Source organism: Gymnogyps californianus, chromosome 7, assembly GCF_018139145.2.
Source record: "Gymnogyps californianus isolate 813 chromosome 7, ASM1813914v2, whole genome shotgun sequence".
Classification (NCBI taxonomy): Eukaryota; Metazoa; Chordata; class Aves; order Accipitriformes; family Cathartidae; genus Gymnogyps; species Gymnogyps californianus.
In genome coordinates, this window is record NC_059477.1 from 6,667,992 (window position 1) to 6,739,626 (window position 71,635).

The window sequence follows — 71,635 nt, forward strand, 5'->3', positions numbered from 1 at the left end:
AGTAGTAAATTAATTACATCAAATGTATTCATATTGACATCCAAATTCATAATTTTCTACCATTAGTCTAAGTCTAAATGAATTACATGTTTTTTCTAAAGTCAGTCAGAAAACATAGCTACATCATCTTGAACTTCATTTAGGGTCTACATGTAAAAATGAATTCCATATAAAAATAATCAAATAATTAATCAATTATTTTAATAAGCAAACAGAATGGAAGTTTTTGGCTACTTTAAAAGTAATGATTAAATAAGATAAAGTTAGGAGTAACTTTTGAGTTGAAGCAAAATGATTCTGTACTTTCTCTTTACTGAAATACTTCAAAGAGAAGACATAGTTAAAAAACCCTGACCTTTCATTCTGTCTGCTTATTGAAGAATAAAAGAAAAATATTAAACACTAAGAGACAGTTTAGGTCAATCTGGGTCATTCTTTGACTCTGCAGTATACAAAAAATGATTAGTTTTTTTGAGTGTGTGTGTGTGCACATATGTGTATATTCCAAAATGTCACCTCTTTTTCTAGAAATGTCTTTCCTTTAAGTTATCAGTTTTCTTCTTGTTTTTGAAGCCCGGGTTTTCAAATACTTCCAGCTATCCCCCAAATATTGATAGATGCATCTATCTCAGTCCCCACAGCAAAAATAAATCCCAGCAGTATTGCTTTCTTTGCTGACACAGGCAATATCACATTACAAGCTCAGTTATGATGGTAGTTTTTATCCCATCAACACTATTGGCTAGTAAGGCTTTACTCTGTCACCTGCAATTTGTTTTCTCTTACAGTTCACAGGTATAGCCTCTGGGGTCAGGGATTTTATGTAGTTAAAACATAAAGTGATTTTATGGAATTTTTACGCTTTATAATGCTAAGCTTACTAATTTTTATTATTCACTTGACCAGAAAGAAAATAAAAACATAAGAACTTGGTCAGACCAAAAGCCCATCCAGCTCAGTATCCTGCCTCTATCCCATGGCCAAAGAATGGAGCCCTAAGGAAGAGTGTGAGAACAGACAAGCACATACCACTGCTTCTGCAGAACATACTCCCAGACTCCAAGAGTTTGTGGCTCAGGGACTTTGTGTGCCAGAGACACTGTCTTGCATCTAATACCTGTTGATCTACTTCTCTTCTATGAATGTGTCCATTGCCTTCTGAACCCATGCAAACTTTTAGGATTCTGTAGCAAAGGCTCACTTAGCTTCGCTGTGTCTTGAATATAGGAATTTGAAGAAATAACATAGGCCAGCCTCTGCCTCAATATATTTGTATTTTGAGAGGGAAAGGAAAATTAGATCCCTCCTTGTTAGTGGGACGGAAGTTATTAGGAAGCTCTGGGCTGGCTGGATCAAGCTACAGACGTAGAATGAAATAGGGCACAGATAGCATCATTTTCCTTCCCTGCCTGCAGGGAACTTCTTCCCACACACAAGCATGCAAGCGCAATGCAATATTAGCAATATGCTAAGGCAAGAAAAGGGCATGCAGAGGAATCGTATTCTCCAATTTTTTTTTGCAGGAAGTGAGATGCTATGCTTATGCATGTTCCACTTCACCTTAACCCCTACTTATAGAAGGCATCTCTTCATGGTAAATGGTAAGAATAGGTCCTACTTCCATGTCTGACTACGCTAATTACAAAATAATTCTCCTACTGTATTCAGTTTATGATCCTGACTAGAAGCTACAATGGTTTCCTTCTTGAACTCTGTGAAGCTAGAAAAACTTGCTATGTATCCTGGTAGAAATTGTAACATGAATATTTTATTATGCCTGTGGAAGCTACACATAAGCGAAAACTACACATAAGATGCTACAAGAACTCTGAAATAAACATTGATTTTACCTTCTTTAATTTTAACTTTCCAGGCTGTAGGCTTGGTCTTTGCTGCAAGGGAAACTTCTGGAGACTTTTGTTCTAAAGTAGCTCTCATGTCTTTGAATGACCACTGAAATAAACCTGTGGAGAAACAGGAAGGTTGGGAGGCAGATTAATTGCATTTATGCAGAAGTAGGCTGCTAGAAGCTGAAGTGCAGAATGGAAATTGCTCTTTTGAGTGTTCTGATAAAAAACAAATCGTGAGTAGTCATAAGGGTCAGCCATTGAAAAATCATAATTTTACCTTTTACTTCACCCCTGCCCCCTAAAATGGAGAAAGAAAACCATGCTTTGGGTTTCAAAGGACTTGAAAACATTACAGAAGCTCACCTACATTAACATCATTTCTCTTGAAAAGCTCAGATTTTCGCTTCTCTTTTTGAAGGTCCTGACCCTTACAGGTTCTTTTCAGGCCTTCCTGCAAAGTAAACTGCTCTTAAGTCTGTTTTTCTGAAGGGAAGGTATTCTTAAAATGAAATAACACACAAATGATGGAGAACAACTGCCTTGGTGACTGATGGTCTGAGGTAACTGTATAGTTAACCATCACTCTTTTGCAGAGCAGCCAGCCTTAACAGAAGGTGTTTTGTATGCATACATTTTTGTAGTCTCTTAATAGACCGTCCCTTTCCCTGATCACTTTGCCTGTGTCTCTACTACTGGACTGACATACCTGGTTTTACACCAAGGTTCATGAACACATGAACATTATATGTTTACCTTTGCTCACGCCTGGCTGCGCTGAAGCAAGTCAAGCACTCCTGGAGAAGGGAAACCTGAGTGCAAACGGGATTGGAATTCAGGTCCTACTGATGTAACACAGACATGAGCTGTGCCAGATCTTCCTCAAGCCAACAGGTCCCCAGGGATACTCCCTATGGCTATTAAACATTCCAGCTTTGCATTCTACCCTATTCCTCAGTGCTCATTATTCGGCATAATCTGTGACACACTATAAGAATATACATCTTTAGATCAGTGAATCAGCCTGCTCATTTGCATGGATTGCTCAAAGTGTGGTGAGAGCAGGGAGGAATGCCCTGGTAAGTGTTTGTACGGCCATGCCTTTGGTTATGGGCATGGCTTTGCTTCTGGGGAAATTTCCCTGCAACAATATGAGGAGATATGTCAGTGGAAACACCACTGGTTCAGGCTAGCTTTATAAGAACCAGCAAACAATGCTGCTTGAAATAAATATATAAAATAAAGAGAAGCTGCCTACCCTTCAGGCCAGGGATAGAAGGTAGTGTTTAGAGGAGGTCCACAGACTTACCAATATTATTAGGAGCAACCACTGGGCCTCTGATTGTTCACAGTCTTGCAGCATGGACTGGGCTTTCATATGCACGTTGTCAGAGTTAGATCACCAACTCAGTCTCCCAGGCTACAGACTCAAAGACTTGAGGAACTGGCTCTATTTCTGGGCTTGACCAAGATGCATCCTCTGCTCTCACCTGAAGAAACACTACATAGCTAAAGCTGGTCAAGAATGATGTAGCATACATTAGAAGCATAGGTTTAATGGATGTTTTGATTTGTAGGTTAAAGGGGTATAGGAAGAGAGGATATGTAAATATGTGCTTAGGATATATACTACCCCTTACAATGGGAAACCCTCTGCAGCAGTAAGTGAGCACCACAGTTACATAGAACCAAATCACAAAAAAATTTCAAGACTCCCACCACCTCTGGCCTCACCCCATTCCCACTCACAAGTAACTGCACATTGTTTAGCCAATAGGGTCTAGCGCTTCTAATGTGTTACAAACTGGCTGAGCCAGAAATCCAGAAACTAACACCTTACACTGAAGCTTGGCTCACTAACAACCAGGTCACAGTATGTGTAACTGCAGCAATATGTGCAGGAACGCCCTGTCAACTTTTTGTTTTGATAACTTTCTGTACACAGCCTTCAGCACGGTCCTGCTTCCCATAACTTTCCCCATTTGGACCAACTCCTACAGCAACACTTTTAAAATGCCATATACTTAACAATCTGCCCCTGCCTTCACCCCTTCTTCCTGCCATCCTAGAAAACTTACAGTTTCTTAGGCCTATATGGCTCACCTCAGCAGTGTAGTGATCTCTGCACTCAGAGCTGAGAGTCCTTGCAGACTTTTCACTCTTCACTATGTTCAGTTCCAGAAGAGGCCTTGCTACAAATTCATTCTTCCCCATAAAATGACATTTCAAGATTTTGGCTACACTTCGCTAGCTTTTTAAGGTCATATGTTTCACTTCCCAGTCAGGATCCCACTCAAGATAGATTTTCCAGGCATGTTACTGGATACCAGGACAAAAGAGGTAGCATCTGTATCCTCATGCAGGATATGGGACAAAGGTACACAACCAGGCTGGAGAAGAAGACAAGTCATTCTCCATCAACCTCACTCTCACTTTGCTCGGACTCTAGTTTTCTTCCAGAATATTCTTTCCATGCCTACCAGATGTAGACAAGTCTAAAGGATGGAAAACAAATGGATGAGAATAACTGAGTGGTTGTCTCTCAGCCAAAACCTCTCTACATGAGGGAAACGGCATGGAGCACAGACACATACCAAAGCAAATGCCTCTGAAGGGAAACGTGATTTTTTTTTTTTCTTTCCCCTCTAGCATGTCATGCTCCAGCCATCCTCTGATGTACCATCTTGCCCTTTTGCTTAGGGTGTGAATGATCCTGAGCTTCTGCCTGCAAACAGCTCGCTTCTTCAGAAACAGGAAAGACAGCAGGAGTAGGCATCATGTCTTGACAACTTTGTAAAGCTGAAACTGAGACTCTGCATCAGGTAAGGGCCTCCACGCTGTGTGGGGCACACCATTCTGGAGTGTACGAGGCAGACAAGTCATTGCTAGAAGTGCTTATGTGTGTGTTGGCACAAATGGTGGTGAAATAGTTACTATGCCAGGGGGCTACTCCCACCCAAGTCAGTATGGACAGGAGCTGCCTGTCCCAAGGGGTCCAAGTACCATGGAGTGCTTCGATGAGAGTCTAACATATATAGTGCAATTTGAGCTTTAAGCTATTCTTTGCACTTGTTTCAAGTATGAGATCATCTTTCTTGAATACGGTCATCCCCAAATAGCACAACGCACTTCAGAAAAGGCTTATTAGAACTTTATACAATAGCATTATTATTTCCCTCTCCCTATTTTAAACACCTCCTGAGGCATTCTACGGTCACGCTTGCCTTTCTCATCACCACACTACATTCATGATTCACAGTCATCCTGTGACCAACTGGTGCACACAGTTATTTTCAACTTCTCAGTTATTTTGAACTAATGAACGTACAGTCTGCAGCAGAGGCTTGTATTATTAGTTACATATTAGCTGATTTTGACTTTTGCCTCATTTCTTACTCCTCAAAGTCATCTGGTTATTTCAGTTTGAAATGTGATGTAATTAGCGTACTAATTAGAGTTTGATTCTCCGCTTTGGTTAAATTACTGACATAAGCAATAAACCCTCAATTTTTGGTGCATTTTACAATCAAGTTCAACCTTCTAACATATACATTCTTCAGAGTGCAAGGCTGGTTTCTCAAAGTCAGCTATCTGGAATGTCTGGTTATCATTTCTCTGATAGAAGCTAGCTCTTTTGCATTGGTAAGTACAGGCAGTACCTAGACCAAAATGAATACTGGAAGGAAACAAATACAACAGAGAGATGACATACTGTCATATGAGTTTTCTGAATATGTACAAGCTGTTTTCTATGATAATTAGTGTCTATGTTACACATTTCTTAGTTTATACCCACTAGAACAGGTTCTGCTGAATTTCTTGACAGACAAAACAGAAGAACCATGAACTTAAAAATGACAAAACTCTACTGCATTTGCATTGGTAGGTAGCTTATTCAAAACCTGAAGATCTAGCAATTCCATAAATGCATTCAACCAACAAAGTGGAGAGAGCATCTAGCTCCTACTCCTCTAAAGAAGACTTTAGAGAAGTCTTCTACCCTCAGCAAAGCATGCAAGAGGAAGTGTTCATCTGTGAACTGAGATCCCAGTTCTAAACTCTAATCACACAATGATCTTCTCTTCTACCTTGTAATGGAAAGTATGAACAACTTGACAGCAGCACGTAAATGCCTGCATCACAAAAAATAGTGTCTATGAATATTCAGGCTAGATCTAATGCTTATGATATGGACACACTAATTAAACAATAATATACTAATTCTGCATATAAACATCTGCAGAATATTTGCATTTCTGAGAGATAACAATAGTACCGATTTTATGTCCAGCAGTGACCCCTGGTGTTTAAGGTAGTTATAACAATGATGAGAATTCCTAGCAGAAAATGAACCGATTACTTTGGAATCAGCCACCTTTCTGTGTCCACACACATTGCAGACTCTTCCTCAGAGGTTAAGGAACAACACGTAGTTGTATTAAGTTTAATTATAAGTAGCTTACAGATCTGTTACAGCTTAGTCTTGCAAATGCTTACACAGCATGCCCCATACTTGTACAGGGCAGAAGTTGGTTACAAAGCACATCCTACAGCCTCGCTACTCTAACAGCAGGCTTCTGGGTCTGGACTGCAAGCAAATTCTGCTCAGGCCTTGCCAATTTCTTGACACATGAGGCTTTCCGCATTCTTGTGGGATACCCTACTGTTCTTGGTCTTTCACAGGCACAGCTGTAGCAAACCAATGCAGCTTGAAAAACAGCCATCAAATACTATGAAATTGCTGGCTTAACCCACTGACCTAAAGCTCTCCGTTGCTTTCTTCTGATCAATTGCATCAAAATTATTGATGAGACCTTAACAAAAATGAATGAACCAGCTTCTACATCATTATTGTTTTAAGTTAACTGCTATGAGCCACAGTCCACTTTCAGCGAGGTTACTGAATATGCATCTACCATGCGGAATGTTACAAAACCTCCTACTTGCATGTAAAATTTAATTTTTGTTGCAGAAAGCAATTGCTGAGAATTGTTTTGTCCTAGAGCCTTCTGTTTGGCACTTTGTTACCTCAGTCTCTGATCCAGCCCAGATCTCTGTTCTGTTCCTCTCCCTGTCCTAAGCATCTTCCTTGATTTTCTCTCTTGGTTTAGACTCTTGCTTTTCCAGACAGTGTGGGGGGTATTCTGCCTTTCTCAAATGAGCTTGATTTTATATCTAATTCCTGTCAGAAGATTGCCTCTGGCATTCCTAGAAATAACTTATGCTCTTGCAGTTCCTAACTGTTCTCTGCTTCTTGATTGACAAGGCATTTGTAGACCTCTTCATATGGAACTAAGTTGTCTTAGTTCCATACTGCATTCTAGGGAACTATTTCCGGCACAATTGAAGTTAACAGTATTACCATTTAACTTCACAAACAAAAATTTCACATACTTACGTACTAGCTGTATAACACTACAAATAGTACTCTATAGAGAATACATGAAAACGTGGACATAAAGTGGCTTGGGAATAAGGTAAAAATAGCCTCACCTTGCCTCCCTTTTCTTCCTATTTTCCCTCTTTGGTAAATATAAGCAGCTGACTTTGTTTAGCCTTTTGTCACTAGCCCAATGACTCTGGGGGGAAAAAAAAAGTATTTAATTCTAGTATTTTCCATTTAACTGCTTACAATATTTTCCCATTCTTCCCATGAAGCAGGTCTGAATTACAGTCAGACAGGCATTGCTACATGATTTCTTTTTCAAGAAAGCAGCACTTATTTCAAAAACAGGCATTTTCAATTGAAAGGCTGCTTTAATTACACTTGCCACATTCTTTACTGGCAGACCAAAACCCCACAAATAAAAATAAAAAAATAATTAAAACCCCAAAGTTTTAGGCAAACCCAAAACTTTCTCCGAGGCATGTAAATACTAAAGAAAAAGCATTGGCAAATCTTGTGTGACTGACCCCACCACTCTCAGCTCTCTAGGGCGACCCGAACGCCTCGCAGGGAGTTATTTCCTACACGTGCCGTTCCGATAGCTCGACACAGCGGGTATGGGGAGGCTGCAGTACCCAGCCCCGGCAACGGCCGTTCCGAGCCCACCTTCCCACAGCGAAACCGGGACGGCATCACCCCCTCTCCGTAGCAACAGCCTCCCGCCACCGCCTCGCCCCCTCCTCACAGCGGAGAGGAACCTTTATCGCGCGCCCCCGCGCCTGCGCGCCGAGGCACCGCCCCCGAGGGTCCAGCAGCCAATGGGAGCCGCCCGCGCTCGGCCAATCGCGGGTCTCCTGGAGCGGCGGCCGGAGGAAGGCGAGGAGTGACGGACGACCGGGCGGGCGGGGAGGCGCGGGCGTCGTCAGTCGCGGGGCGAGCGGCGGCGGCGGCGGCCGGGCCATGCACTCCCTCGCCCGGGAGATCCGCAGCTTCTCCAGGGCCAACCTGCGGAAGCAGCGCACCCGCGTGACGACGCTGACCGGCAGGAGGATCATCGAGACGTGGCGCGGCGCCTGCCTGCAGGTGGAGGAGGAGGCGGAGGCGGCGCCCGGCGGCGGCGGTTACGTGCAGGACCTCAGCGCCGACCTCCAGGTCGGCGTCGTGAAGCCCTGGTTGCTGCTGGGTGAGTGGGGCCGGGGGGCGGCGGGAGGCGGCGGCGGCAGGCCCCGGGGCGGGCGGTGGCTCCGCGCCTTGTCCCGCCTCGCCGGGGGGCGCCGGGCGCGTCGCTGCTGCCCGACAGGCCGCGGTTCATCCCGCAAGGCGAGCGCTTGCTGGGGGTAGCGGGTCCGGGAGCTTCCCGAAGCGGCAGAGCTGAGGGCGCGGTGCTGCCTGCCGGGAAGGGGTTTAGGGCGGCAACCGGCTCGCTTTCTCTTCAGGGTCGCAGGATGCTGCTCACGACCTGGAGACGATGAAAAAGTATAAGGTAACGTTACACGGAAATAAAAATGCATCGCGCGTAGTGCTTGCTAGTGGATTTCTTTTTTAAGTTCAAAAGTTTAAAATACTTTCAAGTAACTTTAAGAAAAATTATATTGCATTTGCACTTTTAAAAGGCTGCTCCATTTGCAGATGGATGGATGCCTGCGAGCTTCACAAGAAGCTGAAATACTGTGCTGCAAGACTCATGATTGTTTAGAGCTGTTTTCTGGAACAGATTCCCACGTTGCTATATGCGTTTCAGTTTCAGACGCTAAGCAGCATCAGGCCTCCTTGCCTGATGGGGACTGATGAAACAAGAAAAACAAAGCAGCAGCTCTAAGTCTGTCCCGAACTTTGGTCTTTTTACTCTTCTCTGTTACAGTAATGGGGTGATAAGGCCTTCGGACAGTGGTGCTTCTGCAGGACAGGGAGTGCACCAGTCTGGCATCTGGTGCCATCTAAATGTCACTTCACTGTAAGTTAAAATAACCCACAACCTGGCCGTAGCCTGAACAGCGCAAAGATGGCAGGAGGCCAGAGGTGGTCTCGCCCTGCCAAGTGCAGGTATAGTTCACTCTGAAATCCTTCTGCTCCAGTAAATGGTACCGGTAGCTCAGTAGGAGGAACATTAAGCTGATGGGTTAGGGCAGGCTTGAAATTTGGGGGATTGTTGGGTGGTCTGCACTCTCATTCCTATTGCTTTCTCTTTTATTTTCTGTCTGTGCACTGACAATTCCCTTTTCTGTTGAAAATCGTTACTTTAGTCTGTGTTTGGCTAAGCACAGATCTTTTAATTTCCTCTCAAAAAAAGAAGAAAACTGAAATTTATCACAGTGTATTTTAACACACAGTAAAATTTTGCTTGGAGAAAAGCACACCATAGACAGCATATGTATGTAAAACAGAGCAATGCAGTTGTGTAAGTTACAATCTGTGTACACCTAAAGAATAATTCACCTTTGCTACTGCTGATTTTGCTTGCTGTCTTTAGAAAATGCTTTTTTCTCCCCCCCCCCCCCCCCCTTTTTTTTGGACTTAGGTTACTCATGTTCTAAATGTGGCATACGGAGTCCAAAATGCCTTCCTCAATGACTTTATATACAAGACCATTTCTATTCTGGACCTCCCAGAAACTGATATTACCTCCTATTTCCCAGAATGTTTTGAATTTATTGAGAAAGCCAAGATCCAGGTATAGTATATCAATAATTAATGCTACTAGTTATCCTGTTTAGATTATTTATTACACTATTTAAAATCTAAAGCAGCATCTCTTGTCAAAAGAAAGTATGGTACCAAACGGATAGTTTTGCCTTTGCCTTTTTAAATTTTAAATAGAGAATCCAAGCAATTTCTAAGCGTTCCTAGAGACATGGCACTGCTGTTAATCCCGATTCCCTCCAGTACTGCTTTTTTGGAATGACTGTCTTGCATGTTTTTGAGAAATGTTTAATACAGTTGAAACAGTGGTTGACTTTAGAGAAAGAAATCCCATCGTAAGTCCAAGTCACTACATCTGACAGAGGGAAACTTTTTTACTTTCTATAATTTATCCATCAGGGATGTTGTTTTGGATTAGCAGAAAGCCTGAACAGGGCTTTTACAGATCTCTGTGGTTTGTCAGCAGCCGTCCACCATCCTGGTGCTTCTTCTTGATCATCCATTGAAGGTGCAGCACATTGAGCTTTGAATCCACATACAATTATGTACCAAGACTGTCAGAGAATATGTTAGTAGACTGGGAGCCAGCCAGTGATTTAACTAACAAAATCCTGAAAAAGACTTGACATAGGAAATAGGGTGAAGGGACTCCTTCTGGGGTTGCTTGGCAGATTTGTCTGTAACCAAGACCATCCCTGACTCATATTTGTTAAATTCAGGCTTACTGTGTAATTTATGACAACCATGCTTTGGTATCAAAACTATGACTTGACAACCAAACCTTATTGCAAGTTATTCCACCGTTTCTACCATATTCATTATTTGCGTAGATTGGGATAAAAGAAGATAATCGTGCCCCGACTTTGTTTGTGTCACACAATGTTCTTTCCTTCTCTCATTTATCATTTATGAGGTATGTGATACGCATTGTCACTTAATGACCTTTTCAAGGTTTCTAGTTACGGTTTCCACTTCATTTCTAAATGAGACTTGCCATTCATAACTGCATAGTGTTGCTTTCTGCCTCTGATGTTTATGTTCCAGTTACTATTTTGTAAGCTAAGGAGTTTTCCTGAAAACTTTTACAGCAGTATTAATAGTTTTCTAATGGGAGAGTTGGGTGAACGAGCCGGTAATTGATGGAATTCTCCAGGATCAGTTCACGAAGCATGTGATAGCAGTATGTGGAGACAGATCTCTGGATGGTTTGAATCACTTTATTTGCTTTGTCAAAATAGCGGTAAAAGAGCTTATGATAAATTGTATCATGAAGTGCTCTTCTGTTTAAGTAATCACGAAGAGATACTACTGTTTCATCTCCTAACGTGGTGGGGAGAGAGATGTTCACTGGTCAGAGAGCATGATGTATGAGAAATTATTACTAGAACGTGGTTAACTTAATGAAGGAGTACGAGAGCACTTGAATTTGAGAATGCAGGTAAAGCCTGCACTGTTCAGTAAGACACTGCCAGCTGGTACTTCTAACAGGATTGACTTTCCTAAAACTGTAACTGCTCAAGTCTGTAGACACCATGGTACAAATTGTGATACTGATCAGAGCTCACCTTTTCTTTTAGGCTCCAAATTGGCAGGTAGATTTTCCATGACATGTTAGGTGACCCGTGTCAGATCATAGTGCTATAAAGGAGGGATATTTTTTTATCTTTCTGTTTAATATCTAATTATAAAACCTCTAAAATCTTGTCTTTCCAGGGAGGAAATCTTAGCTCATTCATGAACATCCCTCCTTATTGCTCCCTCTGTCCCTCCTAAAGAAAAAGCCCTGGGACCACTGCAAAGTAAAGTGGATCCCTAAGGAACTACATTAGCCTATGGCTCTTCACCAAAAGCTTTACGTTTCTTTTTCATTTCTTTCCTTGGTGAGGCTTTTTGCCTACTGTGTATAACCAGTGTATAATCACCTTTTCTCTTGGTGGAAGGCGATTTTGCTTCCCTCCGTATAAAAATTCAAAAAAACCAACTTGGTCTTGAATCTTAAGAGGTTCATGCAAGACCAGGGACCATTTCTGGGTAGGCGAAGGTTAGGCTATCAGGATTAGAGGAAGGAGTTCTTGGTAAATAGAGATTAATTTCACATCTGCAATCTGTTTCTCACTTTTATTCTGTATTTATATCTAATACAAAATTAGTTAAGAATTACATGCCAAATTCGTCTTTGTATGAAGAAACAACAGGGTTTAGCAAGGAAAGATAAATGTTCTCAGTATTAAATTTGGTTTAGTGTTATGGCTGGTGTTTGTTCATGTTCAGTAATTTTCAGGTCTGTTCAGTGGATATCACTATATAATTTTTGGCAATGTACAACAGAACAGTCATTAAAAAAAACTTAAAAGAAATGTGAAAGAGGAAAATAAAGCATGAACTGTACAAAGAAAAAAAAAAAAGGATCACTTTCAATGCTTATTTTTTACCCTCAGTGCCACTGCTAGATATTGATCTCGATTATGGTATGTTGTGTCTGAAATACCTCCCATTAAATCAGTAAAAACTATCCAGATCTACAGTGGATAAGCTTCAGCAATTGCTTCATTAGCAGTGGCATAAATTTAATTGCTAATGTCATAATTTTAATGTCATTATTATAAAGGAGATAGTGAATTTACAGGTCACCACTGGTACTTCCTCAGGTAGTTGAAATACATGTACAAGTCTGCTTTCCACTCTGCTGTAGTCTGTGTGATCAGGAAGCATGCCCCTGTGAGTGTGAGAAAGGGAATGGAGATTACGATTTCCAGCAGACAAGGCAAAGGGGATGTGATTTCCATCGCAAAAAAGGGTGGTATTGTGATTCATTGTGCTGGGATGCAGGCGCTTAGATTCAGTTCCTAGCTCTGCCATAATCTTGTTGTGTTAACTTGAGCAAGTCATTCTTCTAGTCTCAGCTTGGCATTTCTTCAACAAGGATAATAACACTCAATTTCATACTTCTTTGTCTTATTTAAACTGGAAGATTTTTGGAGCAGGAACCATTTTCTGCTCTGTGTGTTTATTAATACACCACATAATTGCAACTCTCAGGTCTGTAACATAAGCCATTAAGTTCCTGGAAAGGAAACCTGGTGGTTATAAGGTCTTTTTTTCCTCTGGGTAAAATGCCCATTGAATAATTTGTGCCTGTTAAGGGCAGACAGAGCAGGCTGTTTATATCTAGAATATATTTGTTTAGCCCCAAGTATCTGAGCACATTGTGTCGTGTTTCAGTATCTTTATTCAGAATATGGAGATGCTAAGGGTTTGGGGTTGGTTTTTTTTTTTTTTGTGAAAGTGGCATTTGGCAGACAGTTTGGACCGAGCCTTTTCCAGGTCATAGTCTGACGTACAAACATGACAACATCACGAAGCCTGGGCCTTGCAAATGCACCTAAGCCACACTAGATTGTCTAGTTGTTTTTGTGTTAACTCACGCCCGTTATTTCTTAACGAAACTTGCAGTGTCTTTTTAAAGAGTCATTCAGGTGTCTCAAAAATTGTGTGGGAAATGTTTAAGTAGGATAAAAACATTAATTTTACAGATAATTTAGGATAAGCCTGAATTTAAACCCAGGAGAAACATTTGTGAATTTATGGGAGGTTCAGTAGTTTTGGAATTTTGCACCTTAGTCCCCAGTTAAGGGACCTTAGTTGTACCAGCTGTACCAGCTGCTACAGTTGTCCCAGCGGTGTGATGGGGAGGTAGAGATTTGTTGCAAATCACACGATATCTTTTCAGATTTCTGTGTTGCTATGCATGATCCTACTTACCCAGAATCTTCACTGAAGAATTCCAGAGTACGCAAGAAGCGTGCGGCTGAAACTACAAGGTGTTCTATAATCTGCCTCTGTGCCTAGCTGTTTGCTGCCTTGCTATGTTTTTAACTTGGTAACAAGATACACTCAAGTTCCTTTCCATATCGCAGATAAAATCTATTTTAAAATTGGCACCCAGTTAGATCAGATACTTCAGTATCCCAGACATCTGTGATTTGGTTTTTTACATGAGGGGGCTGCTGCAAGGTCTTGGGGAAAGGGACAGAGGAATGTTTTTTTAGTTCTGAGTTATGCATTAGCTTTGAAGTATTTGATAATTATAAAGTGGCTTTGGTTAGAAAAATATTTAATTTTGGGCTTATATGTCTGTGTTTGGAGTTACTTATTTGTGTAAATATTTGCTTTGAGCTCAGCAAGGAGCTTTTAAGAAGTCTTAATAGATTTTTATATAAAGTTTCTAATACTTGTTGCTATCTACTTAATGAATATCCCAACTTATGTTTCATTTGTTTCTTGAAGGACGGTGTGGTACTGGTCCACTGTAATGCAGGAGTCTCCCGTGCAGCGGCAGTAGTCATTGGTTTTCTAATGAATTCAGAAAGACTGAGTTTTGCTAGAGCCTTTTCCTTGGTGAAAAATGCAAGGCCTGCGGCTTGTCCAAATCCTGGCTTCATGGAGCAGCTTCACAAGTACCAAGAACAGACTATAAAGGCAAATGGAAGCGTAAATGATCACAACTGATCAAAAGGGAGAAGTGAAACAATCTGTTTTGACTATACAGTAACAGATATTGGATGTACTTTAATCTGTCATTTTGCAGTCCCCTTTCACATGTGCATTTTAAAGTCTTACTTTTTTTTTCTTACCCTCTTTTGACCCCCTTTTTTTCAGCTCGTAGTCTAAAGGCCAAATGGTTTTCCACTGACTTCAGAGATGATTTTGGCCAAGAACAAGCTCTTCCTAGAGCGCTAATGAAAAGATAAAGTTCAATTTTCCTTGAAATATTAGAAAAAAACAGAATGATGTTTTTTTATTGAACCGTCAGAAAATGCAGGCAATAGAGAAAGGAAATAACTGAGATAAGATGCCCTAAACCAAGTCTATGCATTCTAGTTGGTTGTAAAATCTAGATAATACAATGTTCATATAATAAAGTACCTTGATATTGGATTTTAAATTTATATTGCAACTAAAGAGGATTTTGCTGAATTTTGTAGGCTAGCCAGCCATTAAATATTTTTGGAAATTAAAACAGATGGTCTTTCGAGGATGCTCAAAATGTGTAGGATGCTTTAATGCTTCATGTCTTTCTACTGTTTCTCATCAAGTAGTGATTTGAAGTGCACTAACATGATGTTTTCGAAGTGCTGGAACCAGGCTATCAGGGTTTTTTTGTAGATCATTTTGGTGGAGATATGAAAAATGCTTATAACAACCTGTCTCTGACTCACTGCTACTGCCTTTTGTTTGCATTCGGTCCTCATTTGCTGTCCCCTCGCTCCATTCCACATCACGTATAAAGAACAGACAACATAGGATAGATAACTTTGACCCTCCTGACAGATCTCGGGCTGGAATTACTGTCTTAAGATGGCACGTTTTAAAAAAAAAAAAATCTGTAAAAGATTTCAGTAGTATTTTTTGTGGCCTTCATGCCAGTTCTAAATGGTTTGATATATTAATGTACAATAAAATAAAAAGAACACTGTGTTTGGATAAATTTTGTGCTAAAGTGATTTGAAAGGTTTGGTTTCAAGAACTGATACAGTATTCTCTCCTCGTACCACTAGTTGGAACTGTAGCCTGTCATTGCATATGAACTACACTGTGTCTTGTTCTCAATATTAATTGCTCATGCTAAATGCTAATACAAGGTTAAGGTTACATCACCACCACCCCCACATCCCCCCCCATCTGATTGCTATTCCATGGTCATTGTTTCCCCATTTCCATGGAGGCACTGGTCATTACATTTCCATTTCGGATGTGGATGGCTGTGTGTGCCGTCAACCTTGGAAACGACGGACAGGCTTTTCCCTGGTGAGCAAGCTTTCCCACGTCATCTCAGTGGCAGGTGTATGAGTTCTTAGCCCCTAGAAGTAATCCAGGGCAAGCATTTGTAACGGTAGCTACGGTTCTTTAAGTCGTGTGTGTGTAACGATCGCAGTTCACGACTCCTGACCAGCAGTACGAGAACCGGGCCGGCGCGGTGGGGCGGGGGCGGCCGTGAGGCGCGGGCCCGGCCGCAGCTCACCGGCAGCGGCGCCGAGACACGAGGAAAGCCGGCGGAACCCGGGCCCTCTCCTGAGGAGCTTGCTCTGCCGCCTCGGCGGCCTCAGCCGCGGGTGAGGTAGCCGCTTTGGTGGAGAGGCTCGGCCGCCCTCCCGCCCCTCCCGGCGGCCGGGCCCCTCCCCGCTGTGAGGTAACACCTCCCGCCCCGCGGCGTGGGGGCGGGCCGCGCGGTGACGCCACAGCCCCTCCCGGCGGGGGTCGCTCACAAGATGGCGGGAGGGCGGGTCGGAAGTGACAGCGGGAGGAAGTTCCGTCCCGTTTGAAAGCGCCCGGCGGAGGTGCCGGCGGCCTCTTCCCGCCGCCCCGGCCGACATGGCCGCCTTCGCCATGGAGCCGCCGACTGCAGGTGAGCCGGGCCGCGGGGCTGTCGCCCCGCCCATCCCCTTCGCGGCGTCGTGCCCGCTTCGGCTTTGCCGGGCGCCGCCTCGCCCCGCGCGCGCGCGCCGTTCCGTGCGGCGGTTGGGGCGCGTGCGGGGCCGTTGGGCGGCGCGAGGCGCCTCAGCGGTCGCTGCTGCCCGGCCAAGGCTGCCCGGCGCTGCCCGCGCTCCTCTGGGCTGGTGAGGGGATTGGGGCCGGGGCTGGCCCCCTGCTCTAGGCGGGGTACGCTTTGGGGGAGTCCGGACGCCGCCGGGCTGAAGTGGGTGATGGGAGACCGCGCCAGGATGAGTGTCTGCTTCGGGGGAAAGCCAAAGGGGGTGTGGGGTTAAACCAAGCCGCCGCCGCGCCGGTGCTCCGTGATAGAAGGTCCGTACCTGAAGCACCCCGAAACCCCAGGGCAGCTCAGGGGTGTGGCGAGGCCGGCTGTGGCGGCAGGGCCGCGGGGAAGCGGCGGTGTGGCTGGCCTGAGCCCGCGGAGCTCTGTCGGAGCACGTTCCCTGGGCTGGGGCGTGGAACCGGCCGGCAGGGGAGGAGAATCCAGCCTTGGTGTGGTTGCTTTTATGTAAGAAACACCTATAAAACAACACAAAAGCCGTAATTACCCTCAAAGCCAGAAATCCAGCCGTAACCAAAGTAGTGTATTTTAAGAACAAAGTCTCAGTGTGGCAGTTCTTGTAGTTGCAAAAAATGCAAGATTGTGATAAACTTTGCTTACTTGGAAAATAAATTATTAGAACTGTCTTAGTCACTTACTGTATATTGTTTTATGTTTCTTTAATAGAGCCGCTATTTAAGCAATGGAAAAGACTAGGCTTCTTCCATGTTTTTAAACTTTGTTTTCATTAACACAGGAGCTGAGCCAATGACTCTTGGCTCCCCGACGTCTCCAAAACCGGGAGCTAGTGCTCAGTTTCTTCCTGGATTCTTGATGGGTGATTTACCTGCACCAGTGACTCCGCAACCACGTGCTTTAAGTGGTCCTTCAGTTGGTGTAATGGAAATGAGGTCTCCGCTACTTGCAGGTCAGAATTCGTTAAATGCTGAAAAATTGTCCTGAAAGTAAAAATTTGGTTTGTCTTAATGCTCTATATGACTGTTGCAGACTTGAATTCTTATAGTTTTATAACTTGCTATAAATGAATTCAACTCATTGAATAAATGGTGAACTCAAGTGTATTCAATGGCTAAATTCTTCAAAGTAGACTTAAGTTTAATAAATATTTTAAACATGGCAGTTTTGGTACCAGGAAAGGTTGCTTTTACAGGGAAGGTAATATGAACCTCTCCTAATATAAAATCAATTTATACAGCTCTTTACAAGTCAATTGCACATACAGCCATCAATGTTTTCTCTTCGTTTAAAACAGAGATGTGTGCTGGCAAACTAAATGCAGCTTGTGTGAGCTGCTGATGTCTTTGCAATGAATTCTAAAAAGTCACTTACAGATTGTCAGACTTATAAAAACTGGACAGAGAAAACCTAAAAAATGCTTCTTAATTAGTAGGTAGTGGTTGTATTTACAGTCTTGATGTCTGCTGTAATTGGGCTGGAGTAGTGACTTTTCCTTGCTGTAGATGCTCATCTCTTTCCAACCACCTAGTTGATCTGACTAGAAGAAGTCCTTACCTGTGTTTCTAAGATGGTGGTATTATATGTCTGTTTTCTTCTCTGAGAAGTATGAGTAGTTAATAGCTTCACTGATTTATTTCATGTCATGGGTGATCTTGGCTTTTGTATTAAATCAGTTGGCATAATCTAACTATCTGATGGTGTTAGTGTGCTAGTCATTTTGAAGGGGAAATTGAGGATTAAAGTACTGCAAGATAATTTTAGATATTCTTTTTGTTCAATTTCAAGCAGAATTGGACTCAATGATCCTTATGGGTCCCTTCCAACTTGAGATATTCTATGATTGGTGGTCTGTTGGTCTCCTGCTCCTTGCTCTCTGTCCCCCCATATACAAACATCTTAAGAAAATATTTATGAAATTGAAAATAGTCATGTGAATTTCACCTAATTGTTTTTGAAAGGGTTTATTACAGCCTCAGAGAATCAATTCTAGAAAAGGGGGAACCAGTAAGATACTAACACAGGCCTCCCAAAATGAGCAATTAAGTATATAATTTCAACTGAAAACCTTGATGGGAGAGTACTTTATGTAATACACTGTAACAGTTCTTGGATGTGTTAAACAGTTCAGAGAGGAGTCTTGAAGCTCAGAATTTAGGATTGAAAACTACTTTGGAAAAGCTTAATTTCCAAATGTTTTGCAAGTGAAAACTGTTAAGTCAAACTACTTTTTTTTTCCGGGGGTAAACCCACACAGTGTTCGGAGATATGTCAGGATCTTTCAGTCAGTTTAATTCTCTGTTATACTGGAAGTCCCAAAGTTTGCAAAATGGGAGAGCAGCTGGCTTAACTTCATCCTGTCTAAATGCAAGCTAGTTCCTTCTCTCAAGAGCTTACATTTTTATTTAATATGAAATTACATGGGAAGGAAAGGAATTTGGACAGTGGGAATGTGACAGCATGTGCGATGTCTGTGTGCATTTTGGTATGGTTCTTTAGCATGTAGAATGCTCAAGTCTTAAAAACCTTGCTTTTGCATCTCTGCTACAGGGAAGTTACAATTAAAATACACTACTAACCTGCCTTAAAATAGGCAGATGTAGCTATGCTCAGAACTTCATAAAAAGAACATCTAAGTAATGAATATACTGGGTTAATAAGAAGTCTAAAAGTTTTAGATGATGCTTGTGTAAGGAGGCAGTTTCTGACACATATGTGATATTCTTATGTAGAACATTCAAACCTGAACAGTTTGGTAGGCCAGATGGTGTTGCAGACCCCCAGTGAAACAATCAACAGTATTTCATGGCTGAACTTACTGTTGAAGTTTCAAGAACAAGTAGCAGTGGAGTAAAATTACAAGTTTTCTCATGCTCTTCATTTGTTCCTTTTAATTGCAGGAGGATCTCCCCCACAACCAGTAGTTCCTACACATAAAGATAAAAGCGGTGCTCCACCAGTTAGAAGCATATATGATGAATTATCTAGTCCTGGACTTGGATCAACGCCTCTAACCTCAAGAAGACCAGTAAGTGGCTTAGGTACTGGCCTGTTCTTAGCAGAAGATGTGAGGTAGCTTACTGCTTCAGTGAATTCTTTTAGCTCAGTTGTATAAACTGCTGTAGCAAAATGACTGGTGAGTCTTCAGATCATGCTGTTGCTTAGTCTGGGTGTTTGGTGTGCCTGTTCCTGTGTAGTCTAAATGAGAGCTGCAGTCGTGGAGCTATCTCCTATTGTTACTGATTTTCGAAACTGTAGAGAATTAAAAATGCAAATCATGCCTCTGCTATGCTTTGTACACGACAAATGCAGACTTGTTGCAGCTTTTCACCTTCTTGTAAATTTATTGGGCTGCTGATTGCCAGAAGGGTCCAAATATGTGTTATCTTTTCTTTTAGTGGGCAATAGAGGCACTTCCTGAAATAGAAGGAATTTTGTGCTGAGTAAAATATTTAAGCAAAATTTGGGCAGGGAGGTGGGGTTAATTTTGAAAGAGTAACAGTAAAATTTCTAGAAGGTCATTCTAATAATAAGTTCTGCTACTTACCTCAACTGAGCAGTCAAGCGTTAGTAGGTTCTTTTTCAGTGAACATGATTCTTCTGAAAGGAGAAGGCCTTTCACTGAATGAGCAGTCTTTTTATTGAGTGTTGCCTTCTGAAAAGTGTATTCTGAAAGTTCAAGTTGTCTGTGAAGGACAGAATCCAATACTGTCTTAAAGGACTGGATATTTAAAAAAAAAAAAGAGCAGCTATCAGAATGCATGTTGCTAGGTCTACAGGTGCTCCAGTTTGTTTGATCTTGTATCTAAGAAATGCCATGATTCAGGCTAAAAATACACTAAAATTGGTTTGGATATTGAAATCCTTCTAGGTTTAAAAAAAAAAAAACGAAAACAAAACCAACTACTAGCAGCTAAAACTCAAAGTATACATTCCTTCAGTGCAGTTGCACTAAGTAGTTGGGAGGGAAAGTAAGTAGTGATGAGGAATACAAGTCAGGGTTATGCTCCCATGATTTCTAAGCCCTTTAGACAGTGACAATCACATGCCGGTAAGTTGTTAATACTGGCATCCTTTCCATCAGGATGCACATGAATGTGTGAATTACTATACTGCAGCAATAATGAGATGCCTGTTTTGAAAAAGTTAAACTATAAGCTTTCTGAGTATTGATACCTAAAGCTACTTGGTTTCACAAAGCATATGTGATTGGTGTTAGGTAACGGATTTTTCAGTTCCTATTACCTAAAGCTCACCCTAAGCCTAAATAAGCTTTCTTCTTGTATACCAGTAGCTCTTTCTTGTTAGGTGATAAAATAGTGTAGACAGACCCTGAATCCTGTTGCTTGTGGTGCTTCCCTTCTGTAGTTTGCTCCACACTCCTATACTATCTCTGATACTTGCATTTAAGCCTCTGATCAGGAAAGTTAACTGCATTCTCTTCTAAGGCTCAGTAATCAGCTGGAAATTCGAGAATGTAGTAGTTGAGGCCTACTGGATGTCCAGGCAACCTGCTAGGCTGTGTGCTAGAATGTAAAAACATTGTCAAGTAACTTTTCATTAATAACCTTTAATAATCTTGTATTAAATGTACATGTAAATGTCTGTTCTTATTCTTAAAAGTTAGGAGTCACTTAAGGCAAACAGTTAATATTCTTGCCTGATGTTTAAGTTACCTGAAATGATTTCTTCTGCTCTGAGAAGTGTAACTGTAGGAATGATTTGTTACTTTCTGTATTTTAATGCAGGCCAGCTTTTCTCTAACACAGAGCCCGTTGGTTGGAACTATGCCATCAACTCCTGGAACAGGTAGATGTCCTGTCAAAATCCATAATCTACTTTATTACTGCTTTCCTTAATACACAAAAATCACCACTGTTCAAGCTATATCAATTCCTTGCTAATTTGTGAAGGAGTTGCATCTTTATTTACTAGCTTTTCAACAGGTATGTGGATGTGAATAGGAAATACTTTTCCACTCTGACTGAATTTCAATCAATTTTACTTATGCCTTATTCAAAACTTTTTGTTGAACTGAGCACAGAGGTGGTTGTACTTGAGTGAAGCAGCTGAGATTGATGGGTCGCGTTCCATCTTCATGAGGTTTCCTATCTTGTGTATGAACCTGTGGCTTCTTGCTAAGCTTAATTCTGCTGTCTTGTTCCTATTTGGCTTCTGTATTAAGCTGCTGGTGTCCAGAGGTCAAGGAGAAAGCTAGGTTGCTCGTCATGAAACTTATTAGCTTGCTTGCAGCCATGAAGTTTGGATTGACTTACTGTTTGTCTGTGTCTGCAAATAAATTTCCATCAAACTCTTCCATATACAAGTGAAATGCTTGATACCGAACTTATTCTTTTACTATAGGTTCTTAAGCTTATCTGTCTTGCAAAAGTAATTTGCTAAACAATGCCACTTCAATTTAACAGCTTCAAGTATGTTCAGTCCTGCAAGTATTGGGCAGCCTAGGAAGACTACTCTATCTCCTGCTCAGCTAGATCCTTTTTATACTCAGGGTGATTCCCTGACTTCAGAAGATCAACTTGATGACACGTGGGTAACTGTATTTGGGTAAGTTGATTTCCAAAGTATTAAAAAAACCATGGGTGAGGTCTTTGCAACATATGGAAAGAACTACTTGGACGTTGCTGTTTGGCATTCCTAGGTTCTGCAGGAAATACAACTGTAGTTAAAGCCAGCAAATGCATATATTTTAGTGAAGCAGCTTAAGCTATATGTTAATTTTTTCAAGTTAGAAAGGCAATATTCTACCATTGAGGTGTGTGGTGAAGTAAAAATGCCTAGAAGATGATAATCCTCAAGTCACTGCTTCTAAAATGGCATTAACACACTGGTCTCTTTTGGATTTCTAAAAAGCCTTCATAGGGTTGTATTTTAGCACCAGAATTCTTAAACTACTCATTATAATTTTTTGAGTATTTTTTTCTGTCTTTCAGATTTCCTCAAGCATCAGCTTCATATATTCTTCTACAGTTTGCTCAGTATGGAAACATATTAAAGCATGTGGTATGTCTTAGTTTGAGACTTATTTCTGAAAACATTCTGGCTCATTCTTTAAAAAGCTAAATTTCACAATTTTCACTTAATCTCATACAGATGTCCAACACAGGAAACTGGATGCATATTCGATATCAGTCTAAGCTTCAAGCCCGGAAAGCCTTAAGCAAAGATGGAAGAATTTTTGGTGAATCTATCATGATTGGTGTCAAGCCGTGTATAGATAAAGTAAGTTAACAGCTGCTTTTATTTAAATATAAGGCACTCTGCTTTTGGGCTTCCTCTTTATTTTCCCTGACCTCTTCAGTTTTTTTTTTGAATTGCAAAGCATAGGTAGTTCAGTTGTATAGGTATAGTCTATTATACCTTACATGAGTTTTTCTTAAGTATTTGACAAAATTTCCTGCTGGGAAGGATCATTATGGAAAATCTCTGTGCTCTTTGGAAGTTACAATGCACAGAATTATATTGCTGTACAAGATATGAAGTGAAACCATAACATAAGAGACAATTGAGATAAGAGTTTCCCAGACTAGAATTTGTGTCATTTAGGGGCCGCAACAGATAAGCGATGGCAGATTAAGACTGTTATTGCTCCTAATTGTCCCTCTTTTATGTGACTATTTATCTGATTCTGGCTTTTCAGTTTATCTTATTACATCAGACTGAAAATTTCGTAGCAAGACAAGATCCTATTCTCCCACCTGCCCCCACAAAAACATGTCCCTTTCTTGTAAGTAGTGGTTGGGGTAGGCATGGCTGTATTTCAGTCTAATTTTATCACGAGCTGTTAGTTTCTAGGCATTTACAATGCCCTGACCATTAATTCTTGCTGCACTTTGCATTGGCTACTGTACATTAGTTTAAGCAAACAACAGTCATTCTTTTATAGTTCACAGATTATTTTTTTGGTCTCCTCTAAGGATAAGTGATGCTAGAGTAATGTAAACTTTCAAATGTAAACCATTCTGAGAAGGCAGCCCTAGAAATTGAGCTTGCAATTACTTCAATTTTTATCAGTTCGAAACATTTCTTATACTGATTAAAATTCAGAAACAAAGGTACTTCAGTGCCCCTTTCCTATGTGGGCTTCTGATGGTAGGGCTTCCAGTCTCTTCTTACCTTATTTAGTATTTTGGTGTCCAGTTTATATTAATGACTGAATTGCCTGTAAGCTGAAACTCTAGAAGTAATGATCTAAGACATTTAATTGCCAGGGATCTGATCTCTGTTGCTTTTGAATTCTCATTATGTCTTTTGTGGATAGTGTCCACTTTCAAATACCAATAAACGAACCCATAATCATTAACCTGTATAATTGGAGGCAAGAGAGATTTCTGGAGACTAATCCATTGAGGGTTTGGCACTAGCCTGTAAAACTCTTCCTTGCAATTGAAAACTAGATATGATGGATTTGACATCAGCGCTTAGGCTTCTGATTTAAAAGTAGCAGTTAGTTCCATGGGTTCCCCTTGTGCTGAGCAGAGAGTCAGCTGCCACCCACGGTGGACACCAATCCTATCCTGTATTTTGGATAGCTGTTTCCTGCCAGATGTGCTTCTGAATTTCTGCTGTCTTTAGGCTGGTTGAATGCTGTGCTCCACTGAGTCTAAATGCAGCAAATCGGGTCTCCCCAGGCTGGTTGTCATTTCCCATCTTGTTTTCTCTGGGTTCTTGTGGAACTTGTGGTTCCCATCAAATCACTTGCTGCCTCTTCCATTCTACATGCGTTCCTTTCTAAACATAAGCTTACAAAAAGGAGCCTTCTGACACTGTTTCTAGCATTTGCGAAGGGGACTGAGTGAAACTCCTTGGCAAGTTGAATCTGAGCAAAAAGCTGCAAGTTGGTAAAGGCTTGGATCAGGTATGGTCCTGTATGGATCAGATAAAATATTTTAGAAGTATTTGGAAAGAGGATGTTATGCTACTTAGTTCAGCTGGACCTGAAAAAAGTTACTACTTGAAGTTTGTTGCAAGTCTTACAATTTATTTTCTCTATACTGTTTCAAACTTGGCTGACATTTAGTACATACAGTGAACAGATTACAAGATTCCACTACTTTGCAATGGCATAATCCAACATATAAATGATTGCAGTGAGGAACATGCTTGGTGGTGGTGTGTACTTGTGTGCTCTGTACTGACAGGCAATTTACCTGTGGTCTTTGCTTACTTTGAGATGTGAACATATTTTATCAAACAATTCTAGATAATAGATAATTCTAGATAATAAAAGTTGAAATACTGCTTTTTAGTATTTGTTTACATTATGTTAACCCTCTTTTTAAGAGTGTGATGGAAAACTTTGAAAGAAGCTCTACATCCTCAATGTCTTCAGTTTTCACTCCACCTACAAAATCCGTCAGCACACCAGTACAACCTGCAAATAATACGACAAGGATTTCTACAATGAGACCTCTTGCAACAGCATATAAAGCTTCCACTAGTGACTATCAGGTATTTTAAGGGAAACAGAAGCATGTGTTTTTGTGCTATCTCCCCTTAGTTGTATGAGGCTGTACACACATAAAGGCTAAGGTCACACTGAAGTTAATTGTCTCCTGTCATTTCTTTAAAGATGTGGTTCAAGTACAAACTTAGTCTGTTCAGTCTCTGAAATAATAATAATAAAAATTAATAAATTAATGACTTGACACTTTTTCAGAGGTTAAGGGCTTGTTTTGAAAATCTTTCGAACATATTTTGTCAAAATATAGTAGCACTTAGGAAAAGAGAAGAAAAAAAACCTGGTTAATATAAAAAGAATTAACTATATGTTGACTGATTCTCTTTATTTTCTCTCTTCCTCTTTCCCCCCGCCTTCTAGGTGGTTTCTGACAGACAGACTCCTAGGAAAGATGAAAGTATTGTATCTAAAGCAATGGAATATGTGTTCGGCTGGTAATATACAAGAGGAAGTAACACACTAAGTTGGTCAGGGTTTGAAATATGCTACTGGCATCCGTGGTTAGTTGTATAACTACTGGTGGCAGTATTTTAACTTACATCTCACCTGTTATGCCTTCAGTTAATTCAGCAGACATGTAGCTTGCACTTTAAATGATGGCAATGTACACACTGTTTTAAAAACTGAGTAAGTGTAAATATAAGTGCTTTTTTCCCATTTGTGCTCTGATTGCGTGATTGTAGAAAAAATATCAGCACTGACTTTTCCTCTGTAATTACTTTCTGTGAATGACTTCCCAGTAAGTTGGAAATGTTTAAAATGGCAGCTTTATTTACTGATGCCTTTAATTTTATGCGGTTTTTTTCTGGAAAGATGATGGGCTACTTGCAGGAAGAACACTATGCACAGCTGGCTCCCAGGGACAGGGACTGTTCTTAGTATATGTGACTTTAATTTTTTTTATTAGGATTCATTGCTGTTTTATAATTCTCTGGCGTCATGTTCTAAATGTCATAGCAACCTTTTAACTCCTTGTTTTATTAATAAAGCTAAATAAAGTTAAGTTTTTCTTAGGTTGTTTTTTAAACAAGTATGAGTTCTGTTAGGAAAAACTATTTGCAGTACTCTTAACTATTAAGTATGATGCTGCCTAATGTTTATTAAAGTGTTATCAGCAGAGCAGATGCTGCTGATTTTTACTGAAGTAGTACCAACTAGTGTTAAAACTAGCTAATGTTTAAATGTTGTCTCCATGGGTATTTTATAGCAGTGTGCACTTAACAGGTAACGAACTGTAGCATTCTAAGCTATAAAATGTTGAGTTGAAGTAGCTGAATAGAAGAATGCAATGTGTCAGTGACCAGAGCTGCTTTCATTTCAAGACTCTTCTAAGAAACTTTCTCTAAGGTATTGGCTGAATGATGATATCTTTTTTTTTAAAATTGAACTTCCCACCTTTGAAGTTTTCTTTTGGAGGTGAGCCTCTCAAGTAATCATGTGTCATGTAAGCTCATAGTCTTTGAGATAAAGGTCTCTTTCATCTGGGAAGAGAGCAATTTTTTCTCCAATACTTGGGAAACTACATGCAACTATTACTTTTTTGATTTTGTGGCTGTGTTAGTGTGGGTCAATAGTGCATTGGTTGGGTGAATATCCAGTCATACCCATTTCCGTGCTTTGCTTCACACTGCAGTGTGGTCTCAAAGTTCTTCAACTGCACTTCTCTGATGAGATTAGATTGAAAGATTAGTCCAGGAGCATGCCTAATGTCCCTCAGATGCTAATGGGCATCCAGTTTACAGGATTAAGCTAGATATAGTCCTGACTAAAACCCCCAGAGCACTTAGTGAGAAGTCAGGTTTCTACCTCAGGGCACTTTGTGCTTCATTGTATGCTTTAGAAGTAACCTACGTGCAGGCAGATTCAGAGATTTTTTGAGATGCATTTTACTGTAGTTGCTGGCTGATGCTTTTGGAATATTGGTTGCTACTCATCCATTTGCTTTTGATCAAAGGGAGCTGCTCAAACCTAATTAATATCTGAACGTGTTTTCTCTGAGTACATCTGGCTTTTTCTCGGTGAAAAATATTTGTCATGCAGATGACTTCAGAAGGAAAATAGGTAGTTCAGCTAAATTCTTGGTTTGCTAGTTGCTTTGCAAAATACACTTCTGATGCTATTCAGACTTGTGATGATGTGTATAGGATTTAGTTTAGTGAAGTGATAAAGAATAAGATTGAACTCTGATCAAGTAAGTCTGAAGCTAAATACATAAGGAAGGAGTTGGAGCCAAAGTCAGTAGTTTGGCTGACCTATTTTACCAGTAAGTACCAGATTTTAAACTGTGCTAAGCTGTTGGGTTTTTTTCCCAGTTGTTTACCTTAGTCTCTTGTTTCTTGTAGCTTTAGGAATGATTTTACTAATAGGTCATTGCAGCTTCCTGTAGAGTAAAAGCACTTGGGAGTAGCAGATGTTGTTTACTTCGCTCTGGATGTAGTAAATAGGAGGAGAAGAAAGTTTAGAACGTATAAATCTGTGTACTTCTGGACAATATCATTAAGAAATTATCTTCATATGGCTTCTGCTGGTAAAGACTGCTGGTAAGACTTAATATGTTGTCTTAGTGTCGAGCACTAGTTAAACCCTGGTATCAAAGATTGGGGCTTATGAAGTATGAGAACATTACAGTCCCACACTGCACAAACCACTGTGCAGCTTTGTTGCAGTGTGTTCCTGATAATACTGTTATTAATTATATGCGTGTACAGGGGCCATGTGTGAAAGGGCAGAGGCTATTGAGAAGTACAAGTGTGAAGAATCTCTGAAACATTTGGAAGGTCTTCAAGTAAACCTTTTCAAGGCTAGCTACTGTTGTTAGATAGCATTGCATTTAAAAATCCAATTCTTCCTGTTTGTTAACTGTGTACCTGCTGCTTTGCAATAAGGAAGGATTCTCTTCCAGCTGTAGCTAGATGTGCTTTACATTAAAACCAAAGTTATGGACTTCAGCTAATGATGTGTAACATACTCATGAAATTCAGTTCTGGTTTCAGTTGTATGGGGTTTCTTGTAAGACTAGGGACTACATTTTTCATAGGATTATGGCTTTAGTTTAAAATCAAACTCATGAATATGTATTTTCTGTTGTCTGCCTCCATCACAAGCATGTTACTCGGGGATCTAATTCACTTCTCTCAGTATATAGACCAGCACAGTTTTAAATTCTAGAAGGATTTGTTGCATTGTTTCAATGGTAATTTCACTACAATTTTAGTATCTTTTTTGGTAAAGACTTTTATAACTTGGAGATAGTGTTTGCTTTTGTCCTCCTTTTTCCCTCCCACCCCTCCTCAATTTAGCTTTCCAGTAACTTTCAAAGTGAGTGATATTTATTTGGGTAATCCACATACATTAACTGAAAATGAAGATCAAATGTTAGAGTACATCATGTCTGCCTCTTATTTCAATTTGTAGGCATCTACCTCCACCATGTGGCAGTTCTTCAGAACTTTAATGAGAGGTTTATCTGATATTGAATGGAATATGGTATCTTAATTGTACTTTAGTTAGGAAGTGTGTAAACAGTACTGTGAGAAAATAGCAGTGCTCAAATGACTCTTAGTTGAAGTCTTTTTGTAATAAAAGAAGAAAAGACAAAGATGAGTTTACTAAATATCTTAATTCAGGAGTAATTCAGACTTCTAAATATTGCTTGAATGATATAGTTCTTAAACTTTATTTAAAATCTTACCAGTATTCACTCATCTCCATTTTGAGATGGATAAATTGACCAAATGATATTTTGGCGGAATATACCACAATATCCATTTTGTATGAACGTAATTGCCTTTTTTCTCATAGTCTGAGTACATGTGTAAAAATACAAGACTTGCATCAGTTTTCTTTAATTTGACTGCAGATGGCTAGACCACAGATGAGTCTGCAAAAATGTACTGCTTAAATATGCTTAGTAGTAAGCTGTTCAGTTGTTAAGTGAGTGAAAACAAAATAAACTGACTTACAAACAACTTGGAATTAGGAGTTGGTTTACTGAATTTCAGACTGCAGATGAGAAGGCTCTGAAATAAGCATTCTAGATCTCTAGTAGAAACATCAGTCCTTGGGCAACTTTATGGCTTTGTGGTAATGCCTTTTTTAAATTGTTTGGATGAGAGTAAAAGATGTTCTTTTGATGTGGTGCAATGTTTTCTGCAAGTAAAACTCACAAAATCAAGAGCATGTCTGAGAAGCTGTAAATTCTTATGTCCTATATAATGTCATCAAATATCTTGATTCTTCAAGTTCTTCAGTTTTGTAAGTGAGCTTTCAGCTTAAATAAAGAGTTTATTGCTGATGTAAGCAGATGCAGTTAAAGTGACCCCAAAACTCTGGTCTCTGTAGATGAAGTGCTGGTTTTTTTGTTCTTTACAGTCCTTTTGTGTGTGAAGTTGGAGACTCTTTTCTGAATAGAAACAGCATGAAAGTAAGGAATTGCTCTGAACAGTCATTGTTTTATTTTGCTTAATTGTTTATCACATCGGATTTTGGTATAGTTTACTGCAAAAATCAGTTTATGAACATATCTTTCATTGTAGGGATGAATGGAATTTTCAGTATGAAAAATAGGGAACTTTTCAATGATTTTTTTTTTTCCTTTCTATTGTGTATGTCAGCCACCTAATTAGCATCTTGTTTAGCTGCCTTTGGAGCCCTGTATATTCTGTGAGAATCTGTCCCTTGTTGCAGAATTAAGTTCCAAAAAATGCTGTTTTCTTTTTCAAGGATCTTTCCAGCCCTGTGATGTTAAGAAGGTAGCCTTGAATACACATGAAGCAAGGACAACCTGACAAATGGATGTCTGTGGAGATCTTGGAAACGATAGTTCTGTAGTGTGGATTATCCATTTATTAATAGACTACTTGTTTTGAAATGTGAAGATAGTCCAAAATTGATTATCAGATAAAGTGCTGTAGCTGAATATTTTAGTTGGAACCTAGACTGGGGGAGTTTTTTAGAGTGCTAGTGTGCTAACTGGTGGTTGTTCTTTTGCCGAAACTCCCGTTTCCTTCTGGCAACTAAATGTATAGCTGGCTTGAAAGAATCATGGTTGCAACACTGGCTGTCATGACATAAAGCACTATAAAATGAATTTATTAAGCTCTTTAGATCTTTTAATATATTAATAATGTATGTTATTAATTGAACTAGTGTCAGTTTCCAGTCTCCTGCTCAAAAATGCTCAGCAATCCAGACTGCAACAGAAGTCAGACCTTGCTACTGTAAAGTCATAAAACTGTAATGAAACTTCCTCTTTAAAAAAAAAACCAAAACTTTGCTGCAAAGTAACCAGCTTTTCTTGTGCAACATGCTTTCTCAGCTGGCAAGTACTTTGACTTACTGGGCTTTCTCACTGACTGCTCTTAGCTCTCTTTTTAACGTTTGCAAATTTGACTTGTTTACTGTGTAGGATTGCACCGGTGGATAAGATCATGCTGCTGACTTCAGTGAAATTGAGCGAAGGCCTGCAATATTTTCCAAGCATGCAATATGGTAGCATGTAGTATCACGTTTCAATAGATGAAATACAGTTAAAATTGTCCATCATAGGATACTATAATGGGCTATTGATTTTTAGGTGCCACAGTTTCTCTTTCTTTGTAATTGAATTGTGCTTGTGAACATATGAAATTGTTCATTTGCAGATTGAAGGTCATAAAATAAAAATTGCACAGAGGTCAACCTTATATACAGGCTAGAGAACAGTCTAATATTAATTACATTATTTTTTCCAGATGACTGCATTAACAACGCAGCTTGCATATACATGAATAGGTTTTGCTTTTCCTAATAGTAAATTGAAAAAAAGACATTAATTGTTATTCCTATGCACTTATTTAGACTTGCCAGCCTTCCAGTTTCTAGCAAATGCAGTGGCTCTTTAGAATAAGAAGTATCAAACAGCTTTCACTCCAGGTAAATTCTAGGAATGGGATAGGATGAATGTACATCTTGACTTAAAGGCTTAATGCATCTTTCTAAAAATTGATCTGATGTTGTTCACAGACACTTGCATAATTAAGAATTTAAAATGTACTTTTAATTGTTTTCTTACGGAGATGTCTAGCCTAATAGATACACAATGATCAATTGCAGTATTAGTGTTTTAATGGAGTAGGTGATGGTAATGACTGTCTCTTTTTAGCTTTGACCATTTAGTCCTCGCTGAGCGTCTTATTAGTTGAGTCTTGAAATGTGTTGTGGTTTTTTTTTTCCAGCTCTATATAGAGTTGCCACCGGAAAAGGTCCTGAAAGTTATAGAATCATAAGAGTATCTGGAGTTGGAAGGGACCCATAAGGATCATGGAGTCCAACTCCCGGCACTACAACTATGGCACTAGTACATGTTATAACATATTACTAGTCACAGTACAGTGGTGGCAGCTGGCATTCTGTGCCCCAGGAGACGAAAACAAGTTTATTTGGATGAATTAAAGCTGTAATAGCATATCAAAATGTGATGCAGGAGCAGCTGCATAGCTTCTTTATTTCTCGAAGACTTTTGTGGCATCTGACTCTGGATGGGCATATAATGAACCTTGAGAAATGTTATGTGTGTATACCAGATATTCAGGGTGTCATCGATGGAACACATAATGTGACAAAGACCAGGTCAAGTATAATTATTTATTCAAAAATTAATAACAAAATTTGTAAGGCATGAAGAATAGTCTGAAAAAGTGATTGGGAAACTCTTCTATGTAAGCTTCTATTGGAAGCTTATGTTCTGATATCTTCTGCCATTTCAGATGCGTTTGAAAAGTTTAAAACTGACTTAAATTTAACTGACAGAAAACTGTAACAATGGTGCGCTTATCTCTGAACCTTAACACCTTGCATGAAAAAACTGAGATTACATAAATTTGTCATTTGCTTCAGACCTATCACAGCATGAAGAGAGTAAGAAATGGTTTAGTAACATTTTCTCAGTATTCTTCCTCTGCCCCTTTTTTGTGCAATTAAAGTAGCATGACAAAAATTGCCACCTCTTTCTGAAAAAACTGCCACCTCTGCACTGTGTTAAGTGGGAAGCGCATGAAATATGGTCGACATAGCAATGCTGTAAATGCTTGTAGTGAAAGAAATGCACAGTGTTTTCTCTACCTAGCATGTTTTCGATTAGCATTCTGTGCCAGGCCTTTATTTGCTTGATGAAGGATTTCTTTTTAACAACTAGAAGTGGTTTTGTGGGTATCGTTGTCTGACCATTTGGAATTGCTGACATTTGAGTCCCTGTAGGATGGACTGGGAACAACTACGCACGTAGTTTGTATGAACTCTTTGGGCTGGAAAAAAATTCTGTGTAGGGATTTGATTCCACAATCTGTGTGTTAGATTCTGTTAGATTTTTCTGTCTCCTCTCTCAAAAATTCTGCATTGTGAATTGGGAGAGGTCGCTTCCACTGGAAGATGTGCCAGCTTTGTTATAGAACTGAAAGAAATGAGATCACGCTAGCTGTTGTTCAGATATAAAACCACTATTTCTCTTCTAAAGAGAAAGATATACCAAAGCTCTGCAAGCTTCCTTGCAGCAGCATTGCTGCACCAGTATTTTAGCCTACTGAAATTTGAGCTACTAGTGTAAATAACATCTGGCAGTTTCTGTGTTAGCTTCAGGTCAAATATTATTACTGAACATGAATGATGCTCCATAAGATTATGGGGTTTTCCTCTAATTGTATATACATAAATGCTATATTGCAGTAAACTTGTACAATAATTTACAGACGTAATTTGAAAGAAACTTTTTTATAATGCATGCAAGGCAAAAAAACCTGAAGATGTGGTGTGATGGTAGGAAGGAGTTCCTGAAGATATATTATTAAAAACCTGAGGAACACTACCACAAAAGTTAGTCAATAGGAGTAGAAAACTGTTATTCTTAAAAAAAAAAAAAAAAAAAAAAAAAACAAAAACAAAAACCAAAACAAACCCAAACCCCAAAAGTTATTTATTGCAAGTAGTGTGTATAGACTTCGATTTCTGGGTAGGACTGATCATTGACCAGATCGTTTACTGTTAACTGCATTTGAAATTCCAGTTACAGAGTACATTGTAATTATTCTCTGAAGCCACTAAGAGCCAAAAAATCATTTTACTTCAACTGTAAATCTAATTGTTCTTTTGTGAAGTCTTACAATAATATATTTCATATTCTATGTTTTTAATCATAAGAATGTATTCTCAAACTTTTGTCTCCTAAAGTCAGTGGGAATCTTAAAATGGAAATCTCCAGCTATGTAATGACAGGACTTAAATAGCTGGTGAGTTTGACAGTATGTTAAAGGAATTGTGGGTATATCTTATTATTTTAACCTCAAACAAACAAATGTGCTAATGACATAAAAGAAAATTCAGTAAAAGCAGGGTAAACTCTTATGCAGCTCACAAGCTAATGGAAGAAGGCCTCAAGTTTTCAGCACTATCTCTTAAGCTGTCTTAACATTCACATGAAATGGTTTTTGGTTTTTTGGGGTTGTGGGTTTTTTGGGTTTTGGGGTTTGGGGTTTTTTTTTTGCAACAGCAGCCCAGCACTGTTAGAGCTAATGGTGTAGACTTTCTTTGTGTTAAGTAATACAAGGAGAATATAAAACTAGCCATTTTAAAAGGAAAAGAAATTAATATGGCTTACTGCAGCAAATTCAAACAGCAACCTGATCTGGCATATTAGGTCAGAGTCCCTGCCTAGACAGGATCTGGAGTTTCACATATATTGGGATTAAATATGAACATCTTTTCCTACAGCTAGTTGCAAAATAGAAGAGGATATGTTATTAACCTGCATGCTGCTATTGTGAATGTTTGATCATGATTCCCTCTTGATCACAGTTTTCTATCCATTATTTTTATCCAACAGTTTTCTTCCCAATTTATTGCATGCTCAAGTTCAAAAGAAATATTTTTGCTTTCTGTGGAATACAAATAAATGTTCTAGAGTGGAAAATGTAGCCCACCATTGCACTGCCTTTATCCCTTTCTTAAGGGTACTTCAGTGGGCATATGAAGCCTTTTTTCCTTTGTGTCGGTGTTCAGAGATTCACTGATCACATCTGTTCACGTTGTATCTCAGGTTGACCTTGGCACAGCAGGAAAAGCCTTCCTGAATATAGAGAGACACCAATACCTGGCAATTCATGTGACAAGCCAGTGAATTCTTTTCATACATTTTAACTGCCAAGATTCTAGGCAGGGAAAAAGTCGCATGATCTTTACCATGTGGGGGAAAAAAGTATGGGAATAGCAAATCATATAAAAGATGATGGCCTAGAAGCTTCAGGTTACCATAAAAGCATATGTTTCCAGAGTTTCACTATTATGTGGAAAGGATCTTGCGCTTGCAGGAGAATCTCTGTCTAGAACCCAGGGATTTCCTTTCTTATTTGCTGAAGATTGTCAGCAGAAATACTCAGAATCTTCTGATAACATAAATGTCTCAAATCCTGCATGGATGTCTGAGACCTTCTGGAACACAGAACTATTTGTTCTGATGCCTGTGCTCTTGTATTGGTTTTAGACTCCCATTCGTGTCATACTGCCTTTTGTAAGCACTATATAGACACTTTGGAAGAAGTAGGTACTGCCCTGCAGAACTTACAACCTGGAAATGTGAGATTGATGGAAACTGGGGTCTTCATTTTATAGATAAGGAAATTGATGAACTGAAAGATTAAATGACTGATTCCAGGGTTACATGGTAGATCTGGAGCAGCAGAACACATGTAGACCAGAGTCTGGTTTAGCACTGTAATAGAAAAAATTCTTCACTTCCTGCTAATGTCACTATGGAACTAGCAAATTTTTTTTTTAAGAGAACGCAGTGTTAGGTAGCTTCTGCTAGAAAACTGTGGTTAAGGCTGTATTAGTGCACCTTTTCTTTTGCTGCATAAACATACAGAGATGGAAATGCCTGCTCCCCTCTTCCCCCCTGCTTTTGTGCTTACTCTGTATTTGCAAACAGGAAGCCAGGTTTGTTGAGAAGGGTAGAAATAATGTCCTCGTGCTACATTTTACCTTGTCATCTTAAAATGCTATAGCACCTCTTATCAGCTAAAAATCAAGAGCTGTACACAAGTGTTGTCGCTGCAATGCAGCTGTTTTTGTGGAATAATAGCAAAGAAGAGAATAGAAATAGCAAAGGGAGGCTGGTGTGTCACAGAGCAGTAGCAAATATTACGTACATGAAGGTTAAGTCCTACTCTCGTGCAGAAACAATAGAAATATCTCAATAAAAGAGAACAAAGAAATCTTGTGTTACACAAAGGAGAGGGGAAAAAATACTCCCATATCTGAAGTATTAACTGCATAGTGCAGCTTCTGTAAGTGAGGGGAAGGAAAGCTTACTTTTTTCCCCTCCCAACAGAGGCCCTGTCAGATTGAGATTTAAATGCCCAAGCTACCCTACAAAACTGAGATATATCTCAATATTTGCATAAAAGATTTATTAATTTTTTGAAACCATAAGTTTGGTAGGAATGTTTTGGTAGGTTGAGATTTCAGTGACAAATAGAAGTGATACATCAAACTTTCCATTTTTCCTTTTTTTCCCCCCTCAGGTTTTAATAATCTGTATGAATTACTGTGTATATTTTCTTTCCAAGGATAAGGAGTATAAGCTTAAAATTAACATCTTGGCAGTAGGAAAGAATGTTTCTTCTGTATAGCCTGTACAAAAGCAAAGTGTGTATGTGTATCACAGGCTTTGCAGGCCTTCTCCTCTGGAGAGGCCATGTGGGTTTGAAAGTTGGCAAAAAAAAAAAGTGGAAAAAGATGATTGCAAAAAGTAATGAGCTCATGACCCGGCATTTTGAAGCAGTGCAAGAGACTGTCTCAGGTATTGATCCAAATGTGTCTAATTGGGATCTCAAAAGTGGCTGCTGCAGCTGAGATTTTTGCTAGATTTCACATGGTCTCTCTACTGGCAGCTTGGTTTTCAACAAAGATCTCTGCAAAAGATGCCCAGGATGAGAAAGTAGTTTGCGAAATGTAGAAAGGACACTAGGGCTTGAGGCACCAGTGCTGTTTGGGGTAGTCTTACCAACTGAGTGCCTACACTTGCATATTTTCCCCTTGGCATTTTCTGGTCAGACACATTAGTCTTGCTTCTACCCACTAGAAATACGAGGGAGAAAAGGATGTCACTTTGTGTCTGATAGTGACTTCAGAAAAGCCTAATTCACTGTACTCTAAAATTACTGTATTGACTTCAAGATTTAGGTCCTATTAATAGCGGTGATATTTTATTTTGGACTGCGGGTCCTGTATCATTTAGAAGAGATAAGGAATTGAATCAAACCGCAACTCTCACATCGTGTTTAAAAAAAATAAAAAAATTGGAAATAGATTGGTGTGGGAGTGATAATTAGGATATCTGCTGTTGTGTTGAAACAAACTAACTTTTTACAAAATTGAGCTAAGCAATCTAAACCGTGAGTGCATCTACCCCTTTATAGTGTGACCAGTTTAGTGATGTCATTTAGATTTGTATTTTCTTTCATCAGATGTTGGCAGTGTAAGCTCTTGTTTTGCTTCTGCGTCACGAGGGCACACGGAACCTAGTTCTTCAATGGACTGAGTACTTTCACAGGATCACTCCTTGGGTAAGGGTGTTACAGTAAAAAAAATAAAAAACCCTAAAGCACAGTAACAGGTTATCTGATGTTGGTTTACAGATTCTGTGTCAAGCTGAATTAAAAGAAAGGAACAGTCAGTTTGTTTTGGTGGTCTTATTTTATGATGATAGTCTAACTCTGTCTTTATATTGGCAAAATCGAGGAAATTTTCACAGTAATATTACTGTTTGAAATACAAAAATCTATTATGTTGTTTTAAAATGGGAAATCTGCTTTTGGCCCAAATCAGAAGTCAGGTGTTGGATTAATTCATAATTGATTGTAATTTCCCCTTGTAATGGAGAAAAGTGATGCTCACCTAACTAGTCTGTCAGGTTGTCAAGTAATGCAGTTGAACAGCTCATTCCTTAATTGGCTGTCCTTCTAGTGCTGGAAAGAGAATCCCTCTATTCATGGAAATACAATGTAAGTTTATAAAACTAAAGTGTTAATTTATTAAATTTTAAAATACTTTTACGGTCAAGAAAACAGAAAAGCTATAATTCAAAATACACTTTGTGTTCTGCTATCTCATGTCTGGCTTAACCGGTTTGCAAATACTGTGAGTATCAGGCTGGTTTTGTGGGGGTGCCTTTGTCCACTGGGGATTTTTAGTTCCAGTGTCACATTGTGTTAATAGAGTTCAGAGACAGATCTGGCTTCATGTGCTCATGCTGGGCTGAAACTAGTAATTTGCCCTGGCACTGGGCATGAAGGGGAGCAATGCATAGAGGCACCCAGTCCTGCGTGAGCAGTGGAGTATCTAGATTTGATTTATCCCAGTTGCCTACTACCCTATGTAATGGAAAACTAATCATATAGGTAAGGTAAGTAATCTTTTATAATAGATATGGAATATATATATTTTTATATATCTATAGTATAAAATTGTCATTCATCCACACGTAGGTGTTTATGCCCTGCTTTGTCCTAAGAAAACTTAGAGCAAAAGAACCAAAGCAAATGGAAGAGAAAAGTTACAAAAAAAAAAAAAGAGGGAGAAGGTGGTACTGGGACCATTATGATTCACAAGGAATGCTGTCATGGGGAGACAGCAAACTGACCACCCAGTACTGTTTCAGTTATCTCCACTGAATGTTTTTGGTTATTAAAATGCCGTGTTCTTGTGTCTTGCTATGTAATTTCATTGAGGGTTTTCTTTGAATATATTCTTGTGTTAATAAATAAAATCTTTGGGGTATTTTATACCTTAATACTATTGAAATGAAGTGTTCAGTACTGCTCAACTATTTCTTTATTTCTTGTTTAAACATATACTGTAGAACAGCCTGACAACAGTCCTGGATAATAGTTTCTTGGCAACGATCAGTTCAGGTTCATGTTCAGCCAGTCTGAGGATGAGAGTCCCAATTAAAGGAAGGAATATGTAAGTTCTTATATATCCCCATTTAGCAAGTTATTCAGGGATATGTTCCATCTAGAAAACGTGTTTAAATAGTGTTGACTTAGGTGTAGGCTTCACAGGAAGCCTAGAGCTTGCCTTATACATCAATGCCTTGCTGAATTAAAAAACCCAATGAATATCAGCAATATGTTAAACTAAAATATAATTTTTTATAACAAGAAAATATGTAAAAATATTTTTCATTATTTGTGCTTACTGCACTAGTAATATAGTGCAAAACTTGCATATGCTTACATGCATTCATGTGCAAAATTGACCTGTTATTTTGTAGTTTTCACATGTGAAAATGTTTGCAAAATAATGTACACAAAGCAGAGATTTGATTGCAGTCTTTAGTGAAAATTAGCAAAAAGAGTGGTTTATGTTGAATTTCCAGTGTGTTTTTTCTTTTTGCAATCTGAATACAAGGTGACAAAGACTACTTAAGCAATGTTATGACAATACCTAACCTGTATGGAACAGGATATGTTCTCAAGGTAATAATTTTTAAAATGCATCCAGCAACAGTTTAAACTAAGCAAGGTTAGACTGTAGAAGCAAACTCTATTCTATCATTAGCTCTCTATGGTTTATTAGTTTTAACATTTGGAATTGGAATGCCACCTGGGTGAGAATGCATTGGATTATTTTCTGCAGTGCTGTCTATCTTGATATAGTGCTGACTCTGTTATTCTTGCACCTAATGTATTCAAGTTGGCATGAATGTGAAAGACATAATTCTCATTACATGTGCTAAGCCAGGCAGCAAGGGAAACAAGCTTGACTAAATGCTTGGATTTCAACCAGTGGTGCAGCAAACTAATGTTGGTTCTGAAAATGAAAACTGTTACTGTATATTCATCAGCTGAAAACACTGTGAGCTTTAAGAGTCAAAATTTAAAAAAAGAAACCGAGGACACTGTTTGGCAAGTTAACTCTTTTCAGTTTAAAAGCATCAGAATGAAAATTCTTGTGAATAATAAAGGTACTTGTTACTAATAACTATTACTGATTTTATGCTGAAGGACATATTGTGCAGCACTTTTATTTTGAGTTGATGCACTCCTTGGCGGCAGCAGCACACAATAAAAATGGATAGAAATTTTCAGTACCAGTAGCTGCTTCAAGAACTCTTGTAGGTCAGTTTTTCAGAATATGCTTTAAAGCTAAGAAAGTTGCATCAGCAGAGTTCCAGTTGTCCTTGAGAGCTTGATACCAACTTTGAACTCCTCGCTTTCACTGCAGTATGTAATTGTCCCACTGTGTTTGTGGGCTGGCAGTACTCTTATTTAGAGCACTGCCCTGCTCTTGGAAACAAGCTATTCCCATTTATGCAGCTCAGCTTCTTCTATAGCTTAAAAGCATTTTCATCTATTTTTTCTTTTCCAAGTGCCTGCAGAGTGCATGGCTATTTATTAGCAGGTGTGACAGCTTAAATGGCTCTTGTCAACAATTACCCATTTAGAAAAGTGGCAGTCTTCATTTGTGATGTTGTAATGAAAATGATCTCTAAACAAAAGTCTCGTGTGTTTCTTAAAATACAAAGTGATATCTCTAAAATGTATTCTGTGAGACTGAAAACAAGTCGAAGAATAATTTGTGCCCTATAACAGATCAATATGGAATAAAATGTTAAGATTTTTTCAACTTATCTTTGGAAGACCAGCTTTTTCTTGTGCTTACCAGCAAAGTTATGGCCCCACATAAATCCTAGTGGTTATAACAGTACTGTTTGACAAAAGTAGTCGTGATGTAGGGTAAAGGGAGTAGCATTATAAAGTAAAATGTGTCAAATGTAAAATGAAGGGAAAGAGAGAAAAAAGGGTTCTCATTTCCAGCAGTTCCAGCAATATTTATTGCCTGGAATATTGGCTTTTCTCAAACTCTTATGGTGTTTTTTAAATAGAGCAAGAAATTCTGCCACCACTGAAACTAATCATTGGTAAAACACTGACTCCTGTGTGATCAGGGTTTGACCCATAGAGTCCTCATACACTGCTGACTGTGCTTTATGGGGAAATCGGATCTGCAAACTCTAAAAGGAAAGATTTGCCATTGTTCTTGCTAAATAGCTTTGTGAATAACTACCTAAATCCAGGAGGGATTCAAGATCACAAAGTATTCAGTAAAACGGGGTGGCAGGGAAGCGAATGGATCTGTTTCCAGAATGTTTGATATGAAGCTTTAGTTGGAAAACATGTAGAGAAAATCATGCTGTGTGACAATCATACTTCCATAGTCTGAAAACATAAGTAGCTGTGACCCAAAGTAGATTAACAGGCAGCCTTTTCATGAAGAACATAGCCTGTACATGTCTGTCTCTCTGTAATAGGAGCCACCTCAGTTACGTATGTGTGGCTGTAAGCAGCTCAGTAGTATTTCCCAGGCATGAGTAATTTTTTTGGTAGAAGTTTAAGCATGGAAAAGGATTACTTGAACAAACTTTTATCCATCTACTTTAATGTAAACCTATTTGCTATGTGCAGGTGAAATCAGCCTCAAATCTATTCCATTTTTGTCACACTCTTGCCATTCTCTCACTCGACAATACAACTTCAAGCTGTTTATAGCTAATTCCAGAGCAGAGAAATACTGTGCTTACATGGAGAAAGAGCATGCATACTTAATAGAGGATCTGTCTTTTTGAAGCAGATAGAGCAATTAAAATTACTTAATCATTATAATTTATGTGCATAATTACATGCATAATATGTGTATAATTTATGTGTAGACAACGGGGGAAAAAGTCCCTTTACTGGGGAAGCAGGACTTGGAAAATTGAGAGGTGAACTATCAAGATGGGAGAGATGACAGCAAATTTTAATTTCATGCTTTCCCTTTTCATATTAATTGTTGCTATTTTATGAGCCTATTTCTTGTGGAAGAGTTAGTCCTAACCCAAAACTCTTTCGAGAAGAAACCTGAAAGCTAGAGTGGAAGTGTGATGGACTATGTGGGGAAAGAATTTGAAATGTTCTGTGTATATGGTACATCTTACTGTATACCATATCTTCCTAGTACAATGAGGTTTACTTGATCTTATTTTTTTTCTGGTTTAATTTTCAAAACTCAGTGATGTAATTCCTGATTGCTATAATAGTAGTTTAGTGTTAACAGTTTACCAACTGAATACATAGATCCATGAGACCAAAAGGTCTTATCAAGGTTTTGTAAGGGTGTCCCTATCCTTGAAGTTTCTAGACACAACTAGAAACAGTACTGATATAAAGCTTTCATGGAAGTCCATAAATTGTCCTGTAAGCCTTTATTAAACTGGAGGAAAAGGTGACCTACTTCATGAATAAAGAATGGACCGTATTGAGCAGCCTGGAAACAGGTCAAAGAAAGCTATAGCTGTTGTTTTTAACCATATTAAAATACTGCTCTTCAGCACTTCTTCATGCTAGCCTGTAGCCCAGAATTAGACCAGTGTAACATAATCTTTTATCCTATCCCATGACTTTTTTTCTTTCTTAGGTTTGGTTTCTTTTTCTGAAACAACTATTCCATTTTCCAGGGTCTTTCAAACAATGCAAAAAATATATTGCAGGTAAACTGAGAATCCATACTTTATGAACAAAGTCTCTGATTTAGGAAAATATTAGAGGTAAATGTCTTTAATTTCCAAAATGACTTGTCTTTAGGTCGAGATTATGGGCTATGAAGAATGTTATTTATTGTGGTGCTTGGTTTTCAAGTAACTTTGTTTTAAAATAGGGTAATTGTTTGTGTTGTAGTTATTTTCTAAAGGACACTGACATCCCAAAGTAGCTGCCTTAGGTTTAATAAATATATATACAGACAACCAGACTGCAGACATATTTTAGCCTTTATCTATAGCAATAGTAAACAGTGAATGTGGTATGTTAAGACCTAAATTAGTCTTTTGTGCCACTGGAATTTTTTGCTTTAATGAAACATCAATTCACTCAGCATTTTTGTTAACAGCTACTATTTTTCTTTTATTTCTAGTGAAGCAAAATCTTACAGGGCTGCACTTCACTACCTTTTCTCCCCTACTATTTTTGGGGTGTCATAGTGGCTTTGAAAACCAATTAACTTGACATTCCACTTCTACTGCCAGCTTGACTCAAAATGGCTTGAGTATGTACAAAATTATAATAAATGCACAGGTGAAAAGAAAATCATATTAAAGAACATGCAGATTACAGTAGAGAGTAATACAACTGAGTGAGCAGAGGCTGTTGCCAGAGCTATAAGAACAGCTGTATTTAGATGTTTATAGTTGCAGTTTTGGTACTTTGACTCTGTCTTGGGGAGAAAAAAGTGAATTCTGAGATGAATACATACATTATTCTGTCTCCTAGTCCAGGGTACCTCTGTTCCATTTTGAGATGTATTTGGTGGGGATGACCTTGCACTCAGGTTGGAGTTTGTGTCACTATTCTGTAGGGCACTAACAGTAGTAAATTGGTTATGTAGTTCCTAAGTTTATTGCTGTTACAGGTGAAAGAAATAAACTTGTATGCATTGTAGACTTGAAAAAGTTAGACCAATAGTTTCTTAGAGGAGTTAATTTTCTGCTTTGGTAGAAAAGGATCAAAGAAACTGTATAAAAGACAACTGTCCTGGTTTCGGCTGGGACAGAGTTAACTCTCTTAGTAGCTGGTACAGTGCTCTGTTTTGGATTTAGTGTGAGAATGATGCTGATAACACGCTGATGTTTTAGTTGTTGCTAAGGAGTGCTTATCCTAACTTAAGGATTTTTCAGTTTCCTGTGCTCTGCCAGCAAGCAGGTGTGCAAGAAGCTGGGAGGGAGCAGAGCCGGGGCAGCTGACCTGAACTAGCCAAAGGGGTATTCCATACCATGGAACGTCATGCCCAGTATATAAACTGGGGGGAGTTGGCCGGGAGGCACGGATCGCAGTTCGGGAACTAACTGAGCATTGGTCAGCGGGTGGTGAGCAATTGCATTGTGCATCACTGTTTTTTTTCCCTTCCACCCCCCCCTTGTTATATTCCTTTTCATTACTATTATTATTATATTTCATTATTACTATTGTTAGTATTATATTTTACTTTAGTTATTAAACTGTTCTTATCTCAACCCACGAGTTTTACTTGTTTTTTCTTTCCTTTCCTCCTCCTCACCCCACTAGGAGGGGGAGGGGGAAACGGCTGTGTGGTGCTTAGTTGCTGACTGGGGTTAAACCACGACAACAACTTATTTATATGCTTTTACATGTGGCATGCTAAAGATGGTATAGTATAACGGGAAAGCAGACCAGATGAAACTGGATAATTTTCATCTGTGCCACTAAAGGCAGCTCCATTGCATTGGATGGAATTATGATAACTTATAGTAAATAAGGCTTACCTTTGAGGTGCTTCTTGAAAATGTGACAAGCTTGTCAGAAAAGCTGTAGGGAGAACTGTGAAAACTAGAAATATGAACTAAACATGGCTCATTAGAGCATCTCTGCAGGGGCCCAGTGAACAATATGGATTTATTTACAATGGAGGAAAGAAGTCCCTTAGCATTTTGCCCAAGGACTTTGCTTTAGGATCTGATTCTGCAAAATTCAGAGTAACTTCTAGAAGTGCTAACAAAACTTATCTCCTGCATGAAGTTCTGTGTCTGAATCACCTTTTGAGAATTTCCAGAAATAGTTCAGCAGCTTTTGCTATGAATCCTAAAATAATCAGCCTCCTTCCTCCTTTTGTTTGAGAAGGAATTAAAGGTTTAGTTGGGTTCTTATGAATGTTACTGATTATTGCACTGCACTGTGATTACTGTTTAGCTGCTGTGTTTGCCGATGATCGGATACTGGAACTTCAGAAATGTAGTGCTAATGACCTTCAGGATGCTTTTCCTTGACCCTGTAGTGAAATAAGCGCTTTCTGTGTAGTAGACCAAAGATATTGAGCATTACCAAAGATTAGGCTGTGTGCTGCAGAACTCACCTGTTATTTATGTATAATGCGTTTGCCTGTTTTTACAAACACTGTACCCTGAAGAGCAGCGAACACAAAAATAATCAAGTTATAACAGAGTATCTGAGCTCAACAGCTGTAAACACTCACGTATTTGAGAAGACCAAAACCTTACAGTGATAGATGCCAGGAATTATGAGGTACTACACTGATAGCAGTAAAGTCATACTTGTGTGACTATTGCTTAGAGTAAAATTCTCATTTTGCTGTAACATGAGCAACAAAACTGAGCTTCTTAGTGTACCCATGGTGAAGTGCCTTTAGTCTTCTCTTGGATCACTTGTAAAGAGCAGAGGAGGTGGTACATATAGCCAGTTCAGTCAGTGTTGTGTCAGAGAATATAAAGAGTTAACAAGAATAGCAAAGCTGTATAGATGTCTTTCACAATAAAGATGCAACTTGCACTGTGTAGTTGCTGTCCAGTTAATCTGGAGGATAACAAACTCCAGCTACTGCAAACTTGGAATTTATTTGGAATGGTGGTAGGTGCAATCCCATAGCCATTCTTTTCAAAGCTCATTTTCCTATCTTATGTGTGCTAATGGACATCCAAATGCTTGCTCTGCAGAAGCATGGTTGCAGAAAACAGGCAGACAGATTTTAATTAAACTTTATTAAATTTTTAAGTAGATGAGTACTATAAGGCGTTCTTGTTAAAGTTTGACATCAAATAATCTCATGATTTTTCCAGGTTAGGAGTAACTAGTTTATAATAAGGCCAGGAAAAACCATCAGTTTTAAAATTGAGGTTATCTACTCTGTTGTTTGCTCTACTACCTACTGTTTGATGAAGATTAATCAATTCACCCCATGTTCTGTGCTGCAAATATAGAGGCTATGAAAGCTTCTTAATCTAAGTCTAAAATACTCTTGCTGTTACTGAAATTGAATCTGCTGTGACCTGTCACTAAGCAGATGCACTAGGCTCATTCTTTTTCACTTTATAACACCTGTAGCTTTCCCATTAGCTAAACTGGCCAAATGGTTTGTGGTGTTAATTTGCTTAGTAAGGACTGTGTAGTGTGCGAAGATTGAGTGAACTTTCCCTGCATACTCTCCCACCAGTCTATACAGGAACTGGAGGGAGTGGGAGGGTGTTGGACATGTGTAGGGATAGCAGTTTGCGAAAGAGCTTAAAGCACTGGTGGTGGGCATCTTTCCTTCAGAATTTTTCACTGTAATAATCCACAGCAAAACCCAGTGTTCTGATTTTAAGACTTTAAATATTTTGGCATAACCTCACCCTGGAGAAGGTGGAACCTTCCTCAGTTTTAAGCTTTTGAGATGACTTTCTTCTTCACAGTATAACTTAATCCCTAAATTCTTAAGAACCATAAATTCAAAATCCAGCAGTTATAGCTTACTTTTTTTCTCCAGGCAAAGTAGATCTATAAGAACTTGGGTGTTGCTCGTTTCTTGGGCACACTGAAGGTCTTTCAGTCTTGGGTTTTTTGTATATAGATAGATCAGGGATCTATACCAGTTTCATCTAAGAAAATTGCTCTTCTCCATGGCATGATACAATGTGTTTCATTCTTGCTGTTCTATGAAAATGCTATTCATTGCTGGATCTATAGGTAGCTGTTGTTCTGGGGATCCTTTGAACTAAGAGACAGTGAATAAAATCTCAGTCTGGAGACTCTTATTTTCCAAACAGCATTCAGAAGGAGTATGGTACTACCTGCATCTGCAGTCACACTGTAAAACCAAGAGCCTGTTGGAGTCCTGAAGCGAGTGCTCAGTCTATAGCCTCAGGCCTCTGTCATACAGGAGAGGAGAGCCCTGAAGCTGCACAGCAATCTGGCAAGAGTAATTTTTCCAACAGCAATGATGGAGTCTTTAAAAAAAAAAAACCAACTTAAAAAATAAGCTTTGAAAACCTTTTTGCTAGCTGGTTAAAATTAGCACAAAAAGTACTGAGAGGTGGGCATGGTGGTGGAGGCAAAAAGGCATTTTGCTGTTTAGTTTCATTGTGGTTAGAAATACTTATCTGTGAAGGAGAGACTTGCCACCAGGATTTTTTGTGTTTGTCAGCCTTTTTGAGGTAGAGACATTAGCTACAGAAAGACCTCAGGAGAGGGCTGTTGATGGTGAAACAGTATTCCCCGTTCCTTTTTGGTATTTATTGGAGGTTTCAGGTCCGTCACTCCAACTGAAGAGCTCATGCTTCACTCCTTCCAAAGAGACTGTAATCAGTAGTAGCCCATTGAGCTAATTGTTTGCTTGTTTGAGTGTTTTGAAACAACAAAATGAAAAGAGAAATAGAAAGAGGCAGGCTGCCTTCTTAACAAAATCCCAGAAGTAACAGAGTCATTTTCTGTGTGTTGAAAAAGCCTGCAGCCCAAGTCTCTTTTGTCTGAAAGTGATATTAGTCTCCAAGTTCCTTAGAAAAGAGGAAAATTACTGGCTAGTGGGGCCATCTATTTTTGTTTCTGTGTGTTTAAGGAAAAAGAAACACAGTAGTTATTGCCTGGAATAAAATGAGTAGTTCACTATAGACTCCTGCCCCCATGCCCCCCACCCCCCCCCGGATTCAGAGAACAAATACCCATGGTGATATTTTAAGGATGCTGTTCTGAATTTTGTTGCCCTTCCAGTTAAAATAAAATATAAACTTTTGTAACCGAAGGAATTTGGTATATATAGCTCCATGAAATTACAGATTCATGATTGAATTTCTCTTTGCTATTTCTTTATCATACTTGGACTCAGCTGCATACTGAAGAGCAGAAATTCATACGTAGGTTATTTTTTGACCAAATTCCTGCCCTTCTACAAAGAAACCTGCAAATAAAAGTGGATACAATTCATGTTGGGTAATAGAGCAATGACTAAGAAGGCATTAAACTCTAAATTTTTAGTAACTCTTGGAACAGTTAAAAAAAAAAAAAAGCTGGCTGAGAAGCCTGTTCCTGTTCTCAGGAAGCTTCTTGTGGTGCAAATCCACTGATGCCAGGAGGTAACCTAAACAGAGGATCTGTGAGGAGAACTTAATGGCTACTGACTCTTACTCAGTAGCAATCCTGGCAACTAGATTGCAAATATGTATACTTTCTGATTTTTGGTTGTGACTATATTGTAATTTCTAAGCAGTCCTTTTCTACTTAAAAGCACCAAACAAACAAATATTCATATTGGGATAATCACTCATTTTGCTGCCTGCATATTTGCTTTTATGATAACTGTCAATAAGAAATTTTTTTTGTTTTAGTAGGGGCTATAGGCTAAAACAGACTGAGGGATCCACCATCCCTCCACCAATGGCAAAAATCAAAATGCATGAGAGGAACAGAAGGGATGGGGTAAAAAAAAAAAAGATGTAAAGAGGTGAAATAACCTGTCTCAGACAATATAGTGGTAAAGCTGGACTAATCCTCAAGATACAGTGTAAAGATTTAGGGCTTGTGCTCACTGAATGAACGGCTGTAGCAGTTTGAGACGTTACTACCCTTTGGCAGAGTGTTTCTGTCCCCACAGCAGACATGATCTAGCTCGTAGTCCTGCATTTCGATGTGAACTGCTTCATCAGAGATGAGCAAAAGCTCTGCCCTGTGAAAGGGACCGCACATCCTCTCTGCCCTGGCGGCACCGCAGCCCGCAGGGTGGGTAGCCAGAGCTGTACCAACTTGACCTATAACAGCAGTGTTCACCACAGCTTGCCTTGCCGAAGTCTGTCATTTGACCACATTTTTCTCTCCTGAGTATATACTTAATTTTCCTGATGAGAACATGCTGATGATACATGCTGTGGTTCTTTTATGGTAAACTGAAGCGGTACATAATGATAAATGAAAAAGTGAAGGGTACATACATGTATTCTACTTGTAGTATGCAGAGGTTGATCTGTTACACTCAACTTAGATTTTAATTTTGAATGGTCATTTGGATCAGGCTTCATCAACAGCAGTTGTTCTTGAAGAAGTGGCAATTTGGAGGGGTTCCATTTTGTGCGCTGCTTGTTTGTCTTCTAATATTGATGATTTAAGCAAGTAGGGTAGAAGACCACAGCAGGATGGCAGTGTCAGTGTGTGCCAGCTGCGAACACATCTTTGAGGCTCATCCTTCCTACTCTTGATGTGCATATCTGTCTGTATTAAAAATATCTGTGATCTGGATAGCTGTGAAATTCCACAAACAAATGAAAAGCTTCATGCAAATATAATTTCCTTAGTAGTGTAACTTTCATCTGCTTTGACTTACCAAGCTTTCTTGTAATTAGTGGAGAAATCCTCCACTCATGAGGCCAGTGTGCAGGATTCGTATTCATCTATTTGAAAACTTGTTCTGAAGTCTCTGAACTTGTTTCACAAATCAGTGGAGCAAAGTGGCTTTTCTGGAATTATTGCTGCAAATAAGACGAGAATCAAACCTGCCATCTGGAGAATTAGATCTCACAATAGGTTTTACTCTGAATTTGCACTCTATTTTGCAAAATCTGGTCTAAACATGGTTAAAACCCCTCACTAAGGACTGTTATCCTCCTAGATATTTATGAAAAGCAGTCAGAGTGAACAGTGTGTACGTATCTAAAGGCTGATTTAATCCTTAGGAAAGTTATGTCTGGTTTTGGATTTCAGGATGTTCTCAAAGGATTGTTTTCTGTTTTGTAAAAACACTGCAAAAAAAGCAAAGAAGGAATTTCCTACTATTTCCTTCCAGGCTTCTCCTTGAATGATTATGCTGGCTAGCAAGTTCTGCAATATGCCTAAATGCAAGCCTGTAATCTTTTAATGCATTTAACACACAAACCAAAGTGCTTTTCAGTGCAATCATATGCAGGTAAGTACATACCTTTTTCTGCATTTTGTAAATCCTGTTTTGTTGGTGTAGCTGTGGCAAGTATTTTTTAAAATCAAGTTCAAACGGCGAGTGGGCAGAGCACTGTACCTATACAGAAACTTGCCATCTGTCAGTACCTTTTCTGCACTGGAAGCAGTCACCGACAGTGATACACAGTTAGATGTGGGGCATAGTAGGGTGCTCAGTAAGGTGTTGGGAGTCTGATCGCACAGACTTGTTTTGCAGGAGAGTTTCCCAAGGTCCTACTACATGGTCAGGAGACTTGTGGTGTTTAAAGATGAAGGACAAAGCCTAGCTACTTAAGGTAGGGCTGTGTTTGCCTGTAATTCTCTTAGACTTTCCCTGGGGGATTTATGTAGGGCTACCCCTAACACTCAGACTCCTCTACACGTGTATGAATGTACTATAGACATCATCAAACTCTGCTATGCTCATTGTATAATTTAAGGTGACCGGTGGGAGCAATAGCTTACGACATGTACTGTCTTTCACTGCTGGAGATCAAGAACACCATATGCCTTTCCTGGAGCTCATTGTGCACAGGAGGGTGAGGCAAGCTCCTGCTTGTGAAAAATGAGAGCGAGAAACAGATCTTACCATATTGCCTTTGTGCTCTGACCTATGTTTTTGGCTGTATAGCAGCAAAAAAATTGTTTCTTTGATTACTATACACCTTACAATTGAGGAGCACAAAGGATCTGTTTCCAGCTGCTGTCTTTCGGGCTTCGTCTTCTGTCTTCTCCCTCTCTGTGATACTGGAGGAAAGGCAGTCTTCTGGAAATCAAAACAAACCCGATATTAAACTACTGACGAAGTCACAGTTGTTTTCTCTTCTTGACATCAGTGGTTTTGGTAGAAAAGACACTTTCAACAAGTGATAGCCACCATGGGTGTTGTGTTCCTTAAGATAATACAAAATGCTTGGGGGGAAACCCACCCCATCTCACTAATGTATATTAAAAACATGCTATGTGCAAAGTATGTGCTGGATATTCTAAAAGGAACAAATGGTAAGTTTTTAACAGTAAGGGTTTCTGGGGAAAGGATTACTTCCGGGCATTTTTTAGTATGTTTGTTTCCTGATGTAAATACGAAAAATTCAGACTATGCTAATAATTTTCTGAAATGATTCATAATTCCTTCCCATGCTTCAGCAAAACTATAGAAAATGTCACTTTGTTAAATCTGTAGGTTAACTTAAAATCCTGCTAGAGTTTCTGTTAAAGAAAGCAAAGCCTATCTGTTCACAAGACTTGGCTTTTTGGGAGGATGGAAGTTTAGGGGGGGTTGGATTCTGCCATTCTTTTCCTTCTTTTATCTTTTTTTTTCTTGAACCGCCAGCAAGATTCTGTCCTTGTCCTTTGTGTTCGTGAGTCTCAGGAGAACGGCACATACCATTTCTGTGCTATTTTTATTCCTTCCTTCTGGTAATCTATTGGTACTTTCAGCCTAAATCGGGTCACCTTGAGGATTAAATGATGGCAGTATGGGAAGCCATTTCTGGAAGAAAGTCAATTGGTTTATTTCTTTTTGTGTTTTGCTGGATGAGAAAAGGGAAGTTTTTATCCTCCGGAGAGGATTCTTTAGTAGCTTTTTATCTTTGGTGTTCTTAAGCTATAACATAAAGGTCTGGGACACTGTTTTTCACACTAACAGAATAATTAATCTTAATTGCATTGATTGTTTTACCACGCTTTAGTGGGTAAGTGATTAGAAATGGCTTTACATCACAAGACAGAATAAGGTGTCTTATCCAAATGTCTGTGAGTTGGCAAAAAAAATAGCTACCATTTGGTGCGTGGAAAATGGCATTGCATCAGCTACATTGCTCTAGTGATACGATCTCCCGTCTGCATCGTTTTTCAGCCTATTTGTGTGTAGAGATTCCCTCATGAAAACAGTAGATGATTTATTGTAATAGCATGTTTATGGCTCTGCTTCCCCTAGGTTAGAGGCCACCAAAGCATGACTGAAAGGGTTCAAACAATGGCTCTGGTTGGCCATCTGTCAAGAGTGCAGCGATGCACACATGCGCCAGCAATGAAACAGGGTCCAAACCTGCTGTTCCCTCATGGGGACCAAGCACTTGGTACATCTCCTTCTGGAACCACTTTGAGATTTTTTTCATTATTTCAATGGTCTTTGGATGCCTTTGAGTATAATTTTTTCTTTGGAAGAATTCAGCTGATGAACAATTTTTCTTCTGCTGCTGAGAATACCAGTTCTGTGTTTAAAAGCATATATATTTATATATGTATCATACATATGTATATATTAAAGTCCAATAGAGAATTACAGCTAAATGCAGCCCTATCTTAAGTAGATGGACTTCATCCTTCATCTTTAAACACCATGGGTCTCCTTTGCATGTATTGCAACCTCTGGAAGCTGGCTCCCCTCCAGGTCTGTGCTGATTACACTCCAAACACCTTCCTGAGTGCACTGAGATTAGAGAGAGAGAGAGAAATATATAAAAACATAGGAAGATTGGAAAGCCTGGAAATCCATGTGGAAATTGCGTGCAAACTCTTGGCAAGCAGCCAGAGCAAATGTGAGAGAAAATGAATATCTTTTTTTCCAGATAGCTGGGCAGTGTTTGGTACTCAAGTCTCTCCTGGGCAGTTAGGGATGCACCTATGTGCGGCAGAGCTGTAATTCTGTGTGTTTCCCCATTATCCTTACTCTAAATTTGTCTTCCAGCAACAGTGCTGCATGCTGAGAGTCAAGTGGGGCTTTTTACACCCATATCCACGATGACGCCTATTCTAATGATACACATTGTGTACTTAATACTTTTGTTTTAGGTCATGAAGTCAGTAGCAGGAATGGGGAGCCCAGTTCTCCAGCCTCCCAGCTGAGTACTTAATAAGCCCAAACCCATGCTTTGTCAGCTCAGAGCAGCCAAAACTACTTCGTATTTTATTCTATCTGGCTATGATTTCTACCTGGATCATATTAGTGTCTAAGCTGTACCCATGTATTCTGATATACACATGAGGGATGTCAGGATAGAAGACGCTTGAAATGATAATCACTCATATTTCTATCCAGTTTATTTCCTAGAGGTCCTGCACTTACTGACTGCTAATTCATTGCTGTACAGTTTTGGTTGGATGTCTAAATCCCTTCTGAGTGCCCTCAGTCTTGTAAACCCTGGAAGCTGTTTTGTGCTTGCAACAGCAATAGAGTCTTTCAGCCTCTGGAGACCTCTCCATATATGCAGCCAGTGTCAGGACTAAATGATGGAGAGGCCAATTAGGACCCGTACCCAACAAATTCTCCACTGAGATAAAGCAGTCAGCAGAGAGGTGGTCTTGTTTCTGCTTACAGAGGTGTTTCTTAACAAGCTCCAGCAGATCTAGGAACAATTTGATTACTAGGGAGTTTCTCAAGGGGGCACTTGAAAAATTATGGAAACTTGAATTTTCAGGATGATTTTCACGCCTGCCTTGTATGCATGAGGCAGTGAGCTAGGATTTCAGTTTTTCCTGGATGCTTCTTGCTTTAAGTTTCTTTCTCTGCCTGTGAACTTGGTGCAACTGAGGGAGGAGGGGGCGAAGACACTCGGCAGAAATCAGTCAACTACATTAAAAATACAGAAGTGTTTTAAAGCTGGTTTTACTGCTGAGACTGGAGGTAGGAAAGGATTTTAAAGTGTCATTAGGGTATAAGAGCTATTGCAGAGTCCAGTTGTCCCTGGGTTTTGAATTCCCAAACAGATTTTTGAAGTAGTATAGTATTTCATGTTTGACTTCAGCCATTTTAATCTCTAACAAGGAGGAGGAATCCAGGGCAACGGTGTCAGCTGAATTGTAGGTGAATAAAATTACAGGCTGGGGCTGGAAAATATTATTTCCAGTGACACCTTCTAGAATAGCCTGGGATTGCCAGGCAGGATGCTCTTCTCCCTGTTCAGAGCCCCTCTCACCAAGAGCAAAGGAAATGTAGCTTTCGGGTACTACTGTCACTGAAAATTGTGTAAGATATTACTTAGCACTGTTCAGTTATTTATTTGGCCAGTAGTATACAGAGCTATTGAGTTTTATACCTGCAGTTTTGATGAAAGCATGACTTCCCCATAGTCTAGAAGAATAACAGTGTGCTTGAGCAGAAACTGACTTTGAGTCCCTGACCACTGGGTTAGGGACAAGAAAGACAAATATAAGGAAGAAATGTTGCATGAAATTCCAAACATGCCAACCATCACTGCTTCATCTGTAGCATCAATTGCTGTGATGCCTAAATTGTTTTACAGGGAAATTCAGTCTTTATGGTGTTGTCTTTGGGAGTTCTTAAGCAGGTTTTTCTGTTCCTCGTCCTCATTAATTGTGTTAACTTTTAATACCTGCTTCTCAGGTCCAAATTTAAATGTAAAACCTGTGAATATAGTAATTACTTTCTTCATGTCTTTTCAGACTTGCTGAGAAAGCATTCAGGGACAGAAAAGGCATAAAAGAAACAAGCAGGTGATAGGCATGTTTTTATGGAATTCAAAGTGTGATCATTGCTTCTGTCAGCTGAAAAGTTGTGTCTGAAATGAATTGCTAACCAAAATGTAACAGCCAGATAAATTTCAATGTAAAAGTATAATGCTACTCTTCCCATTTTTCCCTGCTGTCCTTTTTAAAACAAGATGTTTGGCCATTCTGGATAGATTGATGTAGTGTATCACTGTGTCAGGACTTGGAGTTTCGAGCCATGTATGGTTTTTGTGGTTAAAACCAGCATCAAAATATGGACTAGAAATCAGCTGAATTTTTATCTGGCAAAACTAAAATAAACTCCATGACAGTAGTGGTTCTACTCCTGGAGTCAGGCTGCATAGCCATATAGCCCATTTAGCATTCACATTGAGGATCCTGTGGGGATTCAAGTTATCTGCAGGGTTTGAGGATTAGATGAATTTTTTTTTAGGACCCAGGATTTTTTGTGACACAATCATACTAGAAGTTTATATAAATTCTCCTAGACCTGCCAGTGAACTTGTAAAATTGATTTCCTAAACACCTAGATTTGAAAAATTTCAGATTCTAAAACCTATTCAAAAATTGTTTATATCTGCCATCTACTAGATACGCTGCCAGTGGGTAAGAGCTGCATGTACAAATCTCTCAAAGAGATGGGGAAATGTTTGCAGCAGTGGGAAATATGGCAATTGCTTTTTTCAAAAAAAAAAAAGCAAGCCTGCTGCGAGCCAGTTGTCATCTTTGCAGATTCATGGCTGAATGTGGTTTGGAGAGCTTGCTCATCCTTCTTCTTACTGGGCTGTCATATCGAAACAGAAAGCGCTCAGAAGTGTTACTCTTGGTGTTGGTAAACTGCAGCTTCACTTTTACCTTTTAGCAGAAATCCTGAAGCTCGGAATGGTTTTACAGGCTTGCAGTTGCTGCATTTTGACACAGCGCTTCTGCCCGAGATCAGGGTATGAAATAAGCAGCCTGTACGTGCGGACAGTGTGGTCTTTTTCAGAACTTGGTTGAAGAAGTGTCCAGCAGATGGTGCAGTGGGCCTTTTTTTAGCTACAGAAATGCTTAGCTCTTGAGGTTTCCTTTGGGTTGAAATTAAATGAAGTAATTTTATATGCTCTGATCTGAAGCTAACATTTTAAAAAATTAAATTTTAGAAATAAAAATATACAGGTTCTGTATTTTTTTGCTGAAGAAATCAGTGGAATTTGATGCGCATTTCTGTAATACCTCCCCTGTCCTTATAAACACTTCTGAAAACAGAACCAAATTTTTAGGGAAGCCATGACTTGCTTAATCCCTGTAAATGGGGAAGTGCAATCTTTGTCACCCATGATTATCACAGCATCTGACAAAGTAAGGTTTAGCACCTTTGCCTCATGTAAGAAACAAGAGTTGCTTCATGCTGTGTCTATAGAAGGTAAGTCAGTTCCTGGTATAGTATGTTTGCAGTTTAAAACCAGTTGGTAGTTTAAAACAAGTTACTTGCTACCCCCAAACAGTGATTTCCTGATGTTAAATAATCAGTGCCAGACAAGACATCTCTATATTTCCACTTAATGATTAATTACAATTAATTAGAAGACTGCTTGTTGTACAGATAGATAAACAGTCTGCCTATTTGTTCTTGATGCTGCCCTTCTCGTACAAAATCAAAGGATTAATTTGGTGTTGGAAGTTGCAGGCCAGAGTGCTGTTGACCAGCTTCCTACAGAATAGCCTGAGATACCACTTCTGGTTATGAGCGGAGTTGATTACATTTTCTTTACAACTCATACTCAAAAACCCCTAAACAAATAAAATCCCTGCAAAAAAAAAAAAAGTATGTTGGGGTCACAATTAGCAGAAATCACAGTAAAAGAAAATCTTAGTAACAGAGCAGTGCAAAGATGATATTGAATATTTTCCTTCTCTGATTCTCTTAAAATGTGCCTACCAACTTGTCGAAACTTCTGAGAGGCTGCGATGTTGAAAAATGCATGCTGAGCAATCGAGCGAAGTTGTAAAGCTCTACAGAGGCTTGAATCCCTTGCAGCAGATGCTTCCTCTATGTTCTCTTTTAGTCCATTTCTGAGTAAGCTACACAAATTTAGCTTTAGAGCCAGAAGTGATGAGTCAGGAGAAAATCATGTCATCTGTGGAGATAAGAGTCAAACTGTATCTAGAAGAGCATGCACAAATTCCTTCCAGGGTTATATGGGCGCGCTTCAACAATTTGCTCATAGTGTTTAAAAGAACCATTAAATTACTTGCCAACCTCCTGTTAATAATGGAAAAGTCCTCATAGAGCTGAAGACCTGAACAATGGAGATGCCCCAAAAGTGCAATAGGTTTTATTGTAATCATGAAACCGCAGTCTATAAATATTTTAAATCTCTTAGAATTGTGTTTCTAACTCTCCCTTTTGTGGGCTCCTAAATGCAGCGTTAATGTAAGCGAAATGCTTGTGGGTAACCCAGGGAAATGCAATCAGATTCAATTTAATACCAACCTACCTACTTTCTTGTGCTTGCTGGATTTTGGTGGTAAATCAGCCGTAGGCCACTTAGTGTTTATTTTAACGAATGTGAGTACTGGGATCCAAGTTCACATCCGGAGTCCAAAGATTAACTTTTTAGGCTGCTGTGGGGTGGAAGCATGGAAGAAGCAGCGAGCTTAGCTCTTGTAAGAGGAAATATAGCTCTTGTTGTCATTTTATAGAAATCTTTCAGTTTAGCAGGCACTGATGCAACCCCTCTGGTTGTGAGTGACAAGTCAGAGTATGATGTGTCTTATCTGGAAAGTCTCACTGTGGCACAGACACTATGGGGGAGCAGAGTAGTACATCTGCCATGTCTTGTGGGCTGGTACAGAATATGTGGTGTTACTGAGGTCTTCAGGCTTTAATTCTGTGACTCTTTTTTGAGTTGGAGTTACTTGTTTGCCATAGTGGAGGTTAATTTGCAACATAACATCAGCCTGGCCTTTCACTGAGAGGCAATGTCAGATTTGCTGACTGATGTGCTTTCTGAAAGTGCTTCCCTGCTAGACTGGTCCTGATTAATAAAATATATGAAAGCAAAAGAAAAATGAGCTGCTTTTTTTGTATTTATGACTAATTTACATGTGTAGCACCTTTAAGACCTATACGGTGGGGGGGGGGGTTTCAGCTACGCCCTGCTTGCATTTTAAGCCATTCAGATGCAGACCTCGTCTAAACTGGGAACTCTATAGTTGCATTAGCACAAGGCTTTGTCCAAGTTAATAATCCTTTGTGAGAAGCAGAGTGCTACAGCAATACAGTCTAATGACTTTTTGATTGGAGATGTTGAAGGTCTGATTTGGAGGATAAGCTCTTCCACAGTTGCTGCCAAGAGGCAGTAGTCCATAATGCTGGAATTCTTATGAAAACTATAAAAATATTTTAAAAAACCCGACCAGTGCACTTCTCAATGTGTAGTTACTACTGAGGCAAATTCTGAAGCCCGGTGATTGTGTCTTGTCTGCATAAAGATAGAATCAATACCTGATGCCCCTAGTAAACAAAATCTGAGAAGTCTCTTAAGTTTGTCCTTTAATAAAAGACAAGTCACCATTTTCTTTCCTTCTGTTTTGTCTTCTAGACTAGAAGCAACACTAGAATTTGTCAAAAGCAATGACGTGTGGCTGATCTGTGCGGTCTTCATGAACAGACAGGAGCGCTCCCTTCCCCCAAGCATCTGGTTTCTCATTCCTTGGAAGACCCTGCAAATAGATATGCAGTATAGCTGGAGCTTTAGCAATATTTACACAGGTGAGCATCTTCCTCCCGCAGAGCATAATGGGGCAAAGTTAATAAGGAATAATAAGGTAATGAAGAGCACGCTTGGCGTTCAGTGCAAGTAGCATAAAGTACCTAAATGGGCTGTCTAGTGTGTGAATGAGGCTGCCTTCATTTCTTGATTGTTCCTCGGGAGACATGTCCTGTCTTTCCTTGCCATTTTGCCCCTTGGCTGGCAGTCCCCATATTTCTCTCCTGGATCAGCATTATGTCTGCATGGCTGTGAAATGCAATTGCTGCAGGTGGTCTGGATTTCTCTTTTGTGAATAATTATTTGAAGAATTGTTTTATTTCATGCTCCTCCTGGGAATTTGGGCACAATATGTTTGTTTGGGGAAGTCAGCACAGACCAATCAGTTACCAGACCCTTGCTTTTCAACTCATCCAACATGACTGCAGCAGGCGTTCCTGCTTTTTAAGCCCACTGGCCGTTACTGCACAGGCTCTTTTCCTCTTTCCACGCTTTGCAGTGAGGCAAAAGGCACTTGCTGTTTTACACGTGGTGCAGTGAACATGGATCAGTGACTGCAGCAATGGATTAAAGTTAGTCAGGAAGAGTAAAACCAAGTCAGAGGCTTGCAGAGTTGTGCTACTTATTGTTAGATACTCTTCTAATACTCAGAAATCAAGTCTTTTAATCTCACATATTAAAGCCTCAGGCATTACTAAATTAAACAGATTATTTACCTATTTGATTTTAAGGTTTTGGAATAGCGCTGCTGATTTATCTGTTGAGCAAAGGAGAGAGAGAGGTATATACAGCCCACTATTTCCTGATAAAATTTATGCACTGGTTGTATATAAAGCATCTTATGTTTATAATTTTAAGCCTGTCATTGTCACTCAAGCTCAACTTTCTACCACACTCCAGTTATGGTTAGGAAAGCATATCCAAGATTTCACTGTAAACAAGAAGTAACTTAAGAGGTAACTTAAGAGATAACAAAGTGCCAGAGTTTTAAGCGTATTTTAAATCTCTAGAGCAAAGCTGGAAGCAGTGAACAACAGTAATTGCTGTGCATTATTCTTTATTTTTTTTGCATTTAATAGCCTGGTTTGAATTTTGAACGCTTTGGCTAAGCAGCAATGCTAGAGGACTAGGACCCCTTCTGTCTCATTTTAAGGATTTGATTTAGAATGCTACTTTTAAATAACTTTTCTGATGGCAACTGAGTTAGCCTGGTAATTATTTAAATAAATCTGAACCAGCTTTTTCAGGGGAAATATTTTAAGATTTCCCATTCTGAAACTGTCTTTTTTTTATACATCTGACTTCTTCCAACTGAAATATCTACTGTATTTACAAAATCCCCCTCCCTTTTTCTTCCTTCCCAGGCAACAGGAAACTGGCATTTTCCGTATATCTTAGAGCAGTAAGTTATTAATGATCTCTGTAAGTTTTTCCAAGATGATTGTTGCTCCCTTGGTTCAGGGCCTTTTCCTTTATATCATTCATATGGCCTTCATTGCAAGTGATAACTTGGCTCCTTGACTCCACCAGAGCTGGAGCAGGGATGGGATGGGCAAAATGATCTCACAGGCTGGGTCTTGCTTGAGATTGTCCTCTCCTACTTGTCCTGATGCCATTACAGAACCTGGCAGAAATGAAGCAGAAGAGATTTATTGAAGAGTCTTACAGTTAGGGCTACACAGATTATAGCAATCATCGTAATGAATTTGGTATAATATGGAATTCAGAGAAAAGGGCAAGTATCTAATCAAAATAGCATTGAGTCCCAAAGGAAAGATAAAATCGGTAAGATAGGAGGTCCAGCTTGATTTTTGAAGATTTATCACCCAATTTATTCACTTTAATTCAGACAGATTAAAGCATAAAACCCAGCTATCACCATGCAAATATCAACAGGATTAAATAATATAATCTTTGGAGACAAGTATTTAAGTCAAGTAATTTAGCCAATCAGTTAAACTTTTCCTTCCCAAACATGTCTTTCACCTCCCTTATCTGCAATGCAGATCACTTGCATTCAGTTTGGTCTGCATGAATAATTTCCAGTAGGAGTTCAGGATGTGAAACAAGGCGAGAATGCCTGTAGAGCTCTACAGTGGGCTGAGGAAATCGGACATCTGTATTTTGAAAAAGGGCACTTCTATACCTGCAGTGATCCTGTATGTATATCTATATGTAAAAATTAGACCCCTGTATTTGTGTCTTGTTCCACTGAGGAGTTGATCTTGCCTGTTGCTGGCATTTGTTGGATTGGAGGACAATCAGCTGCTTCTTCCCCAGTTCAGGCCTCTGGCTGTTTCAGCCTGAAGCGATAACTACCAGAAACATCCTGCCCTATCAATAGTTTACTAAAACCTTTGCCAAACTCAGAAAGAAAAAAGTTAATGTAGTTGCAATAGAAACCAGGGGACAAGTGAAGCCTTTGTGACCATCTGTGGCACATTCAGTCCCTTCCTCCTTGTGATTTTTACTTAAGGGTCAAGTGGTCCCATCCAGTGAGCCAACTGGCCAAGCTCTTTTATGCCCACTTAATTTTCTTCCCAACAGGTCCCTTTGGCAACCTCGCTGCCAGTGAGGCAGCCTCAGGGGCTGGGTAAAGGTGGTGGTCTCTGTATGTGGCACCTTTACCGTGGCCAGGCGATGTGATGTGTATTGGGAGCTGCAGGATTGGTACGTGCACCTGTTTTGCCTTGAATGCAAATGTGTTTTGGTGTTTGGTTTCAAAGAAGTCAAACCAGTTGCGTCTTCTCAGCCCAGAACTGATGTGGGGAGGCAGCTCTTCTGGCTCTAGCCTTTCTACTTCCTTCTCCCTATTTTCAACCCTGAATAACCAACTTCCACTTTTCTGAAGAAACCAGCTCCTTTTAATTGTCTTCCGAGTGTTGCAGGTTTTGTTTCTGCCTTTCTTGTTATTCATATTGCAGCTGCTCGGGTTGGCTTTGTTATTACAGCTGTTAATATTGCATGATAAAATGAATTGTTAATTGCCGAACCTCTGAAGAGCAGACAACAGACTGCTTACTGCCTACAGTAGACGTGGGAGGCTGTCAAGGACTGTTGGGACCTAGTGTCAGATCAATCACACGCTGGAGGCTTGCATCAGAAGGTAGTTTTGAAAGTGAGGAATCAGATCCAGTGTTAGGAATATTCCTCAAAGTGATGAGTTCCTCCCTGTTGCTGAAAGGTGATCCTTGAAGTGTCAGTCCGGCTTAGCTATAAATTACTTGCTGGATATAAGTGGTACTAGCTCATGTTAGTACTGCCAGAAGCTGCTACACATCATATTTCTCTTGATGTAGGAAAAGCTGGAAATGTTTTTCTATCATAGGTTTGTCTAAAACTGTGTCCCGCATTGTAGGAGCTATTCAGAGACACTTACAATTTACAAAATGAATCATATCAATACTTAAGGATGCTGATTTCTGTTTTCTCCTCTTTCCCCTCCTTATTTCAATAAGAACCAGCTGTCTCTGCGAGTACTGCTGCCTGCCATTGTGTGACTGCTGTTATTTAAGGAAAGTTGATGCAGATTTGTTGTTTTCACTCATTTTTATGAACATGTGAGTATTTTGCCTCCGAGGCAACACACTTCCCCCCTGCAGCTCCTTTTTAGCTCTCCCAACAGTATTAGGGAACACTATTTAGAAACACAGAAGGGAAAAACTGGAGAGCATCTTGCTGAGTGGGTCCTTTAGTTTGAGACTAGACAAACCATTCCATATGAATTTATGATGTGATATGACAGCATAAAGAGAAAATGTAATTTCATGTTGCATTATTATTTATTGGATTTATAACAAAACTGCAATTACAGAGGAGCCTTGCTCATTCAAATGCGCTGAGACATGATCAGCATGCACACTAGTAAAAGTTCATACTATTGCAATGTAGCTGCTGCTAGCACAAAAGTGTATTCATTAGAGATAGTGGTGAGGTTTTACTTCGAAATAATGAATCTGTGACTTAAAAATGCATGCATTAAGTTGCAAAACACTTGTGGTGGCAGTGGCCTCAGAACAGCGGAGGCGGCAACTGACTTTCAGCACAGTGACATTCCTCTAAATCTCTTGAAGTCACTTCTACGAATTAAGGAAACTCTCTGTCTACAGATGGATGTCCCATCTACTGTTTTGGCTTCTCCTTATAAACAGAGTTGGTGAAATTTCAGACCCTTTTCTACCTCTGACAAAAAAAAAAAAATCTCTTCAATATATATGTGCTGGTGTCACCGTTAGCAGAAAGGTAAAATATTAGTAGCAGTCCAGTACAAAGGTGACATGAATTAGTTTTTCTTCTCCAATTCTCTTAAAATATGTCTACCAGTTTTTCAAGAATTGAGAGGCCACAATGTTGGAAAATGCACAGGCAAACAAAATAACTTACTTCTGGAAATACAAATCCCCGCTGCCTTCCATTTTCTTCCCTTGAATCTTACATCTTAGTCAATAGGTAACAACAGAGGAAGGATGGAGAGAACTATGGAGAAGGATCCTGGAGAAGATCAGTCCAGCAGCCTGCTTGCCTTTTAATCTGTATTGATTCTATTTCAACTACAATTATTTCATCTACAGAAATTAAAATTGCACTGATCAAATACAACAGTGCTATCTGAGAACTGGCATTTAGGAAGATAGCCATTCACATGCACAATAGTGGCATGACTGTAAAGAAAGAGAAGTCCTTGCTAGTCCACTTATTTTACTTCGAAAGGGCTGTAAGAGAAAGCGATAATATGCTCTGTTTGGGGGTTTTTTTGAGAAATTACACCTGAAGAATATTTTCACTTCGAAATCAAGATAGTAAGAAACTAGAAGGAGCTCACAGAAGAATAACAAAACACTTTCTACACTAAGGTTATCCAATTTTCCCTTTTCTCACAACATACAGTACTGTTGGATAGCTAGAACATGGACAAATGCAGCGGATAGCAGATGTATAGGATCATTCCCATGTTCAGCTGACAGCTCACTGCCAGAAATGCAGTGCTACTGGGTGGACCTTGGCGGACTGCTGCAGACACTGGTGCATCTGATGAAGGTGGGGCCGTTGGCATGTGCTGGAAGCCATGGATGCATGCTTCTAGACTGGAGTGGATTCACATCTAGACAGCTCAGAGCATGGCTCGTGTCTGCAACCAGACCAGATAATACTCTCTGGGCTTTCATTCTCTGTGGTTTTGTTCTTGCTAAAAAATCAGCCCAATGTATGTAATGGAAGAGACGAATATCAGTATGAAGGAAGAGTGAGTAGGCTCTGCTGGAGCTGGTCCATATTTTGTAAGTGTAAGTTAATGATTAAATGTGATTGTAGGGAAACTCATTTTCTTGAGAGCATACACTTAAAAAGAGATATTAACACTGTGGTGTGGTAATCAGACACTGCAATATCCATGGTAAAATGCCAGTGTTCCAGAGGTCTGACAAATCCAGCATTTGTTATTTACCTATCCAAAGTACTTGGCTTTGAAAAAGCAGTGCCGAGTGCCAGCAGAAGGGTGTTCATTACAAATTCAACACAACATGCAGTCAGCTTCAGCACAGAGCTAACTGTAGGGGGTTTCTTTGGCTCCGCTTATAAGGTGGAAAGTATATTAATTGGCCCATAATTCAAGCCGAAATAAGGAAAGGAGAAAGATAAGAAGAGCTGTCAAGGAAAGCAGCTAGATTCGCTGGTGATTTTTGGGTAGCGAGTTGAGGGAAAGGAGCACTTACCCTTGAGAACTGCACAAAATCATTTGTAAAGTCATTAGTCTTATGAATTATTTTGACTGTTATTGTTATTAATTATTTGTACTGAAGTAGCACTTGGAGAAAAGAGTTATGCTAAAAATCCTATTCTACTGACTTCTGCAAAAGCACACAATAAAAAGGCAATCTTTCCCCTGAAGAGCTTTTAATCTTAATGCCACTCTTTATTCACACAGTTTTTTCTTCTCGTTTTCATCATTTCATTTAGTGTTTCATCATTTTCATTTGGTATTTCCATCCTCTCTTATTCTGGTACATGGCACCTGAACCTCTTCCTCAGAGCTGTGTTGGTGTTTGGCAAATATGAAATTCATGCATCTGCACTCTTTTATGTCTCTGACTAGCCTTTGCTTTTCCTCTTCTCAGCATGTGGTTCCTTTTCTCACTGTTAATTTTCCCCTTCTTTTATTTTCTTGTCTCCTTTTCTGCTATTTCTTCTGTTGTCTCAGTCTCCATTTTTTAACCATTCTCACACTTCTCTCATCTTTTCCATGCACTCTTTTTGTCTGACATTTTCCCTCTTGGTTCTCTTTCCAGTTTTGGGGGAGATCTGGGAAGAAGTAACTCTTGTCTTCATTTGTCCTAGCTGCACTTTCTCTGGTGAATTGTTCTACCCCTCCTCACTTCCCATATCCAGCAAGAATGTCCCAACAAGAAAGGTTATTTGGGAAAAGCATACCTTTTAATAGAGAAGAGGATGCTGCACCATGACTCGGGGCTGTGCTGGGTGTCACTGATTGCTGGAAGGTCCAGCTGGGGGGTTTCTGGTTCTGGAGGGCTTTCAGTACAAGACAACTACACTAAATTTACTTGGGATATAGCCTGGATATTATAGAGTTTTATAAATAATAAGCTTACTTTGTGAGCTCCCTGGCAAAGTTCTAACGTTGTCTATTGGATCATGGTGAAGAAACAGAAACCAGGCAGAAAGGACAAAGTTAACTGTTGACAGCTTGTCCTTCTGCTCTGCTATTAATTATAGTGGCTTGCCATAGTTTATGTTTGCAATAATTACAGCTATATTGCCAAAGTAGCCTTTAAACAGGATTGTTGTTGTTGTCATAACTGTTATTGTTCAAGAACTGCATTTTTCAATTAGGGGAAATACATGAGATACATTATCTATAACAATCTCTTTTAATGATAACAACAGATATGGAAATTAGTCCAGAGTATAAAATTAAAGATATTTGAATAATTATAGTGTAATCAAGTCAAAATTACTGATGCCTTTATTTGAGGCTAGATTATGTGGAAAACAGCACAAGAAAATACGTGCTTTGAAATCTGAAAGGCACCAGTATTTGATAGCACATTTGCATATATTGCACCAAATAAGTTTGTTCTATGTCTGTCAAAGATTTAAAATATAAGTAACAGTCACTAGGCTAGTTTTCAGGTGCTTGGGTATGTTGACAGAAACTCCTTTGTGGTTCAGTTGGCCGGCATGTCTCATGTTTTGATATGGTGGATTTGCAGCATAAAGGTGAATTTAATGGTGCTCAACAAGGTGGCTCAGAAATGTCTGCATTATAAATGCATGTTTATTGGATTTTCTTGGAGAAGTTTCAATTTTTGTCAGTTTCCTTCTCCCCTTTCTTATCTGATGCTACACATACTCTTTAAATAAAGACAAATAAACAAAAAGGCCAGGGAGCCCAAGGGAGGACAGAGACATCAGTTCAAGGGACAAATATTCATTTTCGTATTGTGTGGGGAAAAAAACCCAAAACAAACAACACCCACCCAAATAAACAACAAAAGAAACTCCAAAACCAACCAAACAAAAACTGACAGCTGCCTGTTTTTAGGCTTTGAAGAAAACAACCTCTTCTGTAATTCTTTACCTTTAATAGCAAGTGCTGACTCACCATGCCAAGAGAAGGAACAGTTCAAAGCTCTGGCAGACTTCCAGCTGGTAAGTCTCAGGCACTGCCTGTGTCAAAGGAGAACTGGAAACAGAGCTGTGAACTCCAGTCTATTTACTTATCTGTGCAAAAATGATGGCAAGAAAAGTATTTGTATCTTTTGACTTCATTGCAGAAGGTGATAAAGGCTATATTTATATTTTATTTTTTGAGGGATTTAATTCCCAAAGTTAATGTAAAATGTTGACGACAAAGCCGTTATAAGAATTTTAAATCTTTAATCCAACTGGCAGATAATTGTAGGTTTTATGTTAGTGGAGAGAAAGGCATTAGAGTTCAGCTGCTTGTTAAGATTTAAAATAACAGCAATAAGAAATCTTTAGGAAAGTTGCTGCTAAAGTCAGAGAGCTGTGAGATTTTTCATGCAATGGGCAAAGCTGTCTCAACCAATGAGAAGGCAAATAATTTAAACAAGATGTAGTGAGCTGGAAAACATCTTCAATAGTGTTTCTCCTTTTGGATCCAGCCCCCCCCCCATTTTTTTCAGGACATAAACATGTTAGGTATCACAGGAGAAAAACCTCAGTAAAACCTCAGTAAATTCTGTCTAATCAGTAAGAGTATGAAGGACATGAAAAAGGGATATCTTCAGTGAGGTTTTTGAGGAAAAGGAAGCAGAGATTTATTCTGTTAACAAGTGTAGATAGGTAATACAGGATTCTCCTGTTTATGTCTGTTGCCAATTCCCATCTACCATGGAAAAAAAAAAAAACCAACCTGAGAGCTCCCTCACCAATAAAACATGGCTGGTAATAACAGTGTAGTTGTATCTGATGTCAGGCTTATGAAATTTGACACATTAGAACTGCAAAAGGTAGGAAGAAATATGGAAGCTAGTGGTCAAGAGGCATTTTACTGCCTCATGATAAGCTCTTGCTGCATTCAAACAGAATTTTGAAACGAATAAGAATTTGGACTGGAATACCTAGTAAAAACACGATTGCTGGTTTTAATCCTTATCTAGTAAGGAAAGGTAGAGAATAAGGAAGATTTGGGGCTTCAATTCTTGATGCTTGGCTCTGGTCCAGAAAGCATAAGAATAATTTCTTTGGGGATGGCCAAGCAGAAATTCTTGGCAGTCTTGGGTGGTAATGGGAAGAGATTTTAACTGGCAATTAAAATTACTCTGAACTACAGTTAGACTTCCTATAGTATTGTCTAATGAAATTTTCACGAGCCCTGTACAGTGATCTCCATGCATGGTCTCATGCTGCATGGAGGGTTCCACCATGGTAATGCTTCATGACCTGTAACGTAGGCTCCTCACCTGCGAGTCCCAAGAGTACTGAATTGAAAATGAGCAGGAAATATTATGTATTAACAAATTGCATGACCTATTTTTACAGCAATCAGAACAGTTGTCAAAAGACTAAGTAGCAAGTTTTGGGAAATGGCTAAGAAACTTAATAAAGCCGAGTGGTTCATCGGTCTGGCTGAGACAGCTAATGTTGCGGATGCATTATAGAACTGAAGTTGATCCAAATGAGGCCCTTGGCATGTGCAACTAATGGGGGGAAGAAGTAAGTGGTACTTCCAAGTTTAAGAACTTGAAGTTCTTATGATATTGTATATATTTAATCTGCCTGCTACTAATTTTAGGAATTGTTTAACATTTTTTTCGTTGCCAGTTAAAATAATTCACTAATGAACTCAGCAGTGAATCTACATTGGGCTATATAGTCTTAAATCATGTTACTCTTTTAGAGTATCTGAACTAGTGGATATTTAGATAATGCCTTTGAAGAGCAAGAAGAAAATAAGAAAATTGGAGAAAATATTTGATATTTTTATTTAGCTTTTGGTCATCTGTATGAGAAGAGTTTGAAATCTCCATTCAGATCAAGTATCGGGTATTACCATGCAGTAGAACAAAGTCTTTTCCTGAGATCCAAGGAGGCGATCTTAGTGAGTTACAGAAGATCAGAGTGGGACCAGTGCAAGGCCCAGGATCTTGTCACAAACTTTGAATTCAGTTAGGGTTATTATAATCAGAGTTTCTCAAGTTGGAAACAATACCTGATGTGCTGGAACTGTACCATTGGAAACTGAATGCACAAAAAGCATTTGCTGAAGCACAGGATAATTTTCTGCAACCATCTGAACAGAATTAGGAAGGCTTATTTCTGTTTATGCAGTTTAATCTCCCTCTTGCCCAATCCCCTCTGCCCTGAAGCACAAGCCCCCCAAAGTGGTACACCAAAATTACATTTGTTGAAGTCAATGGCAAAAATTAATGTGAAGGATTGTGAGAAAACGTAAGCAGACTCCTACACCTAGACTATACAAAGAAGACAATACAAGCAAAAGCAAACATATTTGTCTGTGTGGTGAGATTCAGGCAAAGCTCTGCAGAGCTTCCAGTGTCAATTCCAGCACCTTTGCAGTGCCATGGTAGGCGTGAGATGACCAGGAGAAAAGGGTTCCTTCTCCAACCTACTCGAATGGATTCAAGGCCATGTTGTATCTTCTACTATATTTGTGTTACTCTGTACTCAGCCTCTTGACAATACATCATCAAGAGGTTGGGCTTTTGCTGCTTAAAAAGATATTTCATTCTAACAGGGAAGGGAAGGGTTTCTAGTGTGAAAAGTCAAGGAAGAAAGGAAACTCGATTGTGCTTGTGGGTTTTCCTTAACTGCTGCTAATCCAAGGCAGTTTAGTCATCACCAAAATCTTGTTTGTCTTCTAAAGGAAAGATGCTATTAACTACTTTGATTGTGTCTTCTAGTATCTGCATGTGGTTAGAGATAGCTGAAAAACATTTCTAAGTTGTTTGTTTTGCAGAGTTCAAATTGATCAAACTTGATTTTTTTTTTTTAAACGGCAACAAACCAGATTGCCTTGGAAAAGGGAAATTTTGGAAAACGAAGGTATTCTGTTTCAAGGAAAGTTTGTTATTGCTTTACTTGAACCTAATTTTCAGTGAAGGAAAACATTGCTCAAAGGAATGCTTCAATAATCACTCTATTTTTTCTTTTTTTGAGCTTTGTTTTTCCTTAAAACCTATTATTCATTTTAAATGCACGAATCATTTTTATGAAATGTTAGAGTTAAGTGTCGGGTTATGCTGAGAGCATTATGTCACTATCATAGATGTAGAGTTCTGCAGAGAATAACGTTTAACCATCTCAGATGCAGTGCTCTGCCAAATAGTCCTCAAGACCTCCTACTTCCTCATCCTGTGGCAACCACTGGTGAGTGTTTATCAAGTGAGCTAATTCAGAATTTACCGTTTCCTATTAAAAATATGGTTTTCTTCCTTATAGTGAATTATGCAAATGAGACATCATTATTCCTTTGCAGGAAGAAAACAAAACAGAAAAATAATGAAATGGACTGATGAACTTGCTTCTCACAATGTGCATGTGATTGCCAGAGTCAGAAATATAATTGACAGAACAATTATACTTTCATTTTCTTGAACCGTTCTTCCATGCCATTTCAAATCTAACTTTGGCAGGTCAAAAAGTAACTCTGTGAGCCTGTGTACTGCAATCAGGAGTCTGGCACAACCCTCTACCAAAAAGTCACTTTGTAGGGGGTTTACTTTTCCACTGCATTTGACAATAATGTGAATGAGAGCTTTGACTCTCTGTTGGCTTACGGTGGTGAGCCACTTATTTTTTCAGGCAGCCTCCTGTCAACTAAAGATTTAAAAAAAACCCCAAACCCTACAAATAGCATATAATAATGTTTATGTAAGAGAACTTGCTTCTTCCGGTGGCTAATCATGTGTCAAACATGAGACATTTTTTAAGCAACGCCTACATAATAAATGAATTTTTTTAAGCTTAAAGCTAGGTAATTTTTATTCATTTTAAGTCAATTTCTACTGCTGCAAAATGCCTACTTTGTATTGACAGCTGTGAAATAACCAAATGTCAGGTTTGAATCTTGCAAGCTTGTTTTACATAAATTTTCATATGCCCACATGTGCTGACTGAAAGCAGCGGGTCACGCACACACAAATGAATCTGGGTCAGACTATTAAATTACTGAAATCCAAATTCCACTCTCCACTAGAGCTGAACATGTCTCTGAAATGTCTGAAGGACACAAAATCCAATCAGTACAGGTGAGTAGTGCTACATATTCCCATCTATAACAGAAACTGTGGAGTTCTTCCCTCTTGGGGAATTCTTTCTCCCTTAGAGACAGTCAGTCTTCAGCCTTCCTCTCCAAGCACAGCAGACCAGTGTTGGTACAGGTGATTTCTAAGCAAGGAAATGGGCTTCTTGCAAAAGGTACTGAGATCCACTGGTACCATTAGAAATAAAACAGGCCCGTGTTACACTGAAATGACTTGAAGACATAAAACAAGCTTTCTCTTACAACTTGGATGACTTCAGCAGTGCTACAATTACAACAAAAAGATGTTGGCATGCAGTAAACAAATGTTGTTTCTATTTAGACTGAATCAAATCCTGCTGAATGATACACAACATCAGTGAAATGCAGATGTTTGTTTTGCTCATCAAAAATGTTTGTCTTCTAAGTTCAGAAATAAAATTAACTTTCTTTCCTTTTTGTCCCTCATGACAGATGCTACTTGTAGAAAGTATATACTTATTTTATGTAAAATTAAATGAAGCAACAACTACAAATGACCCTTTTACTCTCTCATTTGCTCGCATATTATCTTTATATGTGATTTTGGTATACCTTTAAAATTCCTTTCTGGGTTTATTTAAAATATGAATATCTATGCTTACTTATGTTGTAGTCATACTGTCATTTAAAAAGTAGTGCAGTATTGTATTTTTCCTCACTAAAATCAAGTGTCTAAATAATAGACGAAGTACTGTAGTCATATCCTGAAGCCATGAAAGTTTTAGTGATGATTAACCAATTACAGTTGCCACACAGGCAAAGACAGATCCAAAATTCCCTCCTGTCAATACGTTTTGATTTACACCCTACATAAAAGTAGATGTCCTTCACTAACATTGGTGGTGCCTCTTGTCCCTTAGGTACTGATGCCTGTTTACAACAGATCCCAAGTTTTGAAGGTATGTTCTTTGAATTCCCATCTATTACAACAAATTATTTGCCATATGGGGTTGCTTCTGCTGGACACAGGAAAACATGCAGTGGTGGAATAAATCATTTATGTTCAGACTTAGCAGAAAGTGTCTTAAACCAGTGTTACTTGCATTGTCTGAGGAAGGTACGAGCAAGCTAGCAATAAGCGAACATACTAAGAGACTAAACTGTCCTTCTGTGGCTGTGCCCTCCTTGAGCATTGCCCTGAGGCACCTGACCCCTTTCTTCCTTCTCACCTAGCCAGGCTCTAGCACTTCCCAAATTCAGGATAGTGAAACTGTTAGGCAGGTCAGGTAAGATTCCTACCAAGGGGTCCAGAGTTCGAGGTTAATGCTTTCCTCTCTCCCAGACCCCTTCTGTGGTGGACGTTGGGGATGGGCGTGCCTGTGGTGGGAACGTGGACATCTCCTGGGCAGCTGTCAGCTGAGCTATTGTGTCTATTTGGTCATCTGAAGCATTTTTTTTTTTTGAATTGTGATCACTGCTTTTTCTTCAGCTCAGAAGAGTAGCAGTGTGAAGAAAGGCATTTAGCATGTGCCTAAGTCTCTAATAAGTCAAACAGAACTTTAAATAATGCCCATAATGGAGTGTGTGGTTTCTAAATACAGATGGTATATTTTATACATTAGGGACCTGCAGTATCCAAAGGCCAACTAGCTTTCTGCAGAGTGTATTTTAAGTCTTGGTCTGCCTGCTGGATATTGTATCCCCAGAGTCTTTCTGTAAGAACAGCAGGAGAATTTTATTATGAAAGTAAGAACTAGGTGGCTCATTACCTTTTTAGTGCATCATTCCCCATAGGATCATCTAATTGTTTGCTGAATTATTCCAGTAGTTTTGCTCCAACACCCTTGCCTGGGAAGAGATGCTCTCTCTAGATTGATGATTAATCGCATGAATAGGTTGACTTTTTTCATTGTATTTTCATCCTTGTTGAAATTTTTTTTAATAGTAGCTTATTACAGATTATACTTATGTAAGTGACATGTAGTGAACTTAACTTGTATTACTTCTGTCCATTTTTATGCCTCCTAGGCTTTCTGTAAGTGCTTCCACTTGGAGGTTGATTCGTTTTTAAAACCAGTGTAACTCCGTTGACCAGAGTGCTGTCATGCCAGACAATGAGAAGTACACTTTCTGGGGTCTGTGAAACTATGCTGACAATTCATCTAACCATATTTAGTTGGTAACAGCTTATGAACAGGGCATTAATTGGAAGAGCGTGTCAGACTTGAGAACAGAAAGAAAAGCAGAAATATTTGCTCCTCTCCAGACAGGCTGAGGAGGTGTCCATGACTCACACAGTAAGACAATGACCGGGCAGCAATGACAGTTTCCAGAGCAGTATTTATATACAGCTTCAAAAGAACAGAAACAAAAGGAAAATAAAAAATGGAGATGAGCTGAGATTCTTGCCCTAATACTATTGCATTGCACAATACTTTCCCAATTCCAGAAGTCACTGTGTGCCACTTGGATTCTGCTGTTAAAACAACTTAAATGTTGCTCTAAATGGCATATGTCTATGTCGGGGATCCTACAGGGCTGTGAGGACAAAGACTGGTTACCAGGCTTTCACAGAAATCCCAGGGAGGTCCCTGTTGTCTCAGCCACATCCTTATGTTAGCCATAGAGGTGATGACTATGGTAAAGGTTAAGATACTGCTTATGTGTTGCTGACGATCTTTCTATGCTCATTCCTTCTATGGATGGATTTATCTTTTAGGGTTGTTTTTCTAAGCCTAAAGCAATCCCAGTTCAGGGAGAATTTGTCCCAGAATCCTGGTATCTAAAACCTTAGACTGTAAGTTTTTGGAAACAAAGGATTCTGAGATGACATCATGCTGGCAAAATAAGTCTGTTTGATTGAAATATTTTCTAGCTGGAATCTTTTCAAATGAGAAACGTACTGATATATTTATACCCTATCCATGAAAGACTGAATAGGATAGCAATGGTAGAAGGTTATTTCTAGGGGCAGTCCAAGGACTAAGCTGTGCAAAATTACCTGCACTCAGGGAGTTTCTATCAGTGGATATCCAGAGTAACTCA

The 71,635-nt window shown here is 39.3% G+C and overlaps 2 protein-coding genes and 1 long non-coding RNA gene across 4 annotated transcripts; 2 read left to right on the forward strand and 1 right to left on the reverse strand.

Annotated features, from left to right (window-relative positions):
• Nucleotides 1-1,779: 1,779 nt before the first annotated feature.
• Nucleotides 1,780-7,824, reverse strand: LOC127018716 (uncharacterized). Its single transcript, XR_007766816.1, has 4 exons — nt 7,761-7,824; nt 7,341-7,426; nt 3,157-3,337; nt 1,780-1,964 (listed from the first exon to the last, which is right to left on the reverse strand). It is a non-coding gene; the product is annotated as an uncharacterized LOC127018716 (long non-coding RNA).
• Nucleotides 7,825-8,190: 366 nt separating this feature from the next.
• Nucleotides 8,191-15,381, forward strand: DUSP19 (dual specificity phosphatase 19). Its single transcript, XM_050899782.1, has 4 exons — nt 8,191-8,416; nt 8,670-8,716; nt 9,752-9,904; nt 14,161-15,381. Exons 1-4 carry the CDS (start codon nt 8,194-8,196, stop codon nt 14,380-14,382), a joined length of 645 nt encoding a protein of 214 aa, XP_050755739.1. The 5' UTR covers nt 8,191-8,193; the 3' UTR covers nt 14,383-15,381.
• An 809-nt stretch (nt 15,382-16,190) lies between these two features.
• Nucleotides 16,191-25,866, forward strand: NUP35 (nucleoporin 35). 2 transcript variants are annotated; one of them, XM_050899781.1, is made up of 9 exons: nt 16,191-16,279; nt 17,163-17,345; nt 19,279-19,409; nt 21,130-21,190; nt 21,808-21,949; nt 22,336-22,405; nt 22,496-22,624; nt 24,686-24,853; nt 25,224-25,866. In XM_050899781.1, exons 1-9 carry the CDS (start codon nt 16,246-16,248, stop codon nt 25,299-25,301), a joined length of 996 nt encoding a protein of 331 aa, XP_050755738.1. In that variant the 5' UTR covers nt 16,191-16,245; the 3' UTR covers nt 25,302-25,866. The 2 variants fall into 2 exon arrangements, with proteins under 2 accessions (XP_050755738.1, XP_050755737.1); XM_050899780.1 differs by having other exon boundaries at nt 16,192-16,279; nt 17,163-17,333; nt 19,282-19,409.
• Nucleotides 25,867-71,635: the final 45,769 nt, after the last annotated feature.

Bases quoted from the DNA above. Each gene is read 5' to 3' on its own strand.
- DUSP19 (XM_050899782.1), top strand. From the start codon at position 8,194: ATGCACTCCCTCGCCCGGGAGATCCGCAGCTTCTCCAGGGCCAACCTG. The intron at 8,717-9,751 runs GTAACGTTACAC...TTTTGGACTTAG, and splicing joins AGACGATGAAAAAGTATAAG to GTTACTCATGTTCTAAATGT. The intron at 9,905-14,160 runs GTATAGTATATC...TGTTTCTTGAAG, and splicing joins TTGAGAAAGCCAAGATCCAG to GACGGTGTGGTACTGGTCCA.
- NUP35 (XM_050899781.1), top strand. From the start codon at position 16,246: ATGGCCGCCTTCGCCATGGAGCCGCCGACTGCAG. The intron at 16,280-17,162 runs GTGAGCCGGGCC...TCATTAACACAG, and splicing joins CATGGAGCCGCCGACTGCAG to GAGCTGAGCCAATGACTCTT. The intron at 17,346-19,278 runs TAAATGCTGAAA...TCCTTTTAATTG, and splicing joins ACTTGCAGGTCAGAATTCGT to CAGGAGGATCTCCCCCACAA.